Source organism: Muntiacus reevesi, chromosome 2 (genome assembly GCF_963930625.1).
Source record: "Muntiacus reevesi chromosome 2, mMunRee1.1, whole genome shotgun sequence".
NCBI lineage: Eukaryota > Metazoa > Chordata > Mammalia > Artiodactyla > Cervidae > Muntiacus > Muntiacus reevesi.
Window position 1 is genome coordinate 277,458,400 of NC_089250.1, and position 71,525 is coordinate 277,529,924.

Consider the following 71,525-nt stretch of genomic DNA (forward strand, 5'->3'; position numbering starts at 1 on the left):
GCTTCATGCATGCATGCTCTGTCACTTCAGTAGTGTCTAACTCTGTGGGACCACATGGACTGTAGCCCGCCAGGCTCCTCTGTCCATGAGATTCTCCAGGTGAGAATATTGGAGTGGGTTGCCATGATATCAGCCTCTGCCCACCCCTAATTTGCATTTGAAGGGCTGGGGTGGTACTGAGGATGCATACCCTGTCTCCCTTCACATACATCTCTTATAACGTGGGTGATGACTCGCATCATTGGGAAGGCAGTGGAGGAAAAATGGAACTCATTTGTGACCCCACATCATGCCTCTGGATTCATTTTTGAGACTCCTCCCTCGGGCTCCAGCTCCTTCACAGGGGACTGTAGCTCCCTACTGGGTGGCAGGTGCTGGATCAGGGTCGCTCCCATCCTCCCTGCTGGCAGGCAGAGGCCACATCCTGTCTAACTAATGCCGAGGGATGCTTCTCCTTTTTGCACTGGAGCACCCCACCCATCTATTCAACACCCTGAGTTTAAACTCTCAGAGTGGGTTCTCTTTCACTGGTTCGCTCCTGGCTGGGAATCCGGAGTAGCCTTGGGTGCACTGGCATGTGGACCTAGGGTAGGATTGCCTGCAGGCTCGACCGTCCCGAGCTGGCTGGACCCCTCCTACCTGTGACCACAATCTGCAGGGGGTCACTGTGTGGGGACCGGTAGCCTCCAGAACACGTGTAGGACCCGGCATGTTCTCTGGTCACAGGGCCAAGGGTGAAGTTGTTGATATGATGTCCCAGGAGCTCGGGCAAACTGGTCCCATTCCTTTTAAACAGTCTGAATCTCTTAAGTGGAGAACGGGACTGACACTGAAGAGTCACAGTCTCTCCTAAGGGAACCACGGGGCTTGGCCAGGCTGACAGAGAGGGCTTCTCATATGCACCTAGGAGAGATGGAGGCACAGGCTTTGAGAGGAAAATAGGAACAGTCTCCCCTTCCCCCTGCCCTCATGGGTGCTTCCCCTTCAATTCTTCCAACTCTCCTCCCCTAAACTGCATCAACTTGATGCTCAATGATACCTAGGATTGGGGACAGACAGAGACACAGTCAACCCAGGATGGACATAATGGAGACTCTAAAAATATGATGCTGGGGAATGATTATTCTCAGGAGTAGAATCATTCCTTGGGTTGCCAAAAGTTTGAGAAACTTTCTCTCAAAACACAAAACACTGGGGATTCCCTGGCAGTTCAGTGGTTAGGACTCAGCACTTTCTCTACCAAGGGACCAGGTTGATCCCTGATCAGGGAACTGAGATCCTGCAAGCTGCATGATGGAGGCTAAAGAAAACATCACAGAGAAGTTGATGCATGGAAAAGAAGTGAAAGGACTTCCCTGTTGCATTGTTGTAGCTCAACCGGTACAGAATATTCCTGCAATGCAGGAGAGCAGGGTACAACCTCTCCGCTGGCAAGATCCCCTGGGCAAGGAAATGGCAACGCCCTCCAGTATTCTGGCCTGGAGAACCTCTTGGACAGAGGACCCTGCTGCGCTCCAGTTCATGGAGTCGGAAAGAGTTAGATATGACTGAGTGACTAACAGTAACACAACTAAGAAGAGAAAAAGCCGCTTGACTGAAAAGAAGGATGGAAACCATGAACCCCGCACCTTTGTTAGCTAGCCTCCATCAAATGTGGGGACATATCCAGGTGGCTCTGCCTGACGCCCAGCCCCTCCCCTGGGGTCAGCTCTAGCGGGTGGTCCTGCAGATCCTGTGGTGAATGACCAGTTGGAGATGCCGTCTTTTTGGAGAGGGGTCTGTGGGCTGCAGGTCTCGCTCCTTCTCATGATAGAAATGGCACTCAGGGGGCCCAGCTCCCAGCTCCCAGACTTCACACTGTCCCTTCAGGTTCAGAGTCCAGAGCTGGGCTAAATTCTGGGGAGAGTGAAGTGAGTATCCAGGCCAAATGGAGCACCTGGTATCCACAGGGCTCTCAGCTCTCACTGTACTGACAGGGGTCCCACCCTGCCCCCCAGTGTCATCTGCCTCAGCCCCGCCTGCTCTGCTCAACACAGAAGTGAGGGATGGGGAGGACTCACCCACAGCTGCCCAGATCCTCAGACTCACACAGAATCCTAGAAGGAAAAGCCCGTCAGAGATGCCTTGTCCTGGTGGACCCCACGCTCCTTGCACCCTCATCCAGGGAACCTGGTCAGTGGTGTGGAGACCCCCGATTTCCATAACCCTCTCCTACCGGGTCTTTCCAGACTCACCGAGACTCAGGAGGCTGAGGAGTGTGGGGCACATGGCTCTGCTTCTGTGAGGCAGGAGGCAGGACTGAGCAAAGCTGACCGAGTCACAGGATGCGGAAGGCGGGCGGTGTTGTTCATACAGTCAGCCTGGTGCAGGTCACAGGGGAAGATGGGCAGCCTCTTCTCACGCCAGGGATGGAAGGCTGAGGTGAGCCTCGTCACTGAGCAGGCCTCGTGACCTGAGCGTCAATTTTGTTTCGCTAAACTCTATGAACGTAGGAGGATTTGAACAGGTCTTGCTGCCTCAGGAAGTAGTAACGGTGATTGAGTGTATACCGTGTCGGTGGTGGTGGTTAAGTCGCAGAGTGGTGTCTGACCCCTGCGACCCCATGGACTGTATCCCACCGGGCTCCTCTGTCCATGGGACTGCCCATGCAAGAAACCTGGAGTGGGTTGCCATTTCCTTCTCTAGGGGATTTTCCTGACCCAGGCATCAAACCCGGGTCTCCTGCATTGCAGGCAGATTCTTACCAACTCAGAGGCTTAATTTCTATGAATATCTTGTTTGAAGAAAGATTGACTCAATTCCTTTCCTTCTTTTGATGATGAGTTCTACTTCAGTTGTGAAGGTCTGGGAATTCCCTGGTGGTCCAGTGGCTACTCCCTGACTTCACTGCTGAATGCCCAAGTTCAATCCCTGGTTGGGGAACTAAGATGAGATCCCCTGAGCCATGAAGCCCAGCCAAAAAAAAAAAAAAAAAAAAGCAGTGTTACTAACTGCTTACTGTGTAATGGTAACCACAGGAGAAAAAAAAAAGAAAAAACACCACACTGATTTATTTTCAGCAAAGATTTCTAAGGCCTCTCTGCTCTTGAATTTAAAAGAATTTTTTTTTTCAATTATGTAACCTGGAATTCATTTTCCTGTTTGACATGTTGTTACTCATTCTCCATAAAACAAACCATGGGGTTCAGTGCAGAGAAAACAACTCTAATTAATATGTATCCTCAATCAGAATGTCCAAAAATTCCAATAATCCCCTCATGCTTTTACTTAAGAGATGGTATGTTGCCCTGATAAAATAAAAATTCTTTAAAAGATGATCTTCATAAGAAATATAGCCCTTCTGAATAAATCCAGCATTTGTCATGCAGGATAATTTCCCCAAACTCATGATAAATATCATTACCCTTAACTCTTTGCAGAAGAGAAATCACAGGTGCCCACTTTGTATTTCAGGCTCAGTGCAGGTTGCCAATTAAGGACTCATTAATAGAGACTTTGATTCTGCATTCTCATAAGAGAAGGAGACATGTCTATTATGGCTCTTTGAACATTTTGTAAAAATTCTGAGGTGGAGTATACGTGATTAAGAAACTAACTGTTAGTTTCAGGCGTACAACAAGGTGATTCAGTTATACACAGACATGCATCTAATTCTTTTCAAATTCTTTTCCCACTGAGCTAGTTACGGAATATTAAGCAGAGTTCCCTGTGCTATCCAGTAAGTCCTTTTTGGTCATCCATTTTAAATATAGCCATGTGTATATGTCAAAGCCAAACTGCCAATCTATCCCTCCCCGCACCCACCATCCCACCTGGTAACCAGAAGTTCATTCTCTGTGAATCTGTTTTGTAAATAAGTTCATTTTCTTAGATGTCACCAATAAGCGATATCATGTGATATTTGTCTTCCCCTGACTATTCTTTTTATCTGAAATTATTTCCTGACTATGAGTGGAAATTTTGCACACACACACTCTCTCTGTCTCTCTTCCTTTCCAATCCAAGGACCACACGTGTACACAAAAAAATGTGTGCAAAATGATTGTGGGTTTCTTTGGGGGGTGGAATTGTTTTGCCAGAAAATGTGGACAACCTTGCTTTGTACATAAAAATGTGTAAAGTAGAGACTTCCAAGCTCCAGAATGCTTGAGTGAGGGACGTGTCCTCAACAATCAGTTCCAAACCAGGACAAAATTGTCCATCTGTTTCAGGATTCCAAGGGCAGACACAAACCCAGGTCAACATTTGTTCATGGACATGATAGAACCTCAGTAAGGGCTGTGATTCTGTACCAATTTGCTAGGAGTGGGGATGCTTAGATTAGTTATGCTCCCTAGGTAATAAATCTGGTCTACTCTTGATTATTATGTGTGTAATGGAGTGTGAATACAGTCAGGGTTCTTAAATTTCCTTTTATTTACTTAATATCATGCTTCAAAATTGATCTGTATTCTTTGTCGTTTCAGTTTCTGCATTTTTACTGCCATGTACTCTTTCATTGCAGATATATAAACTGCAAATGTGTTAAAATTAAAAAACATTATTGGAGTTTAGTTCAAATCTTCTGTACAGTAAATTGGTTCAGCTTGACCAGTGTATTCTTTTCCATTATGATTTACAGCAAGATACTGAATAGAATCCACTGTGCCATACTGTAGGACCTCATTGTTTATGCCTTTTATGTATAAATAGATTTCATCTGCTAATCCCAAGCTCCCAATCCTTCCCTCCTTGGCAACCACAAGCCTGCTCTCTTTGTCTGTGAGTCTGTTCCTGTTGCACTGATACGTTCCTTGTAGATTCGACATATGGGTGATATCACATGATAATTGTCTTTGTCTTTCTGTCTTACTTCACTTACTATGTTAATCTCCAGGTCCATCCATGCTGCTGCAAATCTCATGATTTCATTTTTTCAATGTCTGAGTAGTATTCCATTGTGTGTGTGTGTATAGGCATATTCAACATCCTCTTTATCCATTCATCTGTCGATGGGCATTTAGGCTGCTCCCATGTCTTAGCTATTGTACGTTGTGCTGCTGTGAACACAGGGGTGCACAAATCTTTTCAAAGTATAGTTTTTTTTACAGGTATATACTCGGGATTGGAATTGTTGGATCATATGGAAACTCTGTTTTTACTTTTTGAGGAACTTCCATATTGTTTTCCACAGTGGCTGAACCAGCTTATACTCCCCCAACAGTGTAGGAGGGTTTCCCTCTTCTACACATGCTCTCCAGCATCTATTATTCATCAACTGTCTAATGATGGCCATTCTGATCGGTATGAGGTGGTACCTCATCACAGTGTCAGTTGGCCTTTCTCTACTAATGAGCAATGCTGAGCATCTTTTCATACGCCTGTTGGCCATCTATGTATCTTCCTTTAAACCACAGATATGAATTGTGAGAGTGACGTCTACGGATTTTGTCTAAAATGAATGACACCTCCTCCAATGTCTCATGAATGTGTTCTGAGTCCAACCTCATGTTTTTGTTATAGGACAAGGTGATGAGGTCTTTGGGCAAGGAATAGTGACTTTATTTGGAAAGCCAGCCAACCAACAAGATGGTGAACTCATGCCCCAAAGAATATTCTTACCTGAGTTAGATGAGCTTTTTTCGGGGGAGAGGGAGTGTCAAACAGTATTTAATGAATATAAAACAACCCTAGCCCATGGGGAAGAAAATTCCAAGAAGAGAAAACAATACATTAAATACCCACCTGTGAACTCACACTTTCACACACACACACACACACACACACACTAAACTGGGAGAAGATGTGACTGGTTATTGCAAACTTTTGTTTAATTAATTAATGGCTGAGCTGGGTCTCCGTCACTGGGCACAGGCTTTCTCTAGTTGCAGGAAGTGGGGGCTGCTCTTTGCTGTGTGCAGGGTCTTTCATCACCATGGCTTCTCTTGTTGTTGAGCACCCGATCTACATACATGGGCTTGTGGCCCATGAGCTTAGCTGCCCCGAGGCACGTGGAACCTTCCTGGTCCGGAGATCGAGTCAGTGTCCCCCACATAGGCAGGAACATTCCCAGCCACTGGACCACCAAGGAAGTCCTCTTGCAAGCTTTTTCTCCCATAATTTATTTATTTTTAATTGAAGGACAATTACAATACTGTGATGGCTTCTGCCATACATCAACACAGATCAGCCATAGGTATACTTACGCCCACTCCACTGTGGAAAACTTTTAATGCTGAAATCCTTTGTTCTCGCAGCTGTGCATGCAGGTCTGATCATAATGTCCCTTTAAGAACAAAAGGTTCTGTCTTTCTGCAACTTTTTGTCTCTATAAGTATGGGAAAGTGTTGTACCTATCAAGTTCAGAGCCTTGAGAATAGTGTCAGTCCCTCAGACGTGTCTGACGCATTGGATTGCAACCCTGTGAACTGTAGCCTGCCAGGCTTCTCTGTCCATGGAGTTCTGCAGGCAGGAATACTGGAATGCATTGCCATTTCCGTCTCCAAATACTGCAGGCCAACTGCAGCATACTCCCTGATGGACTATGTACTCACTTGCACATTCCAACTCTGCATACGGTGTTTTCACACAGGCACCTTGAAACGGCCCAAAAGAGGGTCAGTCCAGACGGTGGGTTTGTGGAAGGTCCCTGGAAGGAGGTCAAAGGCTAAGACCCAGGACCTCCCCACCCCTCACTCCCGAGCTCAGCTCAGGAGCCCTTCCAGGATTCACCAGTGTCACTCTAGAATCCCAATGCCCCCACCTTGCCCCCGATCAAGTTCCCTGGGCTCAAGTGAGACATGGGTCCCGGGAGCCCCGGGAGGACTCACCTGCAGGGTTCGGGTCCTCTGGCCCAGACTCTGCCCTGGAAGTGAGAGATTTGCCACCAAAAGCTTGGGCTGATTCTCTCCCCATCAGGATCCCTGGCCCCTTCAGCCGCCCGAGCCCTGACATTCCTGTGAACTGGGGGTGAGGGGTGGGTGTCCCACGCCCTCCTGTGGTCCCCTCCTGCCCTCCACAATTGGCCGAGGCAGAGAGGCGCAGAGAGGATGGAAGGCACGTCTGCAGCTCTGAGCACCCAGCCTCCCTGCCCCCGCCCTGTACAGATGAGGAGACCACAGGGCCCTAGAGGACAAACAGGATGTTGCCCCTGGGATGTTGCCACCCCTTGGGGTTCCCATGGCTGGGGATCCGAAGCAAGAGGGCGGCCCCTCCATGGATCTGGCAAGGATATCTCCAGGCAGGGCTCAGGACGCATCTCGGCCCAGACCTGAGGTTTCACCTCTTTCTCTCTGCCCGCTCTGACCACCTGCTCTAGACAGTGGGACCCAGGTTCTCGTCCTGAGTCAGCCCTGGACAGTCTGGCTCCAACTAGGACTCAGAACTTTATTTTCCCAGTCCCCTCCAGAAATGGAATTTACTTCTCGTCTTCGGTCAGTTCATAAATTATTTCAGAGCACCTACTGTATACCAGGCAGTGGTGCCACAGAGCAGAAATACACCCACGACCCAGGTAGACCCATCTTCTGTAGGTGCCTGAAGAATTCAGATTCTGCAGAATGTGGGCATAAATGCCAATATTCAATTATTTTCTCAAAAGATATATGAGAATAACTGGAGCCCACATCTACATTGTCAACATTCAATACAATGAAGATCATGGCATCTGGTCCCAGCACTTCATCGCAAAAAAAAAAAAAAAAAAAAAAAAAATTAAATTAGTGAAACAGTGGAAACTGGCATAATTTCTTTTCTTGGGTTCTAAAATCACTGCTGACAGTGACTGCAGCCATGAAATTAAAAGACACCTGATCCTTGGAAGAAAAGTTATGACAAACCTAGACAGCATATTAGAGGGAAGAGACATCACTTTGCCAACAAAGGTCTGTATAGGCAAGGCTATGGCTTTCCCAGTAAGCATGTACAGATGGGAGGAAAGAGAAAGTCAAAGTGAAAGTTGCTCAGTCGTTTCCAACTCTTTGTGACCACATGGTCTATACAGTCCATGGAATTCTCTAGGCCAGCACACTCGAGTGGGTAGCCTATCCTTTCTCAGGGGTCTTCCCTACCCAGGAATCGAATTGGGGTCTCCTGCATTGCAGGAGGATTCTTTACCAACTGAGTGATCAGGGAAGAACTACAGATGTGAGAACTGGACGTAAAGAAGGCTGAGTGCTGAAGAAATGATGCCTTCTGACTGTGGTGCTGGAGAAGATTCTTGAGAGTCCCTTGGACTGTAAGGAGATCACACCAATCAATCCTAAAGGAAATCGATCCTGAATATTCATTGGAAGGAGCGATGCTGAAGCTGAAGCTCCAATCTCTGGACCACTTGATGCAAAGAGCCAACGCATTGGAAAAGCCCCTGTTGCTGGGAAAGATTGAGGGCAGAAGGAGAAGAGCGCGACAGAGGGTGAGATGGTTGGATGGCATCAGTGACTCAGTGGACATGCGTCTGAGCAAATTCCGGGAGATGGTGAAGAAGAGGGAAGCCAGATGTGCTACGGTCCAGGGGGTCGAGAAAGTCAGACGTGATTTAGTGACTAAAAAGCAACAACGTATACACTGTAATTGAGGGAATAGCTGTTTGAGGAGGTGGGGAGCCACGGGGTAGGAGCGAGTACATTCCAGAGAGAAAAGAGCATTCCTTAGAACCTTGGGTACTCGGGGACTTTCTGAGGGGGGCAGGGGGAGTTGGTGGTTGTCATGTCAGGTGCTATCCGCTGTGCAAGGATGTTCAATTTTCTTTTGGAGAGAAATGGAATATATAAGCAAAACACTATGATAAAATTTATAGAGGTCATATTATATTAGCTGCTATGGAGAAATGGGAAGTGAGAGAAAATTGCTCGGTTGTGTCCAACACTTTGTGACCTCGTGGACAACACAGTCCATGGAATTCTCCAGGCCAGAATATTGCAGTGGGTAGCCTTTCCCATCTCCAGGGGATCTTCCTAACCCAGGGACTGAACCCAGGTCTCCCACACTGCCAGTGGATAATTACCAGCTGAGGAGTGTGTCAATTGTATACAAGTAGAGTTTAAATTAAAACTTTTTTATTTAAAAAGAAATAATGATTGATCTTCAATGATCTCAATATGGGTGTGTCAACCAGCATTCTTAATGATTTATGTGGATTTTTCATATTAAAATTACCCCAGGATAAGGCAAAAATCCATTAACAAGTGATAGAAATTATAGAGTCTACCTTTTTGCCTACTTTTGGTTGGGAGTAGAAAAGGAAATTGAGTCTGAGTGTTCTGAGAAGAGCTGATATAAGAGAGCACACAAATGTTAAATGGCCCATTTTCTTAGTGAGTGTGTGTGTGTGTGTCTGTGTGTGTGTTTAACTGCACCAGTATCATTGGGAGGGAAGAAAAGGTGAGACCTGAGATTGGGGGGTGGGGTCACCTCTGGAGGACCATGAGCAAGCTTGAATTCAGATAGAAGAGTTTGGAGTTTGCCCTGAAGATGTGGGTACCATGGAAGGATTTGGGGCAGAAAGCAGATTCTGAAATATGAGTTAGAAAGATGAAATGTGGAGGGTGAACTGGAGCTGGGAGTGTTGGTCTGGAGGTGAGAACCCAGGGAGGTTATGGCTGGGACCCAGCTGTGGCTGTGGGCTGGACTATGTGGACAGAGAGGACAGCAGGGGTCAGGGGCACCCTGGAGGCTGAATTCCTTTACTGCGTGATTGAATACCAGATGTAAGAGTGGAGGAGTAAGTGTGACCTTCACTCCCTGCCTTGGTTGGGTGGAGGCACCAGCGATGCCCTCAGAGACCTGGTGAACCGCAGGGTGGGGGAACAAGGAGGGCGGAGTAGTTTTGCAAAGTACACTCTGCTCTCACAGGAGAACACAGCGCTTCCTCCTTGGCCCAGAGGGCAGGCTTTTCTTCTCTCAGTGACAGGCCAGGGTATGTAAGAAGCAGGATGTGTCTCTGTCCCCTTGAGGTGAAGCATGTGAGTCATTTCTGTCCCTTCAAAGCATCCTTTGATGCTGCATGTTGCTCTCCTCTTCATCCAACAGAGACTCCAGGATTCAGAGTAGAATGGTCCTCATTAGAGTTCCTGATCATGGACAGTGGCATATATTAATACATGTAAAATATTTCCATGAAGTGATATAAAGATAAGAGAGCATTATTTTTAAGCTGCTAAAGTCTGCCTGCTAAAGTCATCAACCTCTTCAGGAAGTGGTATTGCCACCATTGAAAACTATAGATGTATCTATCTATCTATATATCTTCATGGAGAATGAAAGGCAAACCAATCTAGTATCCTTGCTTGGAGAATCCCATGGACAGATGATCCTGGAGATTATGGTCAAAAGGGTCACAAAACATTGGACAGGACTGTGGGACTAAGCACATGTATCGTCTATCTATCCAGTGTCCTTGGGTTATAACTGGTACACAACCCTGCGGTGTACAAGCTAAAGACTCGACTTACATCTGTAATGAAAAGCCTACATTTTCACATATGTCACACAGCAGTGTGGTATATGCTCTCTCACAGTAGCAACAAGAAACAGAACTCCAGGCTGTCTTCACTTCTAGCGACCCTGACATTTCTCTTAGTAAAAGAGTTCTTGGGCAGTTGAGTTCTAAGCCAGGAGAAAGATCACACACACAGAGCTCAATAAGCAACTAAGGCTCCGTGGAGCTTGACCTTTGTCCCATTTGCCAGCTCAGTTCCCACCGGGGTCCTCATGGTGTTATCCTTCAGCCCTCTGCTTGGGTGAGCCAAGCCACATCGTGCCACCAGTTGATAATTTAAAAGGCACAAGATGCTCAAATCCTTTGCTTCAGTGAAAAGAAGCAGAAAATACAAAACGTGCAGTTATTGATGGATTCACACAACACATGCAAAGCCTCCCTGGGGCAAGCATTCTCTCTGCAGGCCTCAGAGATCTGGAGTGGAATGTCCAGTAGACCTTTCTGTGATGACAGAACCTTTTAAACATCTGCTCTGTCCAGCACCCTGGCACCTGGCCACAGGACGCTACTGAGCACTTGCAATGTGGTGGGTGTGACTGAAGAACTGAACGCTTTTTTCATATACCTGTAGAGTCAATGTCTGTACCGCGTGGCTGGGTAACTACTTTATCGGCCAGTGCAGATCCAGACTGAGGGGGATTTTGTTGTCCTGTTTCTACCCCTGGAACCCCAGCAGCCTCAGTGCACAAGCGTGGGAAAGAGCATCAAGAAGCACGCACTGGCTCTTTAAGACTCCAGCCAGGAAGTGACGCATATCACCTCTACTAGTAGCCTATTGGCCAGAAGAGACACGCGGCCCCGCCCACCTGTAGAACCTGCCTGGTGACTGTGGTCAGGAAGAGGGAGAGAGCTGGAAAAAATGGTAAGCGCCAGAAATATATACCATAATCATTTTATTTTAATTTTACCTCTGCATGGGGGAGAAAAGGAAAGTGCCATGATCCTATTTTGGCTTAGCTAAGAGAAGGGAATGGCAACCCACCCCAGTATCCTTGCCTGGAGAATCCCATGGACAGAGGAGCCTAGCAAGCTACACACAATCCATGGGGTCCCAAAGAGTTGGAAATGAGTGAATTGACTTAGCACGCACGCACCTGGCCTCATATGGCTAGTGGCACCACACTGGATATCTCAAACAGAATATACTTCATCTTTGTATTTTGCCAACTAGCATTGCTTTTACTATTTTTCATGTAAACATTTTATTTTCAATATAGAAATGTGCACATGTCAAACTTCCAATCTATCTCTTCCCCCCCCAGCCTTCCCTTCTTGTAACTCTAAGTTTATTCTTTAAGTCTACAAGTCTGTTTCAGTCTTATAAATAAGTTCATCCTTGTAAAACATTGAATAGAGATTTTATATTTTGTTTCTTTTTTTAACTGAATAATTTGAAGACTCAACTGGCAAGTTTTTTATGGTTTATTGGTATTTTAGAAAAAGTAGGATGATCATAGTAACATACCTAGTATTATAATAACTTCTCCCCGAAAGGTTAGATAGTTAAAACAGAGTCCTAGAATAGCCAGGAGATTACTAAGAGGTTGTGGAACTTTTGAAGGCGATCCTATAATTCTTGGACTCCACTGTTCACCTCAGAGCTGCTGGACTGCTTTGGAGGAGGCGGAGGAGTCTCCACGGAGGAACCCCTTTAAAAAGAGATCTAAGTCTTTGCTTTGTAACACTCTGTGTGCTCAGAGGGCGGGGCCAGATCAGGGCTCTGCACGATCTTGGTTTATATTTAAACCCTTGCAGGTACTGGGCTCGGCAGAGGGATGCACGGGGCTAAGGGGAGTGGAAGTGAACAGTCTCTCGGAGAGGGTCCCAAGGTTCAACTGGCGTATATCACGTCTTCTACTGCAGAGTCCTGAGAGGAAGGAGATGTGAATGATGGACTGAGACGGGGTCTTCGAAGGCTGGGACATTGGGCATTGGAGGGTCACAGGCTGTGGCGACGGTTTGGGCTGGGCGGACTCACCTCGCCTCTCACTGTTTGGTCTTCCTTGGGCTCTCCTTCCATGATGGCAACATCTGCTAATGAAAGAGAGTCAAGCCCTTGGGGATGGAGGCAGTTATTCCAGACCTCTGTATGTGTGATGGGGACGTCAAAACCAGAACAAGGCAGTGGTGTGCCCCAGGTTGCTGAGCCTGTCTACTCCACTAAAAAAAAAAAAAAAAAAATCACTTATACAAGCCCAGCCATTCACAGACTGTCTCACGAATCTGTGCAAAGTCACAGACCCATCCTACGTCTTCTGTTATGCACCATTCTCTTCTGCATATCAGTAGATTCCCAAGATCATGTAGGGGAAAAAACAGATGGCTGTACTTAAAGGGACGAACAGTGTTTGGGATGTCCCCAGTTGCTCAGGGATTAAGAGTCCACCTTCCAGTGCAGAGTGTGGGTTCTATGCCTGGTGGGAGAACTATGATCCCACCTGCCTTGAAGCAACTAAGCCTCATGTGCTGCAACTGCTGAGCCTGTGTGCCTTGGAGGCTTGAACCAAACCCCAGCACTGCAATGAGGATCCCCCATGCTGCAGCCAAGAGCTGATGCAGCCAAGAATAAATCAACACATATTTTCATAAAAAGAACAGAGTTCCTTGGGTCTCTGGATGAGTTTCCACTGGAGATCTCAACAATGGAAATCAGTTTTTAACGTACAAGAAATGAAAACGCCATTCTCTACTAAAAGTCCTCTTCCCCCTGGGTCAGATGACGCTGAGATCGCCTCTTCAGACTTACTTTTTGGGTAACCAGTGACAGACAAGAACAGTGAGGAAGCTGCTGGTAGAGATGAAGCCTATGGAGTATCTAAGGAGAAGATACAGCTTGCTGGAGTGGCCTTGAGGAAACCGTGATTCTGCCAACAAGCAAACGGTAGAAGGTCTGGTTATTGGTTTCATAGGCTGTTCCCTTACACACTGGATTTAGGTTACCCTTGCATCAAACTGTGTTGGCATCTCTCAAGCTGATCAGTTATGGTCTCCATATCCCAGGAGGTCCAAAAGCATCCAGAAGAGATGCTAGCCGTTGATAAAGTAAAGAGGAGATGCAAGACCAGCAGAGCTCTGAACCAAGGTCCCCCAGGGACCAATGCAGTTTTTCTCTGCTGCCCGTATGACAAGGCATGGTGTTTTTGCAAGAATGGAGACCTCTTTAATCCACAATACATTCCCCCCTCAATCCACATATACCTTGAATGGAATTCTCAAGAAGATATGACACTTTAACTTCTGAATTGTGGGATGTTTCGTTCCTAAAACACTAACAGAGGAATAGCACATATTAAAAGTGTTCCCTAAAATTCACCCTTGGGCACCCACCTCCATCCCGAAAGATCCTGGTGGAGTGAGGGTGAGCATCTCCCTTAAGCATGGGGCCTCTGACCCACTTGGTCCAATTTAGAAACTCTCAGTCCCAGGGTCTCAGTTCCCCCTCTGGTTGTAATGCAGACCATGGTCCCAAATGCTGACAGGACAGGGGCGTTGAGGAGCCCAAAGTCACAGAGCTGGGAGGTCGCAGAACCAACACTCATCCAGGAACCCTCTGTCTTCTCAGAAAATTGCTGAGATGGCAGACGTCTTGCATACCTTCTGTGGTGAGTGGATCCATGGGTGATGGGCAAGAACTTGTAGTGGATCTTAGGGGAAAAAAGACAGAAGGGGTGAGCAAGTAACCTTCTTCGCCACACTGAGGGAGGACTATTCTTTCTGGAAGGCTGATATCCTGCCTGTCCTTGACTCTGTGATCCCTCAGAGCACTGATGGAGCAGGGGAGAGCTTCTGGTCCCTCCATGAGAATGTGTTGAGTAGAACCTCCATCCTGGAGATGTGATGGTGGAAGGAGGCGGGAAGGATATGCCTGGTGGTGAAGGACAGCTGCAAGCAAGAGACATTCTCTCTGCTCCAGGAATGAGTATCGATGCTCCTTAACTGGGAAATCACCTGCATGTCAGCGGTGCTTCTGGGAAAACATTAACAGCGAGGGGCCAATGCAATCTCTGATCTTCCCAAAGCAGCCTAGCCTCTCCTCCTCCTGGGTCTACCAGGACCCTTTTCTTTATTTGCCTGCATGGACAGGACTCTGATGTGGAGCATCCATACAGGAGGTGGGAGAGGGCTGAGATGGCATCGACCATCTCTCTTCCTCTCTGGTTCTCATTGCCTCCATTTCTCCAGAAGCCCTAAGGTTCCCTGACACCAGCACAGGGCCCTTGAGATAGAGCTCAGTGATAGAGTAAGATGTTATGGAAAAACCCAAATGGACTTGTGGGCCAACAGAAAGTGATTTAGTGTACTGTAAAGCATGGGACTCTTCATGGTTCTCCAGGCAAGAACACTGGAGTGGGTTGCCATTTCCTCCTCCTCTGGTGAACTAAGTTTTGTCAATACTCTTCACTAGGATCTCTCAATGTTGGTGGCCCTGCACGTCATGTCTTATAAGTTCATTGAGTTACACAACCACCTTCACCAGGACGAGGCTGTGATATATGAAGGAGAGATAGTGAAGCACAGAGGATCTGTCGTGCTACAGCCCATGGGTTGCTTAGAATTGGACACAGCTTCGCGACTGGACAGCAACAAGAAAGAATGGGCCAGGAAGAGGTTCCTCACCTGTGACAGGAGGAGGGGGTCGCTGGGGTCTGACCACAAGTAGGGAGAGCGAGTGAAGGAGCCATAGCAGGGGTAGAGCCTGCTGTGGGCTGGGGTCCCAGGACCCAGAGGGAAAGCTGCCTGGAGTGCTCCGCGGGGGCCCCGCCCTCCAGCGAGCTGCCGCCCAAGATTCTGCCCCTCCCTCAGGAGAAGGAACTGGTCAAAGGCACGCTCGGAGCTGCAGAGCAAGGTCACATTCTCCCCTGATCTCACCACGGGCCCCCCCCTGGGCTGAGAGAGAGGGTTTCTTGGACAGACCTGGAAGGAGGAGACCTTGATATTACAGCATACAATAACTCTAGTCCTAAATAGAGGACTAAAGCCCGAAGTGTGCAACAAGAGAAGCACTGCATGAGAAGACTGCCCACCGCCAGAAGAGAAAGCCCCACAGTAAAGAATATCCAGCACAGGGAAAAATTCAAGCATAGCTTTAAATATGGAGTGTCACTTAATATCCTTTTTTTAAAAAACAAATATATCTATATGAACAACTGAATCACTCTTATGGACAACAGGAATTAGCAACATGGTAAATCAACTAGACTTCAACAAAAATGAATAAGAAAAATATACTTTAAACATCAATGAGATGTGGGGTTCTCTTGAAAAAAGGAACCTACTAGGTTCTGCTGGGACCATCAGAAAACATGGTACTCACCCAGAACCAGACAATATGGCCAGGAACTTGCCAGAATATCATTGGGTCTTTGACTACCTCAAACTTGAGGGAGAGTTCAGTGCTGCCCTGCCCACCCACAGGGGTTGGAAGGGACTCCTTAGTAGGGAGGGTTGGCAGGGACAACTCCTCCCTCTTTCTGCAGAAGTGAAAGGTTGTTGCTGAATCACACAAAGATGCCAGCTTTCCTGGCCTCCGGAGAAGAATTCAATCTGTGGCCAGAGACAAAGCTGGATCGCTCAGAGCTTTTGTGTAATAAAGTTTTATTAAAGTATAAAGGAGATAGAGAAAGCTTCTGACATAGACATCAGAGGGAGTAGAAAGAATACCCCCTTGCTGGTCTTAGCACTGGAATTATATACTCTCAAATTAGCTATTACAGTGAATCAAAAGAATGTCTGGAGGTTGTAAAGACCTCATCAGACCTACTTCCAATAATGTACATTTTGAGATAACAGAATTAACCAGAAAGATTTTCCAGAGACTGTTGTCAAGCAGGATACATTATTGTTATATAATTCTAAAGAATGTAGAGGGGGAAATAAAGTTTGTCCTTTCTTCCTCCTTGAGAATTCCAGACCCCTCTCTCCATGGGAACCCCTAGACTTCTTATCAACCTGCATAGGAATTGACTCTCTCATTCCCCCCTTTTCTTTTAGGAGAATTATGTTGCCAAGGGAAATGGGCATTGTTTTCATTCCATAACTTCTTCATGCTGTTTAGGGGCATGGTCCCTAAATTGTTAAGGCAACATATTCTCCTAACCCTCATTTGAGGGTCTCTGATCCAGGGGCCGCAAGTAATAGTTGGAGGAGGCTGTGGCACTCATAGGAGCTTGGGCAACCATTTGTAACTTAAAAACCTTCATGCGACTAGAAACAAATCCAATTACACAGTTACAGATGCGGGGAGCAAACAGCAAAAATTGAACAATCAACATTATTGTAATTAAGATCGTTTTCCACCATGGGGAACTAGTTAACGTCTCCCAAAGTGAGGCAATTGAGGCTTCAGGAGTATCCATAGCCCCAGTAATCTTGTTCATGTGTTTAGCAAAATAAGTAACATTAGTGCTCATATCAGGTATATAAGTACAGCATTGGGTATGAATGATGGCACGAGTTCTCCTTGCACAGCTGTCAGAATATCTAAAGCTAATCTGTTTTTTAAGACCACCTTTCTAATTTATGCTTGCTCAGCATTAAGAGCTGAAATTGCTTTTTGAGAATCCTGTAATGCCTGTTGAGTAAAATTAGTCAAAGCATCCACTCATAGCATAACATCTGTAGTTCCCAAAGAAGGAACAAACACTGCAGCCAAATAATCATACCAGTGAAATACAGGCTTTGCCCACCGAGTTTTAAGGTGGGGTAAATTAGCAGGCTTTTCTGGAAACTCTGAAAATATAAAGTCGTGAGTAAAGGCTAGACTCAGGATACATCTCCCTATTCAACCAGGGGGAAGCCAAGCCCACAGGTAAGAGCCACATATTCAATAAGTCCCGTTTGGAGTGAGCTAGCCTCATCCCTGGCTCCAGATTGAATTCTTCTCCGGAGGCCAAGAACCCCAGCGTGTTTGTGTGATTCAGCAACAATCTATCAGAAGAACACGTTAAACAATGAGGCTGAGCAAATTCACGCTGCCAGCCTCTGTCTTGATCACCCAGGGGTCAGACTGCAAGGGCGTCTGGTACCACGGTGCTCTGGACAGAGGAAGGGAGTTCTGACATGAAAGCAGGAAACCAACCCCTTAACAAGCCATCGTTGGATGCCTGAGCCGGGAAATGCCCGGGTCCCTGCTCTGGTACATCTTGCTCCACTGATCGTTCTTTCACGTTCTTGCTGCTTCACTCTGTCACCGGCTGTGTCCTCTCTTTACCACATGGCAGGTGCTCTGTTCTCTTTTCCCTTCCGTGTTCACACCTCCTCTCTGTCTGCATTGTTCCTTCTCCTGAGTGTGTGAGTGTGTCTGCACGCCTGTCATTGTCTCCCGGTACTGACGCTGGACTGGACACCAGACCTTCTGTGACACAGACAGCAGAGGGGACTGGTCTGGACACACTCACCTGTCATGACGATGTCCATGGGGTCGCTGGGGGCTGACCACTCATAGGGGGAGCGGCTGGGAAAGCCATAGCATCGGTAGGTGCCCGCACTCCCTGAGGTCATGGGGCCAGTGGAGAAGTCAGCTGCAGCATGCCCGCCCGTGAACGTCTCTCCACGTCTCTGGAGATGCCCGTTGCTGCCTTTTTTGTGCAGGATAAATTTGTTCAGCAGCAGCGGTGAGTGACAGCGTAGGGTCACATTCCCTTCCACCTGCACGAGGGAGCCTGGGTGGGCTGAGATGGAGGGTTTCGTGAACAAATCGAGGAGCAAAGAGGTTGTGAGCTTCAGTGGTCACCCCGCCTCAGCGCTTCCCCTGAGAACTGAAGGTGTGAAAAATGTCCCCATGAACCACCAAAGCCAATTACCTTTCCTGTGTGTTCTGTTGCATTTTCTTTAGCCTTGTTCTCGGGTCTGGCTCATTCTTTTCTGTCCCTCTTTGCCCAAGACATCCAGCCTCCTCTGTGTTTATTCTAAACTCTTTAGTTGTTGGATCCGCTTTCAGTTTCATGCATGCACACTCAGTTACTTCAGTTGTGTCCGACTCTGTGGGACCCCATGGAGTGTAGAGGACCCACCTGACTCCTCTGTCCATGGGATTCTTCAGGTGAGAATACTGGAGTAGGTGGCCATGCTCTCAGTTTCATCCCATCCCTAATATGCATGGTGTGGGACTGGGATGATGCATACCCTGGCTCCCTTCACACACATCTCCTATAATCTGGGTGATGACCAGCATTATTGTGAAGGAAGTGGAGAAAAAATGGAACATTTCCCATCTGTGACCCCACCTCATGCCTCTGGAGACATTCCTGGGACTCCTCCCTGGACCTCAGCTCCTTCATAAGGGATTACAGCTCCCTACTGGGTGGCAGGTGCTGGATCAGGGTCGTTCCCCGCCCTCCCTGCTGACAGGCAGTGGCCGCATCCTGTCTAACTAATGACTAGGGAGGATCCTCCTTCCTGTGCTGGGGCACCCCATCCCTTTATTCAACACCCTGAGTTTAAACTCTCAGAGTGGGTGCTCTTTCTTTGGCCCTGTCCTGACTGGGGACCCTGAGTAAGCCTTGGGTGCACTGGCATGTGGACATAAGATAGGATTAATGCAGGCACGGCTGTCCCAGGCTGGACTGGACCCCTCCTACCTGTGACCACAGTCTGCAAGGGTCACTGACATCGGACCACACAGAGAGAGACCAACAGAATCCAGAACACCTCTAGGACCCAGCATGTTCTCAGGTCACCGGGCCAAGGGTGAAGGTGTTGAGATGTCCCTGGAGCTCCGGCCAACTGGTCCCGTCTCTTTTGAACAGTCTGAATAATGCAAATGGAGAATGGGAGTGACACTGAAGAGTCATAATCTGTCCTAAGGGAACCATGGGACTTGGCCAGGCTGACAAAGAGGGCTTGTCATATTCACCTAGGACAGAAGGAGGCACAGGCTTTGAGAGGCAAATAGGAACAGTCTCCTCTCCCCACTGCCCCCATGGGCCCTTCCCCTTCAATTCTTCCAACTCTCCTCCCCTAAAGTGCATCACCTTGATGCTCAAGGACACCTGGGCCTGGGGACAGACAGAGACACAGTCAACCCACGACGGACATCACGGAGTTTCTAAGAATATGATTCTCAGAAGCGATTCTTCTCAGGAGAGGAAGCACTCCTTGGGTTGACAAAATGTTGAAAAACTTTCTCTCAAATCACAAAACACCGGGGATTCCCTGGCGGTTCAGTGGTTAGGACTCAACACTTTCTCTGCCACGTGCCCTGGTTGATCCCTGATCAGGGAACTAAGATTCTGTAAACCCCATGATGCAGGCAAAGGAAAACACCACAGAAAAATTGATACATGGAAAAGAAGTGAAAGGACTTCCCTGTTGGATTTGTTATAGTCAAATGGTACAGAATATTCCTGCCATGCAGGAGAGCAGGTTTCAATCCCTGAGTTGGCAAAATCCCCTGGACAAGGTAATGGCATCCCCCTTCAGTATCCTTACCTGGAGAACCCCATGGACAGAGGATCTGGGTGAGCTACAGTTCATGGGGTTGCAAAGAGTCGGACTCGACCAAGCGACTAACACAACTAAAAAGTGAAAAAGCCACCTGACTGAAAAGCAGGAAGGAAACCATGAGCCCCACTCCTTTGTTAGCTAGCCTCCATCAAATGTGGGACCAGGTCCAGGTGGCCCTGTCTGATGCCCAGCCCCGCCCCTGGGGTTGGATCAAGCGGGCGGTCCTGCAGATCCGTTGTGAAGGGCTGGTTGGAGATGCCACCTTGTTGGAGAGGGGTCTGCGGGCTGCAGCCCCTCGCTCCCTCTCAAGATAGAAATGACACTCAGGGGGCCCAGCTTTCAGCTCCCAGACTTCACACTGTGCCTTCAGGTCCAGAGTCCAGAGCTGGGCTAACCTCTGGGGAGAGTGAAGGTGAGTATCAAGGCCAATAGGAGGACCTGGGATCCACAGGGCATGCAGCTCTCAGTGTACTGACAGGGGTCTCACCCTGCCCCCCAGTGTCATCTGCCTCAGCCCCGCCTGCCCTGCTGAACACAGAAATAAGGGGTGGAGAGGACTCACCCATAGCTGCCCAGATCCTCAGACTCACACAGAATCCTAGAAGGAAAAGCCCGTCAGAGTTGGCTTATCCTGATGGACCCCACGCTCCTTGCACCCTCATCCAGGGAACCTGGTCAGTGGTGTGGAGACCCCCGATTTCCACCATAACCCTCTCCTACCGGGTCTTTCCAGACTCACCGAGACTCAGGAAGCTGAGGAGTGTGGCCACATGGCTCTGCTTCTGTGAGGCAGGAGGCAGAACTGAGCAAAGCTGACCGAGTCACAGGATGCGGAAGGCGGGCGGTGTTGTTCATGCAGTCAGCCTGGTGTCGGTCGCAGGGGAAGATGGGCAGCCTCTTCTCACACCAGGGGTGGAAGTCTGACCTGAGCCTCGTCACTGAGCAGGCCTCATGACCCGAGCCTCACCTTTTGTTTCTGAACAGTATAAACTAAGATGATTCAAACAGATCTTGCTGCCTTCAGGAAGTAGTAACTGTGATTCTGTATGTACCATGCAGCATGCTTTTCCCTAGCTCATGATAAATCCCATTAACCTTAAGTCTTTGCAGAGGAGAAATCACATATACCCACGTCATATCTCAGGCTCAGTGCGGTTTTCAATTAAAGACTCATTAATACAGTCTTTGATTCTGCATTCTTATGAGAGGAACAGACATAGATATTATGGCTCCTTGAAAATTGCAAAAAATTCTATATTGGGTTATATGTGATTAAGAGACTGTGTTAGTTTCAGCTGTACAACAAAGTGATTCAGTTATTCATATACATGCATCTATTCCTTTTAAATTCTTTTCTCACTTAGGGAGTCAATGAATATCAAGTAGAATTCTCTGTGTTATAAGAGTAGGTCCTTGTGGGTCATCCATTTTAAATATAGCCCTGTGTATATGTCAATCCCAAACCTCTAATCCCCCCGACACTATACCCCCTGGTAACCATAAGTTCATTCTCTGTGTGTCCGTTTTATAAATAAGTTCATTATTTTAGATGTCACAAATAAGCGATATCATGTGACATTTGTCTTTCTCTGACTCTTCTTCATCTGAAATTATTTCGCGACTGTGAATGGAAAATTTTACAGACACCTTTTCTGTCTCTCTTGCTCCCTTTCCAATCCAAGGACCACACATGTACACAAAGGTAACGTGTGTACAGATGATGGTGGTGTTTTTTTGGGAGGGGGATTTGTTCTGCCTGAAAAGGTGGACAACCTTGCTTACTACATACTCAAATGAACACAAAATACGTCAAGTAGAGACTTTCAAGCTCCAGAATGCTTGAGTGAGGGGCATATCTCCAATCAGCTCCCAACAGGGACAAAACGGCCCAGCTGTTTCAGGACTCCAAGGGCAGACATACACCCAGCTGTTATTCATAGACAGGAGAGAACCTCAGTCAGGGCAGCGTTTCCACACCATGTTATTGGGGGTGGGATCGTTAACATTAGTGATGCGCCCTAAGTAAAAAATCTGGTCTCCTCTTGATTGTTGTGTATGTAATGGAGTAACAGTCCAGTCACCCTTCTTAAAATTTCCTTTTATTTACTTAATATCATGTTTCAGAATTGACCTGTATTTTTTGGTATATCAGTTTGTGCGTTTTTAATGCCATGTAATGTTTCATTCAGTTGAGTTTAGTTGCTCAGTCGCATACGACTCTTTGCGACCCCATGAACCACAGCATGCCAGGCCTCCCTGTCCATCACCAACTCCCGGAGCTTACTGAAACACATGTCCATTGAGTCTGTCATGCCATCCAGCCATCTCTTCCTCTGTCGTCCCCTTCTCCTCCTGCCCCCAATCTCTCCCAGCATCAGGGTCTGTTCCAATGATTCAACTCTTCGCATGAGGTAGCCAAAGTACTGGAGTTTCAGCTTCAGCATCAGTCCTTCCAATGAACACCCAGGACTGATCTCCTTTAGGATGGACTGGTTGGATCTCCTTGCAGTCCAAGGGACTCTCAAGAGTCTTCTCCAACACCACAGTTCAAAAGCATCAATTTTTCGGTGCTCAGCTTTCTTCACAGTCCAACTCTCACATCCATCCATGACCACTGGAAAAACCATAGCCTTGACTAGACGGATCTTTGTTGGCAAAGCAATGTTTCATTGCAGATATATAAATAACACATTTTTAAACATTTAAAAAAATTTATTGAAATATAGTTCATTTCTGCTGTACATTTCTGCTGATTCAGCTCGACATATATATTTTTCCATTATGATTTATGTCAAGATTCTGAATAGAATTCCCTGTACCTTACTGTAGGACCTCATTCTTATCCATTCTATATAAAAATAGACTTCATCTGCTAGTCCCAAACTCCCAATCCTTCTCTCCTTGGCAACCACAAGCCTTTTCTCTATGTTTGTGAGTTTCTTCCTGTTTCACTGATATGTTCCTTTTAGAGTCCACATATGGGTGATATCACATGAAAATTGTCTTTCTCTTTCTGTCTGCTTCACTTACTATGTTAATCTCCAGTTCCATCCATGCTGCTGCAAATGGTATTATTTCATGTTTTTAAATGTCTGAGAAGTATTCCATTCTCTGTGTGCATAAACACATACATCTTCTTTATCCATTCATCTGTTGAAGGACATTTAGGCTGTTCCCATGTCTTGGCTACTGTACGTTGTGCTGCTATGAACACAGGGCTGCATGAATGTTTTCAAGGTGTGTTTTATTCCAGATATATGCTCGGGACTGGAATTGTACTATCATATGGAAAGTCTGCTTTTAGTTTTTTTGAGGAACTTCCATACTGTTTTCCCCAATGACTGAACGAGCTTACACTCTCCCAACAGTGTGAGAGGGTTTCCCTCTTCTCCACACCCTCTCCAGCATCTATGATTCGTCAGCTGTTTAATGATGGCTATTCTGATCGGTATGAGGTGGTACCTCATTGCAGTGTCAGTTGGCCTTTCTCTACTTATGAGCAATGCTGAGCATCTTTCCATATGCCTGTTGGCCATCTGCGTATCGTCCTTTAAACCACAGATATCAATTGTGAGAGTGACGTCTATGGACTTTGTCTTAAAAAAACACCTCTGCTGATGTCCCATGAATGTGCTCTGAGTCCAACCTCACCTTGCTTGTCATGGACAGAGTGATGAGATCTTCAGGAAAGGAATAGTGACTTTATTTGGAAAGCCAGCAGACCAACAAGCTGGTGAATTCGTTCCCCAAAGAATCATCTTACCTGAGTTAGTTGGTCTTTTTTGGAGGGAAGGGATGGTTGTGTTTACTGAATGTGAAATAACCCTAGCACATGGGGAGGAAAATTCCAAGGAAAAGAGAGAACAATACAGATTAAATACCCACCTGTGAACTGACACTTTCACACACACAAAAACACACACACTCTAAAAGAGGAGGAGTTGTAGCTGTTTATTGCAAACTTTTGATTAATTAATTAGGATGACTTGGGTCTTCATTGTTGGGCACAGGTTTTCTCTAGTTGCAGGAAGGGGGGGCTGCTCTTTGCAGTGGCACAGGGTCTTCTCATCGCCGTGGCTTCTCGTGCTGTGGAGCACCCACCCTAGGCACATGGGCTTGTGGCCCACGTCCTTAACTGCCCCGAGGCATGTGGAATCTTCCTGGTCCCAGGATCAGGCCCATGTCCCCCACATCGGCAGGCAGATTCCCAATCACTGGACCACCAGGGAAATCCTGTTGCAATCTTTTTTTTACCCTTATTTTATTTATTTTAAATTTAAGATCAACTACAATATTGTGATAGTTTCTGCCATACATCAACATGGATCAGCCATAGCTATACTTATGTCCCCTCCACTGTGGAAACTTAATCCTGGAATCCTTTGTTCTTGAAGTTGTCCATGCAGGTCTGGACATAATGTCCCTCTAAGCCCCCAACAAGACAAGAGGTTCTGTCTGTTCTGCAACATTTTCTCTCTATACGAATGGGAAAGTGAACCTCTCAAGTTCAGAGCCTTGAGAATAGCGTTAGTCCCTCAGTCTGTCTGACTCTTTGTGATCCCATGGGCTGCAGCCAGCCAGACTCCTCTGTCCATGGGGATTCTCCAGGCAAGAATACTGGGGTGGGTTGCCATTTCCTTCTCCAGGAGATCGTCCCAATTAAGGGATCAAACTCAGCTCTTCCAAATTACAGGGGGATTCTTTATCATCTGAGTCACAAGGGAAACCCACCAGTAATATCATGTGATTCAATATTTCCTCCCACAATTAACGTTACCATTGTTTTCCATTTACTTTTAATCTGGACAAGGTGGGATTTTGGCATCATGCTTCCACTGCCACTGTAACATAACACTGAGGTGAAATATACCATAAATCTTAAAATAGAAGTATGAATCAAATGCTAGATTTCTAATTAAAAAACAAGAAGACATGCAACAAGCAACAAAGGTTTACTGTATAGCACTGGGAACTATAGTCAATATATTACAATAACCTAAAAAGGAAAATATTCTGAAACATAATGCATGTGTATTTGTATAACTGAAAATCACCTTGCTGTGTGCCTGAAACACTGTAAGTCATCTAGACTTCAATAAAATATATACATTGTGAGATTAGAAAGATGGAGCTAGTAAATAAAAATAAATAAATTTTAAAATGAAATGAGAGAAAATGAAGTCGCTCAGTCGGTTTTGACTCTTTGCAACTCTATGGACTGTAGGCTGGCAGGCTGCTCTGTTCATGGGATTTTTCAGGCAAGAACACTGGAATGCACCACCATTTCCTTCTCCAAATAGAGCCAGCAACTTCAGCATACTCCCTGATGGTCTGTGTACTCACTCTCACATTCCAGTTCTGTGAATGGTGTATTCACATTGGCAACCTGAGCTGCCCAAAGACGCTCAACCCAGATGGTGGGTTTGTGGAAGGTCCCTGGAAAGAAGTCAGAGGCTGAGTCCAGGGACCTCCCCACCCCTCACTCCCCAACTCAGCTCAGGAGCCCTTTCAGGTTTCACCAGCATCACTCTAGAATTCCAGTGCCCCCACCTTGCCCCCACTAAGTTCCAGGGACTCAAGTGAGACATGGGTCCCGGGAGCCCCGGGGTACTCACCTGCAGGGTTTGGGGTCCTCTGGCCCAGACTCAGTCCTGGAAGTGAGAGATTTGCCACCGAAAGCTTGGGCTGATTCTCTTCCCATTCAGGATCCGTGGTCCCTCCAGCTGCCTGAGCCCTGACATTCCCGTGAACTGGGGCCGGGTGGGCGTCCCGTGCCCTGCTGAGTTCCCCTCCCTGCCCTGCACATCTGGCCGAGGCAGAGAAGCGCAGACAGGATGGAAGGCATGTCTGCACCTCTGAGCACCCAGCCGCCCCGCCCCGGCCCTGTACAGATGAGACTACAGGGCCCTAGAGGACAAAAAGGATGTGGTCCCTGGACGGTGCCACAATCCCTCGGGGTTCCCACAGCCGTGGACCTGCAGCAAGGGGCGGCCCGTCCACGGACCTGGCTCTGATGTCTCCAGGGAGGGTTCAGGAGGCATCTCAGCCCCGACCTGAGGTCTCAGTTCTTTTTCTGCCTGGTCTGACTGCTGGCTCTAGAGGGTGGGACCCAGGTTCTCGTCCTGAGCCAGCCCCAGACAGTGTGGCTTCAAATAGGACTCAGAACTTGATTTTCCCAGTCCCCTGCAAAAATGGAATTTATTCTTGTCTTTGGAGAGTTCACAAATAATTGCAGAGCACCTACTCTGTACCAGGCATTGGTGTCACACAGCAGAAATACACCCACGACCCAGGTAAACCCATCTTCTGTAGGTGGTTGAAGAACTCAGATTCTGCAGAATGTGGGCATCAAAGGGTAATAATCAATTACTTTTTTAAAAGAAGAAATATGAGAATAACTGGGGTGCATGTCTACACTGTAAACATTTTAAAAAATGAAGCTCCTGAACTCTGGTCCAAGCATTTCATAGCAAAAAAAAAAAAAAAAAAAAAAAGGGAAAAAGTGGAAACAGTGACAGATTTTCTTTTCTTGGGCTCCAAAATTACTGTGGATAGTAACTGCTACCATGAAATTAAAAGACCCTTCTCCTTGGAAGAAAAGCTGTGACAAACCTAGACAGTGTATCAGAAACCATTGTGCCAACAAAGGTCTGAATAGTCAAAGCTGTGGTTTCGTAGTAGGCACATACGGATGTGAGAGTTGGACGTAAAGAAGGCCGAGCACTGAAGAATATGCTTTTAGACTGTGGTACTGGAGAAGACTTTCGAGAGTCCCTTGGACATCAAGGAGATCAAACCCATCAATCCTAAAGGAAATCAGCCCTGAGAGTATTCACTGGTAGGACTGATGGTGAAGCTGAAGCTGCAATAATTTGACCACGAGATGCAAAGAACTGACTACTCAGAAAGACCCTTATGCTGGGAAAGATTGAGGACAAGAGGAGAAGAGGGTGAAAGAGGATGAGATGGTTGGATGGCATCGTTGACTCAATGGATTTGAGTTTGAGAAAACTCTGGGAGATAGTGAAGGACAGAGAAGCCTGGAGAGCTGCAGTCCATGGTCACAAAAGACACATGACTTAGTGACTGAACAACAGCGTCTACACTGTACTTGAGGGAAGAGGCTGCTTGAAGAGGTGTGGACACCATGGGGGAGAAGCGAATACATTCTAGAGAGAAAAGAATATTCCCTAGACCCTGGGAAACAGGCACTGTCTGGGTGCAGGGGGAGTTGGTGATGGGCATGTACAGTGCTGTCCACTGTTGAAGGATGATGGTTTTATGTTTAAGAAAAATGGAATATACAAGCAAAGACTGTATGATTAAAAAAAACTTTATGAAGGTCATATTATATTAACTGCTTTAGAGAAAAGGGAAATGAAAGTATAAATGTAATTTTTTAAATTAAAAATAAATAGTACTTGACCTTCAATTACTCCAATAAGGGCATGTCAACCAGCATTCTAAATGATTTATGTGGATTTTTCATATGAAAATTGCCCCTTAATAAGGCAAAAACCCATTAACAAGGGATGGAAATGATAGCGTCTACCTTTGTATCTACTTTTGACTGGGAGTAGAAAAGGAACTTGTTGAGTCTGAGTGTTCTCAGAAGAGCTCATATGAGAGAGCACACAAATGTTAAATGACCTATTTCCCACATGTGTGTGTGTGTGTGTGTGTGTGTGTGTGTGTGTGTGTGTGTGTGTAACTGCACCAGTATCATTGGGAGGGAAGAAAAGGTGAGACCTGAGGTTGGGGGGGGGGTCACATCTGGAGGACCATGAGCTGGCTGGAATTCTGATAGAAGAGTTTGGGGTTTGCCCTGAAGATGTGGTCACCATGGAAGGATTTGGGGCAGAAAGCAGATTCTGAAATGTGAGTTAGAAAGATGAAATGTGGAGGGTGAACTGGAGATGGGAGTGTGGGTCTGGAGCTCAGAAACTAGGGAGGTTATGGCTGGGACCCAGGTGTGGCTGTGGGCTGGACTGTGTGGACGGAGAGGACAGCAGGGGTCAGGGGCACCCTGGAGGCCGAATTATTTTACTGCATGATTGAATACCAGATGTAAGGGTCGAGGAGTTGACTGTGACCTTCACTCCCCACCGTGGTTGGGTGGAGGCACCAGCGATGCCCTCAGAGACCTGGTGAACTGCAGGGTGGGGGAACGAGGCGGACTGGGGAGTTTTGCAAAGTATATTCTGCTCTCACAAGAGAGCACAGCTCTTCCTCCTGGGCCCAGAGAGCAGGCTTTACTTCTCCCAGGGACAGGCCAGGGTGTGTAAGAAGCAGGATGTGTCTCTGTCCCCTTGAGGTGAAGCATGAGAGTCATTTCTGTCCCTTCAAAGCATCCTTTGAAGCTGCAGGTTGCTCTCCTTTTCAACCAATGGAGATTCCAGGATTCAGACAAGAATGCTCCTCATCGGAGTTCCTGATCAAGGACAGACACATATACTAATATATATGATATACTTCCCTGAAGTGAAATAAAAATAAGACAGGAAATAGCCTTCTAAAGTCATCAACCACCTCAGGAAGAGGTATAGCCACCTTTAAAATATATTGATCTCTCTATCTCTCTATCTACATATCATCATGGAGAATGAAATGCAAACCACTCCAATATTCTTGCTTGGACAATCCCATGGACAGAGGATCCTATAAGGTTTCAGTCCATCGTGTTGTAAAGAGTTGGACATGACCAAGAGACTAAGCACATATACTATCTATCTATCCAGTTTCATTGAGTTGTAATTGACATACAGCCCTGTGGTGTAAAAGCTAATGATCTGACTTACATGTATTAGGAAATGATTGCATGTTCAGATATATCGCACAGCAGTATGGTATATGCTCACTCACAGTAGCAACAAGAAAGGAAACCCCAGCATGTCTTCATTTGTAGCGGTCCTGACATTTCTCTTGGTAAAACAGTTCTTGGGCGGTTTAGTTCTAAGCCAGGGGAAAGATCACACACAGAGAGCTCAATGAGCAACTAAGGCTCCGTGGAGCTTCATCTTTGCCCTATTTGCCAGCTCAGTTCACACCGGGGTCCTCATGTTGTTCTGCTCTTCAGTCCTCCTATTGGTCGAGTCAAGCCACATTGTGCCACCAGCTGATAAGTTAAAAGGCACAAGATTCTCAAACCTTTGACTTTGGTGAAAAGAAGCAAAAACGACAAAACGTGCAAATATAGATGGATTCACACAACACGTGCAAAGCCTCCCCGGGGCAAGCATTCCCTCTGTAGGCCTCAGTGATGTGGAGTGGAATGTCCAGTAGAACTCTAGGTGATGATGGGACTCTTTAAACATCTGCTCTGTCCAGCACCCTGGACCTGGCCACAGGATGCTACTGGGGACATGCAATGTGGTGGGTGTGACTGAAGAACTGAACGCTTTTTTCATTTGCGTGTAGAGCCATTGTCTGTACTGCATGGCTGGGTAACTACTTTATCGGCCAGCACAGGTCCAGACTGAGGGGGATTTTGTTGTCCTGTTTCTACCCGTGGATCCCCAGCAGCCTCAGTTCACATGGCTGGGAAAAGGTTGAGGGAGCTTCCTCGATGGCTCAGTAGTAAAGAATCCGCCTGCCAATGCAAGAGACATGAGAGATGTGGTTTCAATCTCTGGGACAAAAAGATCCCCTCAAGAACGTAATGGCAACCAACTTCAGGATTCTTGCCTGGCGAATCCCAGGCACAGAGGAGCCAAGCGAACTACACACTACTCATGGGGTTGCAAAGAGTCAGTTATGACTAAATTGCCGTAGCACGCACACACACAGCCTCATATGGCTAGTGGCACCACACTGGCTATCTCAAACGGAATATACTTCATGTTTTTATTTGGCCTTCTAGCATTGATTTCATTATTTTTCATGGAAAGCATTTTATTTTAAATATAGCAGTGTGCACATGTCAATCTTAAACTTCCAATCAATCTCTCCCCTCACCCTTCCCCTCCATAGCTCTAAGATTGTTCTCTAAATCTACAAGTCTGTTTCTGTCTTGTAAAATTGTTCATCCTTGAAAAACATTATTGAATAGACATTTTATTTATTGTTTTTGTGTTTGTTTTAAAACAGAATAATTTGATGAAACAACTGGGAAATTTTTTATGCTTTATTGGAATTTTAGAAAAAGTAAGATGATCCTATTAACCTGCCCAGTATGTGTGATTGATTATACCATATCGACCTAAACAGTGAGATAGATAAAATGGAGTCCTAGAAGAGACAGGAGTTTACTTAGAGGTTGTGTGATTTTTGAAGATAATCCTGCAATCTTGGACTCCACTGTTCACCTCAGAGCTGCTGGGCTGCTTTGGAGGAGAAGGAGGAGTGTCCACGGAGGAACCTCTTTAAAAAGAGATCTAAGTTTTTAATTTGTAGCAATCTATGTGCTCACAGCCTGGGGCCAGGTCAGGGCTCAGCATGGTCTTTCTTTACATTGAATTCCTCATAGATACTGGGCTCGGGGAAGGGGTGCAATGGGCTCAGGGGGGTGGGAGTATTCAGTCTCTCAGAGAGGGTCCCGAGGTTCAAGTGAGCATATATCACATCATCTTCTGGAGAGTCCTGAGAAAAAGGAGGTGTGAATGATGGATTGAGATGCGATCTTCGAAGACTGGGACATTGGGCATTGGACGGGCCAATGCTATGGCAAGGGTTTGGGCTGGGAGGACTCACTTCATGGCTCACTTCTGGGTCTTCCTGGGGCTCTCCTTCCATGATGTCAAGATCTGCAAATGAAAGAGAGTCAAGGATCTTGGGAGTGGAGGCAGTTATTCCAGACCTCCATAACTTTGATGGGTCATCAAACCCAGAAAAAAACAGGGGTGTGCCCCAGGTTGCTGAGTCTGTCTACTCCACTAAATTAAATGAAAACAAAACATTCCATCTACAAGCCCAGCCATTCACCGACTGTCTCAGGAGCCTGTGCAAACCCACAGACTCATCCTACCTCTTCTGTTATGGACCATTCTCTTCTGCTTATCAGCAGATTCCCAAGGTCATGTAGGGGAGAAGAACAGATGGTTGTAGTTGAAGGGAAGAACAGGGTTTGGAATGTCCCTGGTGTCCAGAGATTAAGTGTCCATCTTCCAGTGCAGGCAACCTGGGTTCTATCCTTGGTGGGAGATCTATGATCCTATGTGTCTTGAAGCAGCTAAGCCCCACGTGCTACAACAGCTGAGCGCATGAGCTCTGGAGCCTGAACCACACCCCAGACTGCAATGTGGTTCCCCCATGCTGCTGCAAAGACCTGATGCAGCCAAGAATAAATCAACAGATATTTTCATAAAAAGACAGGATTCCATGGGGCTCTGGATTATTTTCCCTCAGAGATAATACTGGAAACCAGTTTTAACCTACGGGAAGTGAAAACCTCATTGCCTGCTATGAGTCCACCTCCCCCTGGGTCAGATGATGCTGAGCTCACCACCCTCAGGCTTACGATTTGTGGTAGAACTCCAGTGACAGACAAGAGCAGCGAGGAGGATGCTGGTAGAGGTGAAGGTTATGGCAAGCCCAAGGACGATGTACAGTGCACTGGAGTGTTCTTGAGGAAGTCCTGTTTCTGCCAACAAAAAAACGGAAGGCCTGGTTTTTCTTTGCGTACACTGTGCCCTAGACACTGGTTTTTTGTATCCTTGCGTCAAACTGTCAGCATCTGTCAACCTGATCACTTGTGGTCTCCACTTCCCAGGAGGTAACAAAGCATCCAGGAGCGATGCTAGCAGTGGATGAAGTAAAGAGGCTTTGCAAGACCAGCAGAGGTCTGAATCAAGGTCCACTGGGCACCAATGCAGCTTTCTTCTGCTCCCTCACGTCAAGGCATGTTCTTTTTCCATGAATGGAGACCCTTCAATCCACAATACATTCCGACCCCGCCCCCATCTGCATATACCTGGAACGGAATCCTCAAGAAGATATGACATGTTTATCTCTGAATGTGCAATGCTTAATTCATAAAACACTAACAGAGGAATAACATATTTAAGGTGCTCCCTCAAATTCTCCACTTGCTGCCCCCATCCATCCCCAAAGATCCTGGTGGAGGGAGGGTAAGCATCTCCCTTAGGCATGGGATCAGGCCACTCTGACCCACTTTCTTCAATTTAGAAATTCCCAGTCCCTGGATCTCAATGCCCCCTCTGGTTCTCATGCACACCACAGTCTCAAATGCTGACTTGAGACGGATGTTGAGAAGCTCAACGTTGCAGTGCTGGGAGCTGGCAGAGCCAGCACTCACACAGGACCCCTATGTCCTCTCAAAAATTTTCAAAGATAGGAGACCTTCTTGCTTACCTTCTGTGCTGTGTGCCTCCATGGGTGAAGGGCAAGTACTTGTAGTGGAACCTAGGAGAAAGAAGACAGAAGGGGTGAGCAAGTAACCTTCCTCACCCCACCAAAGGAGGACTGTTCTTTCTGGAAGGTTGACCTCCTGCCTGTGCTTGACTCTGTGATCCCTCAGAGCACTGATGGGGGAAGAGAGAGCTTCTGGTTCCTCCCCGTGAGTGTGTTGAGTAGACCCACCATACTGGAGAAGAGATGGTGTAAGGAGGCGGGAAGGGTATGCCTCACGATTAAAGACAGCTGTAAGAAAGAGACACTATTTCTGCTCCAGGACTGAGTATCTATGCTCTTTAACTGGGAAATCACCTGTATATCAGAGGTGCCTCTGGGAAAACATTAAGTGCAAGTGCCCAATGCCATCTCTGATCCTCCCAAATCAGCTCAGCCTCTCCTCCTCCTGGGTCTACCCTGACCCTTTTCTTTATTTGCCTGGATGTACAGGATTCTGATGAGAAGCATCCATACAGGAGGTGGAAGAAGGTTCACATGCCACTGACCATCTCTCTTTCTCTCTGGATCTCATTGCCTCCATTTCTCCAGAAGCCCTAAGGTTCCCCTGACACCAGCACAGGGCCCTTGAGCTAAAGCTCAGTGATAGAGTAAGATGTTATGGAAAAAGCCAAAGAGACTTCTTAATCAAAACAAAGTGATTTAGTGTACTGTAAAGCAGGGGACACTTCTTGGCGCTCTGGAAACAAGAATACTGCAGCGGGTTGCTGTTGCCTCCTTCAGGGACCAGCTTTTGTCAGAACTCTTCTCTATGACCGTGCTGTCTTGGGTGGCCCTGCACGACATGGCTCATAGCTTCATTGAGTTACACAAGCACCTTCATCACAACAAGGGTGTGATCCACGAAGGGAGATAGTGAAGGACACAGGAGTCTATCATGCTGCAGTTCAGGTGATCACAAAGAGTTGGACACAACTTATCGACTGAGTAGAAACAAGAAAGCTGGGTCAGGAGGAGGGTCCTCACCTATGACAGACAGGAGCAGGGGGTCGCTGGGGTCTGACCACGCGTAGGGAGAGCGAGAGAAGGAGCCGTAGCACCTGTAGACCCCGCTGTGGGCTGGGGCCCCAGGACCCAGAGGGAACGCTGCCTGGAGTGCCCCGTGGGGGCCCCGCCCTCCAGCGAGCAGACGCCCAAGGGTCTCCCCCTTCCTGAGCAGATGGAACTGGTCAAAGGCAAGCTCGGAGCTGCAGAGCAAGGTCACATTCTCTCCTGACCTCACCACGGGGACCCCTGGACTGAGAGAAAGGGTTTCTTGGACAGACCTAGAAGGAGGAGACCTTGATATTAGAGCACAAAGTAACTCTAGTCTTAAATATAGGCCTAAGGCCAGAAGTGTGCAACAAGAGAAGCATTGCAATGAGAAGGCCGCCCACCGCCAGGAGAGAAAGTCCCACAGAAATGAATACCCAGCACAGGGCAAAATTCAAACATAACTTTCATAATGGACTGTCATATAATATCCTTTCTCTGAAGAGAAATATATGTATATGACTAACTGAATCAGTCTTATGTACAAAAGGAATTAGCAACATTGTAAATCAACTAGACATCAACAAGAATAAATAAGAAAAAATATACTTTAAAACTCAACAAGACGTGGGGTTCTCTTGAAAGACGAAACCTACTAGGTTCTTCTGGGACCATTATAAAACATGGTATTGACCCAGAAACAGACATTATGCCTGGAAATTTCCAGCATGTCATTGGGTTTCGACCACTTCAAACTTGAGGGAGTGTTCAGCACTGCCCTGCCCACCCCCAGGGGCTGGAACGGACTCCTTAGTAGGGAGGGTTGGCAGGGACAACTCCTTCCTCTTTGTGCAGAAGGACGCATTAAACCACAAGGGTGAGCAACTTCAAGGTGTCGACCTTCGTCCTGATCACCCAGGCCAGACTGCAAGGGCGTCTGGTACCACAGAGCTCCTGACAAAGGAAGTGAGCTCTGACATGAAGGCAGGAAACCAGCTCCTTAACCAACCATCATTGGTTGCCTGATCCAGGAACTGCCCGGGTCCCTGCTCTGGTACATTTTTCTCCATTGTTCGTTCTTTCACGTTCTTGCTGCTTCACTCTGTCACTGGTTGTGTCTTCTCCTTAGCACATGGCAGGTGCTCTGTTCTCTTTTCCCTTCCGTGTTCACACTTCCTCTCTCTCTGGTTTGTTCCCCTTCCTGAGTGTGTGAGCATCTCTGCACGCCTGTCATTATCTCCCGGTACTGATGCTGGACTGGACACCAGACCTTCTGTGACACAGACAGCAGAGGGGACTGGTCTGGACACACTCACCTGTGATGACGATGTCCACAGAGTCACTGGGGGCTGACCACTCATAGGGGGAGTGGCTGAGAGAGCCGTAACATCTGTAGGTGCCCTCACTCCCTGAGGTCATGGGGCCAATGAAGAAGTCAGCTGCAGCATGCCCACCCAGGAGCATCTCTCCATGTCTCTGGAAATGCCAGTTGCTGCCTTTTTTGTGCAGCATAAATTTGTCCAGCAGCAGTGGTGAGTGACAGCGGATGGTCACATTCTCTCCCGTCTGCACTATGGGGCCTGGGTGGGCTGAGATGGTGGGTTTTGGGAACACACCTAGGAGCAAAGAGGTTGTGAGCTTCAGTGATTCACCCTGTCTCAGCTCTCCCCCTGACATCTGAAGGTGTGAAAAATGTCCCATGAACCACCAAAGCCAATTACCCTTCCTGTGTCTTCTGTTGCATTCTCTCTAGCCTTGTTCTCAGCCTCTGGCTCATGCTTTTCTGTTTCTCTTTGCTCAAGATCTCCAGCCTCCTCTATGCTTATTCTAAGCTCTTTAGCTGCTGGATCTGCTCTCAGCCTCATGCAAGCATGCTCAGTCACGTCACTTGTGTCCGACTCTGTGGGGTCCCATGGAGCGTAGCCCGCCAGGCTCCTCTGACCTTGAGATTCTCCAGGCAAGAATACTGGAGTGGGTTGCCATGCTCTCAGCTTCATTCCATCCCTAATTTGCATTTGAGGGGCTGGGGTGGTTTTGAGGATGCTTACCCTGTCTCTCTTCACATACATCTCCTATAATGTGGGTGATTACTGGCAAAATTAGGAAGGCAGTGGAGAAAAAGTGGAGCATTTCCCACCTGTGACCCCACCTCTTGCCTTTGGAGACATTGCTTGGATTCCTCCGTGGGGCTCCAGCTCCTTCACAGGGGCTACATCTCCCTACTGGGTGGCAGGTTCTGGGTCACGGTCATTCCCTTCCTCCCTGCTGGCAGGCAGTGGTCGCATCCTGTCTAACTAAAGCCTAGGGAGGTTCTCCTTCCTGAGCTGGGGCACCCATCCTTCTAGTCAAACCCTGAGGTTAAACTCTCAGAGTGGGTTCTCTTTCCCTGGTTAGGTTCTGGCTGGGAATCCTGAGGACGTCTTTGGCTGCACTGGCACGTGGACCTAGGGTAGGATTGCCTGCAGGCTCGGCCATCCCGGGCTGGGCTGGACCCCTCCTACCTGTGACCAAAATCTGCAGGGGGTCACTGTGTGTGGACCACACAGAGAAAGACAAGTAGACTCCAGAACACGTGTAGGACCCGGCATGTTTTCTGGTCACCGGGCCAAGCGTGAGGGTGTTGACATGATGTCCCTGGAGCTCGCGCAAACTGGCTCCATCTCTTTTGAACAGTCTGAATATTGCAAAAGGAGAATGGGAGTGACACTGAAGAGTCACAGTCTGTCCTAAGGGAACCACGGGGCTTGGCCAGGCTGACAAAAAGGGCTTCTCATATGCACCTAGGACAGAAGGAGGCACAGGCTTTGAGAGGAAAATAGGAATGATCTCCTCTCCCCCCTGCCCCAATGGGTGCTTCCACTTCAATTCTTGCAAGTTTCCTCCCCTAAAGTGCATCATCGTGGTTCTAAAGGACACCTGGGGCTTGGGGACAGACAGAGACACAGTCCACCCAGGACGGACATCACGGAGATTCTAAGAATATGATTCTCAGAGGTGATTCTTCCCAGGAGAAGAATCATTCCTCAGGTTGATAAAATTTTGAAAAACTTTCTCTCAAAACACAAGACACTGGGGATTCCCTGGCAGCCCAGTGATTAGGACTTGGCACTTTCTGTGCCAAGGGCCCGGGTTGATCCCTGATCAGGGAACTAAGATCCTGCAAGCTGCACAATGCAGGCTAAAGAAAACACCACAGAGAAATTGATGCATGGAAAATAAGTGAAAGGACTTCCTTGTTGGATTTGTTTAAGCTCAAATGGTACAAAATCTTCCAGCAATGCAGGAGAGCAGGGTACAATCTCTCAGCTGGCAAGATCTCCTGGGCAAGGAAACGGCAGCTACCTCCAGTATTCTTGCCTGGAGAACCCCATGGACAGAGGAATCTGGTGAGCTACAGATCATGAGGTCGCAAAAAGTCAGATATGACTGAGTGACTAACAGTAACACAACTAAGAAGAGAAAAAGCAACTTGGCTGAAAAGCAGGAAGGAAATCATGAACCCCGCTCCTTTGTTAGCTAGCCTCCATCAAATGTGGGACCAGGTCCAGGTGGCCCTGCCTGATGCCCAGCCACTCCTCTGGGGTCGGGTCTAGAGGGTGGTCCTGCAGATCCGGTTGTGAATGGCTTGTTGGAGATGCCACCTTGTCGGAGAGGGGTCTGTGGGCTGCAGCCGCTTGCCTCCCTCTGATGATAAAAATGGCAGTCAGTGGACCCAGCTCCCAGCTCCCAGACTTCACACTGTCCATTCAGGTCCAGAGTCCAGAGCTGGGCTAACCTCTGGGGAGAGTGAAGGTGAGTATCAAGGGAATAGAGGACCTGGGATCCACAGGGCACATGGTTCTCACTGTACTGACAAGGGTCTCACCCTGCCCCCCAGTGTCATCTGCCTCAGCCAGGACTGCTCTGCTGAACACAGAAATAAGGGATGGGGAGGACTCACCCACAGGTGCCCAGATCGTAAGACTCGCACCGAATCCTAGAAGGAAAAGCCCATCAGAGATGGCTCGTCCCGATGGACCCACGCTCTTTGCACCCTCATCCAGGCAACCTGGTCAGTGGTGTGGAGACCCCTGATTTCCACCATAAACCAAACCTGCCGGGTCTTTCCAGACTCACCGAGACTCAGCAGGCTGAGGAGTGTGGGCCACATGGCTCTGCTTCTGTGAGGCAGGAGGCAGGACTGAGCAAAGCTGACCGAGTCACAGGATGCGGAAGGCGGGCAGTGTTGGTGGTACAGTCAGCCTGGTGCAGGTCACATGGGAAGATGGGCAGCCTCTTCTCACCCCAGGGATGGAAGGCTGACGTGAGCCTCGTCACTGAGATTACCTCATGATCTGAGCATCATCTTTTGTTTCCCTGAACACTAAAAACACAGGAGGATTTGAACAGGTCTTGCTGCCTTTAGGAAGTAGTCATGGTGATTCTGTATATACCATGCAGCATGCTTTTCCCAAGCTCATGATAAATGTCATTAACCTTAAGTCTTTGCAGAAAGAAATCACATGTACCCACATTGTATCTCAGGTTCAGTGCAGGTTGCCAATTAAAGTCTCATTAATAGAGACTTTGATTCTGCATTCTTATAAGAGGAGCAGTCATGCATATTATGGCTCTTTGAAATATTAAAAAATTCTATATTGTAATATATGTGATTAAGAAACTAACTGTGTTAGTTTCAGCTGTTCAACAAAGTGAATCAGTTATACACATACATGCATCTATTGCTTTTCAAACTCTTTTCCCACTTAGGTAGTTACAGAATATCAAGTAGAATTCTCTGTTTTTATAGTAGGCCCTTGCTGGTCATCCATCTTAAATATAGCCGTGTGTATATATCAATCCTAAACTTTCAAGCTAACCTCCCCCTGACACTATCCCTCCTGGTAGCCATAAGTTCATTCTTTGTGTGTCTGTTTTGTAAATAAGTTCATTTTGTTAGATGTCACAAGGAAGCGATATCCTGTGACATTTGTCTTTCTCTGACTCTTCTTCATCTGAAATTATTCCGTGACTGTGAGTGGAAACTTTGCACACACACACACTCTGTCTCTCTCTGTTGCTCCTTTTCCAATGCAAGGACCACACATGTACACAAAGATAATGTGTGTAAAGATGACTTTGGTGTTTTTTTGGGAGGGGGATTTGTTCTGCCTGAAAAGGTGGACAACCTTGCTTACTACATACTCAAATGAACACAAAATATGTCAAGTAGAGACTTTCAAGCTCCAGAATGCTTGAGTGAGGGGCATATCTCCAATCAACTCCAAACAGGGACAAAACGGCCCAGCTGTTTCAGCACTCCAAGGGCAGACATACACCCAGTTCAGCTGCTGTTCATCGACAGGAAAGAACCTCAGTAAGGGCAGTGGTTCCACACCACTTTGCTGGGGGTGGGGGTTGTTAACATTAGTGATGCTCCCTAAGTAATAAATATGGTCTCCTCTTGATCACTATGTATGTAATGGAGTAACAGTCCAGTCACCCTTCTCAAAATTTCCTTTTATTTACTTAATATCATGTTTCAGAATTAATCTATATTTTTTGTCATTTCAGTGTGTGCATTTTTGCTGCCATATATTATTTCGTTACAGAATATAAACCACAAATTTTAAAATTAAAAAAAATTTTTGAAATGCATTTCATTTCTGCTGTACAGCAAATTGATTCAACTTGACATATATATATTTTTGCATTATCATTTGTGGAAAGATCCCGAATAGAAGTCCCTGTGTCATGCTGTAGGACCTCAATGTTAATCCGTTTTATGCAAAAATAGATTCCATCTGCTAATCCCAAGTTCCCAATCCTTCCCTCCCCCTTGACAAACACAAGCCTATTCTCTATGTCTCCGAGTCTGTTCCTCTTTCATTGATATGTTCTTTTCAGATTCCACAGATGGGTGATATCACATGAACATTGTCTTTCTCTTTCTGTCTACTTCACTTAATATGATAATTCCAGGTCCATCCATGCTGCTGCAAATGGCATTATTTCATTTTCTAAATCTCTGAGTGGTATTCCATTCTCTGTGTGTATAAGCATATCCATTTTATTTATTCATTCATCTGTCGATGGACATTTAGGCTGTTCCCATGTCTTGGCTATTGTAAGTTTTGCTGCTCTGAACACAGGGGTGCATGAATCTTTTCAAGGTATAGTTTTATTCCAGATATATGCTCGGGACTGGAATTGTTGGATCATATGGAAACTCTGTTTTAAGTTTTTTGAGGAACTTTCATACTGTTTTCCACAGTGGCTGCACCAGTTTACACTCCCCCAAGAGTGTAAGAGGGTTTGCCTCTTCTCCACATGCTCTCCAACATCTATTATTCGTCAACTGTTTAATGATGGCCATTCTGATCGGTATGAGGTGGTACCTCATCGCAGTGTCAAATGGCATTTCTCTACTAATGAACAATGCTGAGCATCTTTCCATATGACTGTTGGCCATCTGCATATCTTCCTTTAAACCACAGATATCAATTGTGAGAGTGATGTCTACGGACTTTGTCTAAAATGAACGACAGCTCTGCTGATGTCTCATGAATGTGCTCTGAGTCCAACCTCATGTTGTTGTCAAGGGACGGGGTGATGAGGACTTCAGGAAAGGAATAGTGACTTTATCTGGAAAGCCAGCAGACCAACGAGATCGCGAACTTGTGCCCCAAAGAATCATATTACCTGAGTTAGGTGGGCTTTTTGGGGAGTGAGAGGGACGGTCAAACAGTGTTTAGTGAATGTAAAATAACACTAGCCCATTGGGAAGAAAATTCCAAGGAGAAGAGAGAACAATACAGATTAAACACCCACCTCTGAACTCACACTTTCATACTTACACACACACAGACACACACACACACACACACACACAGAGACACACACACACAGACACTAAAAGGGGAGGAGAGATAGCTGGTTGTTGCAACGCTTTAATTAATTCATTAATGGCTGTACTGGGCACAGGCTTTCCCTAGTTGCGGGAAGGGGGTCTGCTCTTTGCTGTGGCGCAGGGTCTTCTCATCTCCGAGGCTTCTCTTGCTGTGGAGCACCCACTCTAGGCACATGGGCTTGTGGCCCACGGGCTTAACTGCCTGAGGCATGAGGAACGTTCCCAGTCCCAGGATCAGGCCCCTGTCCCCCACATTTGCAGTCAGATTCCCAACCACTGGGCCATCAGGGAAGTCCTGTTGCAAGCTTTTTTTCACCTTAATTAATTTATTTTTAATTTAAGGAAAACTGCAATATTGTTAGTTTCTGCCATACATCAACATGGATCAGCCATAGCTATAGTTACGTCTTCTCCACTGTGGAAAGCTTTTAATCTTCGAATCCTCTGCTCTTGAAGCTGTCCATGCAGGTCTAGTCATACTCTCCCTCTAAGCCCCTGACAAGACAACAGGCTTTGCCTGTTCTGCCGCTTTTTACGTCTTTATGAAAGGGAAAGTGTAATACCTTTCAAGTTCAGAGCCTTGAGAATAGTTTTAGTCCCTCAGTCATGTCTGACTCTTTGTGATCCCACAGGCTGCAACCCCCCAGGCTCCTCTGTCCATGGGGATTCTCCAGGCAAGCATACTGGGGTGGGCTGCCATTTCCTTCTCCAGGGGATCTTCCCAACCGAGGGCTCGAGCTCAGGTCTCCCGCATTGCAGGCGGATTCTCTGTCATCTGAGTCACCAGGGAAGCCCAGCAGTAGATAATGTGATTCAATATTTCCTCCCACAATTCACGTTGCCACTGTTTTCCATTTCCTTTTCACGTGGACCTGGTGGGATGTTGGCATCGTGCTTTCACTGACAGGGTAGCAGCACTGAGGTGGAATATACCATAAACTTAAAAATAGGAGTTTGGATACAATGCTAGGTTTCTAATTAAAAAAGATGTGCAACAAGCAGCAAAGATTTACTGTAAAGCACGGGGAACCACAGTCAATGTGTTGCAATAACCTAAGATGGAAAATAATCTGAAAATTAATGTATGCGTATTTGTATAACTGAAGATCACCTTGCAGTGCACCTGAAACACTGTAAGTCAAGTAGACTTCAATAAAATATAAATATTATCAGATTAGAAAATGGAGCCAGTAAAATAAATAAATTTTAAATAAAATGAAAGAAAACTAATTCGCTCAGCCATGTCGGACTCTCTGCAACCTAATGGACTGTAGCCTGGAAGGCTCCAATGTCCATGGGATTTTCCAGGCAGGAATACTGGAATGAGTCGCCATTTCCTTCCCCAAATACTGCAGGCCAACTGCAACATACTCCCTGATGGTCTGTGTACTCACGCTCACACTCCAACTCTGCATACGGTGTATTCACATGGGCACCCTGAGTGGCCCAAACGAGTCTCAGCCCAGATGGTGAGTTTCTGGAAAGCCCCTGGAAGGAAGTCAGAGGCTGACACCCAGGACCTCCCCACCCCTCACTCCCCAGCTCAGCTCAGGAGCCCTTCCAGGCTTCTCCACCATCACTCTAGGATCCCAGTGCCCCCACCTCCTCCCCCACCGATATCCTGGGACTGAAGTGAGACATGGGGACCCAGGAGCCCTGGAAAGACTCACCTGCAGGGTTCGGGGTCCTCTGGCCCAGACTCAGCCCTGGAAGTGAGAGATTTGCCAGCGAAAGCCTGGGCTCATTCTCTCCCCATCAGGATCCCTGGTCCCTCCAGCCGCCTGAGCCCTGACATTCCTGTGAACTGGGGGTGGGGGGTGGGCGTTCCACATCCTCCTGCGGTCCCCTCCTGCCCCCACAACTGGCCGAGGCAGAGAGGCGCAGAGAGGATGGAAGGCATGTCTGCAGCTCTGAGCGCCTAGACAGGCCCACCCCCGCCCTGTACAGGTGAGGAGACCACGGGGCCCTTGAGGACAAACAGCATGTGGTCCCTGGGGAGCTGCTGCCACCCCTTGGGGTTCCCATGGCCGTGGACCCGCAGCAAGGGGGCAGCCCCTCCCTCCATGGACCTGGCTCTGATGTCTCCAGGCAGGGCTCAGGAGGCCTCTCAGCCCAGACCTGAGGTCTCAGCTCTTTCTCTTTATGCTTGATCTAACCGCCTGCTCTGTAGGGTGAGACCCAGGTTCTCATCCTGATTCAGCCCCAGGCAGTCTGGTTCCAACTAGGATTCAGAAATTTATTTTACCAGTCCCCTGCAAAAATTTACTTTGCATCTTAGGTCAGTTCATAAATTATTGCAGAGCACCTACTCTGTCCCAGGCATTGGTGTCACACAGCAGAAATACACCCGTGACCCAGGTAAACCCATCTTCTGTAGGTGCTTGAAGAACTCAGATTCTGCAGAATGTGGGCATCAAATGCTAATATTCAATTATTTTTTTAAGAGAAGAATTATGAGAATAACTGGTGTCTATATCTACACCGTGAACACCTAAAAAAATGAAGCTCATGAATTCTAGTCCCAGCACTGTATGGCAGAAAACAAAAAAAAAGTGGGAAAAACTGAAACAGTGACAGATTTTCTTTTCTTGGGCTCCAAAATTACTGCAGATAGTAATTGCAGCTATGAAATTAAAAAACCTTTCTCCTTGGAAGAAAAGCTGTGTCAAACCTAGACAGTGCATTAGAAATCACTGTTCCAACAGAGGTTCTTCTAGTCAAAGCTATGGTTTCCTAGTAGGCACATATGGATGTGAGAGTTGGACGTAAAGAAGGCCAAGCACTGAAGAACATGCTTTTAGACTGTGGTGCTGGGGAAAACTCTTGAGAGTCTCTTGGACAGCAAGGAGATCAAACCCATCAATCCTAAAGGAAATCAACCCTGAGAGTGTTCATTGGTAGGATTGATGGTAAAGCTGAAGCTGCAATAATTTGACCACATGATGCAACGAACTGACTAATGGAAAAGACCCTGATGCTGGGAAAGATTCGGGGCAAGAGCAGAAGAAGGCGACAGGATGAGATGGTTGGATGGCATGATTGACTCAATGGACTTGAGTTTGAGCAAACTCTTGGAGATAGTGAAGATAAGCCCGGCGAGCTGCAGTTCATGATCACAAAAGTAACACATGTCTTAGTGAGTGAACAACAGCGTCTACACTGTACTTGAGGGAAGAGGCTGCTTGCGGTGGTCTGGACACCATGGGGGAGGAGCGAGCACATTCTAGAGAGAAAAGAACATTCCCTGACCCTGGGACACATGGACTCTCTGGGAGGATGGGGAGTTGGTGGTGGGCATGTACAGTGCTGTCCTCTCTTCAAGGATGATGGTTTAATTTTTAAGAAAAATGGAATATACAAGCAAAAGACTATGATAAGAAAACTTTATGAAGGTCACATTGTATTAGCTGCTGTAGAGAAAAGGGGAATGAGAGTATATATGTAATTTTTTTTAATTAAAAAAAATTCTTGGCCTTCAAGTATTCCAATATGGGCATGTCAACCAGCATTCTAAAAGATTTATGTGGATTTTTCTTATGAAAATAGCCCCTTAATAATGCAAAAACCCACTAACAAGTGATGGAAATGACAGACTACCTTTGCATCTACTTTCGATTGGGAGGAGAAAAGGAACTTGTTTAGCTCAGTGTTCTCAGAGGAGCTGAGCTGAGACAGCACAAAAATGTTAAATGGCCTATTTTCTGCATGTTTGCATGTGTGTGTGTGTGTGTCTGTGTGTCTGTGTGTGTCTGTGTGCACCAGTATCATTGGGAGGGAAGAAAAGGTGATACCTGAGATTGGGGTGTGGGGGTCAGCTGTGGAGGACCATGATCAAGCTTGAATTCAGATAGAAGAGTTTGGAGTTTGCCCTGAAGATGTGGGCTCCATGGAAGGATTTGGGGCAGAAAGCAGATTCTGAAATGTGAGTTAGAAAGGTGAAATGTGCCGGATGAACTGGAGATGGGCATGTGGGTCTGGAGCTGAGAACCCAGGGAGGTTATGGCTGGGATCCAGGTGTGGCTGTGGGCTGGACTATGTGGACGGAGAGGACAGCAGGGGTCAGGGGCACCCTGGAGGCTGAATTCATTTACTGCGTGATTGAATATGAGAGTAAGAGTCGAAGAGATGAGTGTGACCTTCACTCCCTGCCTTGGTTGGGTGGAGGCACCAGCGAGGCCCTCAGAGACCTGGTGAACCGCAGGGTGAGGGAGCAAGGATGGCTGGGGAGATTTGCAAAGTACAGTCTGCTCTCACAAGAGAGCACAGCTCATCCTCATTGGCCCAGTGGGCAGGCTTTACTTCTCCCAGTGACAGGCCAGGGTGTGCAAGAAGCAGGATGTGTCTCTGTCCCCTTGAGGTGAAGCATAGAGTCATTTCTGTCCCTTCAAAGCATCCTTTGATGGTGCATGTTGCTCTCCTCTTCATCCAACAGAGACTCCAGGACTCAGACTAGAATGGTCCTCATCAGAGTTCCTGATCAAGGACAGACACATATATTAATACATATGATATACTTCCACGAAGCAAAAAACAAACAATACAAGAAATAGCCTGCTAAAGTCATCAACCACCTCAGGAAGTGGTATAGCCACCACTAAAATCTATTGATCTATCTATCTACATATCATCATGGAGAATGAAATGCAATGTGAAGTGAAAGTGAAGTCTCTCAGTCGTGTCCAACTCCTTGCGACCCCATGGACTGTAGCCAACCAGGCTCCTCCATCCCTGGGATTTTCTGGGCAAGAATACTGGAGTGGGTTCCCCTTTCCTTCTCCAGGAGATCTTCCCCACCCAGGGATCGAACCCTGGTCTTCCGCATTGTAGATAGATGCTTTACCGTCTGAGCCACCAGGGAAGTCACCACTCCAATACTCTTGCTTGGAGAACCCCATGGAAAGAGGATCCTATAACATTTCAGTCCAAAGGGTCGCAAGGAGCTGGACATGACCAAGCGACTGAGCACATATATTATCTATCTATCCAGTTTCATTGAGTTATAATTGACATACAGCCCTGTGGTGTCCAAGCTAATGACCTGACTTGCATGTATTATGAAATGATTGCACGTTCAGATATATCGCAGAGCCGTGTGGTATGTGCTCACTCACAGTAGCAACAGGAAAGGATGCTCCTGCATGTCTTCATTTGTATCGATCTTGACATTTCTCTTGGTAAAACAGTTCTTGGGTGGTTTACTTCTAACCCAGGAGAAAGATTGCACACAGAGAGCTCAATGAGCAACTAAAGCTCCGTGGAGCCTGATCTTTGCCCCATTTGCCAGCTCAGTTCACACCGGGGTCCTCATGGTGTTATCCTTCAGCCTTCCACTTGGGTGAGCCAAGCCACATTGTGTTACCTGTTGATAACTTAAGAGGCACAAGCTTCTCAAATCCTTGGCTTTGGTGACAAGAAGCCAAAAAGACAAAATGTGCAAATATCAATGGATTCACACAACATATGCAAACCCTTCCTGGGGCAAGCGTTCTCTCTGCAAACCTTCAGTGATCTGGAGTGGAATGTCCAGTAGAATTCTCGGTGATGATGGGACTCTTTAAACATCTGCTCTGTCCAGCACCCTGGCATGTGGCCACAGGACGCTACTGAGCCCTTGAAACGTGGTGGGTGTGACTGATGAACTGAATGTTTTTTTCATATACGTGTAGAGTCATTGTCTGTACCGAGAGGCTTGGTACCTACTATATTGGCCAGTGCAGGTCCAGACTGAGGGGGTAGTGTTGTCCTGTTTCTACCCCTGGAACCCCAGCAGCCTCAGTGCACATGGCTGGGAAAAGAATGAGGCAGCTTCCTCGATGGCTCAGTAGTAAAGAATCCACCTGCCAATGCAAGAGACAGGAGAGACGTGGGTTCGATCCCTGGGTCAAGAGGATCCCCTCAAGAAGGGAATGGCTGCCCACTTCAGGATTCGTGCCTGGAGAGTCCATGCATGGAGGAGCCTAGTGAACCTCACAATGTCTATGCCATTGCAAGAGTCGGACATGCCTGAGTAGAATTAGCATGCACACACCCATCCTCATATAGGTAGTGGCACCACACTGGATATCTCAAACAGAATATGCTTCATCTGTTTATGTGGCCATCTAGCTTTGCTTTTATTAGTTTTTATGGAAATCATTTTATTTTCAATATAGCACATGTCAATCTTAAACTTCCAGTCTATCTCTCCCCCAACCCTTCCCCTCTGTAACTCTAAGATTGTTCTCTAAGTCTACAAGGCTGTTTCAGTTTTGTAAGTAAAGTCATCCTTGTAAAACTTTGCTGAATAGATATCTTATTTATTGGTTTTGTGTTTTTTTTTAAGCTGAATAATTTGAAGAATCAGCTGGCAGATTTTTTTATGATTTATTGGAATTATAGATAAAGTAAGATGATCATATTAACCTACCCAGTATGTGTGATTGATTATACCATTCCCCAAACAATGAGATAGATAAAATGGAGTCCTAAAAGAGACAGGAGATTACTAAGAGGTTGTGGGATTTTTGAAGATGACCCAGCAATCTTAGACTCCACTGTTCACCTCAGAGCTGCTGGGCTGCTTTGGAGGAGGAGGAGTGTCCACGGAGGAACCTCTTCAAAAAGATATCTAAGTCTTTGATATGCAGCACTCTGTGTGCTCAGAGCCTGAGGCCAGGCCAGGGCTCAGCACGGTCTTTCTTTACATTGAATTCCTCATAGATACTGGGCTCGGGGAAGGGGTGCATGGGGCTCAGGGGGGTGGGAGTATTCAGTCTCTCAGAGAGGGTCACGAGGTTCAAGTGAGCATATATCACGTCTTCTGTTGGAGAGTCCTGAGAGGAAGGAGGTGAGAATGATGGACTGAGACGCGATATTTGAAGGCTGGGACATTGGGCATTAGAAGGGTTGATGCTATGGCAAGGGTTTGGGCTGGGAGGACTCACCACGCCGCTCACTGCTCGATCTTCCTGGGGTTCTCCTTCCATAATGGCAAGATCTGCGAATGAAAGAGAGTCAAGGATCTTGGGGGTGAAGGCAGTTATCGAAAACCTCCATAACTTGTATGGGGTCATCAAATCCAGAAAAAGGCAAGGGTATGCCCCTGTTGCTGGGTCTGTCTACTCCAATAAACAAATCAAAAACAAAACATTCCATCTACAAGCCTATCCATTCATGGACTGTCTCAGGAGCCTGTGCAAACCCACAGACCCATCCTGTATCTTCTGTTATGGACCATACTATTCTGCATATCAGCAGATTCCCAAGATCATGTAGGGGAGAAGAACAGATGGTTGTAGTTGAAGGGAAGAACAGGGCTTGGAATGTCCCTGGTGTCCAGAGATTAAGTGTCCATCTTCCAGTGCAGGCAGCCTGGGTTCTATCCTTGGTGGGAGATCTATGATCCCATGTGTCTTGAAGCAACTAAGCCCCACATGGTTCAACAGCTGAGCGCACGAGCTGTGGAGACTGAACCACATCCCAGACTGCAATGTGGATCCCCCATGCTGCTGCAAAGACCTGATGCAGCCAAGAAGAAATCAACACATATGTTCATAAAAAGAACAGGGTTCTATGGGGTCTGGAAGATGTTCCCTCAGAGATAACACTGGAAACCAGTTTTAACCTGCCGAAAGCGAAAACCTCATTCTCTGCTATGAGCCCACCTCCCCCTGGGTCAGATGGTGCTGAGCACACCACCTTCAGGCTTACGATTTTAGGTAGAACACAAATGACAGGGAAGAGCAGTGAGGAGGATGATGGTAGACGTGAAGGCTATGACAAGCCCAAGGACGATGTACAGTGCACAGGAGTGCTCTTGAGGTAGCCTTGCCTCTGCCAACAAACAAACGGAAGGCCTGGTTTTCATTGCATACACTCTGCCCCTATACACTGCAGTTATCGTATCCTTTCATCAAACTGTCAGCATCTGTCAACCTGATCACTTATGGTCTCCACTTCCCAGGAGGTACCAAAGCATCCAGGAGAGATGCTAGCAGTGGATGAAGTAAAGAGGCCCTGCAAGACCAGCAGAGGTCTGAACCAAGGTCCACTGGGCACCAATGCAGTTTTTCTCTGCTCCCTCACGTCAAGGCATGGTGTTTTTCCATGAATGGAGACGATTTTAATCCTCAGTACATTTCCCCCTCATCCACATATACCTGGAACGGAATCCTCAAGAAGATACTACACTTTTATTTCTGAATGTGGAATGCTTAGTTTTTAAAACACTAACAGTGGAATAACATATTTAAGGTGCTCCCTCAAATTATCCACTTGTCACCCCCATCCATCCCCAAAGATCCTGGTGGAGGGAGGGTCAGCATCTCCCTTACGCATGGGATCAGGTCACTCTGACCAATTATCTTCAATTTAGAAATTCCCAGTCCCAGGATCTCAATGCCCCCTCTGGTTCTCTTGCACACTACAGTCTCAAATGCTGACTTGAGACAGATGTTGAGAAGCTCAACGTCCCAATGCTGGGAGCTGGCAGAGCGAGCACTCACACAGGACCCCTATGTCTTCTTAGAAATTTGCTGAAATAGGAGACCTTCTTGTTTACTTTCTCTGGTGTGTGCATCCATGGGTGAAGGGCAAGTACTTGTAGTGGAACCTAGGAGAAAAAAGACAGAAGTGGTGAGCAAGTAACCTTCCTCACCCCACCAAAGGAGGACTGTTCTTTCTGGAACTTTGACCTCCTGCCTGTGCTTGACTCTGTGATCCCTCAGAGCACTGATGAGGGAGGAGAGAGCTACTGTTTCCTCCCCGTGAATGTGTTGAGTAGACCCACCATACTGGAGAAGAGATGGTGAAAGGAGGTCGGAAGAATATCCTTTGTGAAGAATGACAACTCTAAGCAAGAGACAGTATTTCTGCTCCAGGACTGAGTATCTATGTTCCTTAATTGGGAAATCACCTGTATGTCAGAGGTGCCTCTGGGAAAACATTAAGTGCAAGGGCCCAATACAATCTATGATCCTCCCAAATCAGCTCAGCCTCTCCTTCTCCTGGGTCTACCCTGACCCTTTTCTTTATTTGCCTGGATAGACAGGACTCTGATGAGAAGCATCCATACAGGAAGTAGAAGAGGGTTGAGATGCCACCGACCATCTCTCTTTCTCTCTGGTTCTCATGCCTCTATTTCTCCAGAAGCCCTAAGGTTCCCCTGACACCAGCACAGGGCCCTTGAGCTAGAGCTCACTGATAGAGTAAGATGTTATGGAAAAACCAAATGGACTTCTTGACCAAAACAAAGTGATTTAGTGTACTGTAAAGCAGGGGACACTTCTTGGCATTCTGGAAACAAGAATACTGCAGTGGGCTGCTGTTTCCTCATTCAGGGGACCAACTTTAGTCAGAACTCTTCTCTATGACCTGTCAGTCTTGGGCGGCTCTGCACAATATGGCTCATAGCTTCATTGAGTTACACAAGCACGTTCATCACGAAAAGGCTGTGATTCACGAAGGGGAGATAGTGAAGTACAGAGGAGTCTGTCATGCTGCAGCCCACGAGGTCCCAAAGAGTTGGCCACAAGTTACCGACTGAAGAACAACAAGAAAGCTGGGCCAGGAGGAGGGTCCTCACCTGTGACAGACAGGACCAGGGTGTCGCTGGGGTCTGACCACGCATAGGGAGAGCGAGTGAAGGAACTGTAGCACCTGTAGGCCCCTTTGTGGGCTGGGGTCCCAGGACCCAGAGGGAACTCAGCTTAGAGTGCTCCGTGAGAGCCCCGGCCACCAGCGAGCAGGTGCCCAATGTTCTCCCCCTCCCTGAGCAGATGGAACTGGTCAAAGGTGCGTTCAGAGCTGCAGAGCAAGGTCACCTTCTCTCCTGACCTCACCACGGGGCCCCCCTAAGCTTAGAGAGAGGGTTTCATGGACAGACCTGGAAGGAAGAGACCTTTGTCTTAAAGCATAAAGTAACTCTAGTCCTAAATCCAGCATTAGAGCCCGAACTGCAGCAAGAGAAGCACTGCAATGAGAGGCCGCCCACCACCAGGAGAGAAAGACCCACAGCAAGGAATACCCAGCACAGGGACAAATTCAAACATAACTTTAATAATGAACTGTCATTTACTATGCTTTCTCTGAAAAGAAATATATGTATATGAACAACTGAGTCAGTCTTATGTACAACAGGAATTAGCAACATCGTAAATCAACTAGACTTCAACAAAAATGAATAAGAAAAAATATACGTTAAAAATCAAAAAGATGTGGGGTTCTCTTGAAAGACAGAAACTATTAGGTTCTGTAGGGACCGTCAGAAAACATGGTGTTGACCGAGAAGCAGACATTATGGCCGGGAGATTGCCAGAATCTCATTGGATCTTTGACCACTTCAAACTTGAGAGAGTGTTCAGCACTGCCCTGCCCACCCCCAGGGCCTGGAAGGGACTCCTTAGTGGGGAGGGTTGGCAGGGACAACTCCTTCCTCTTTGTGCAGAAGAACACATTAAACTACAAGTGTGAGCAACTTCAAGGTGTCGACCTCCATCCTGACCACCCAGGGGCCAGACTGCAAGGTCATCTGCCTTGACACACTGGGCACCACAGCGCTCCTGACAGAGGAAGGGAGCTTTGACTTGAAGGTGGGAAACCAGCCCCTTAACCAAGCATCGTTGCCTGCCTGAGCCGGGAACTGCCCTGGTCCCTGCTCTGGTACATTTTTCTCCACTGATCGTTCTTTCACGTTGTTGCTCCTTCACTCTGTCACCGGCTGTGTCTTCTCTTTACCGCATTGCATGTGGTCTGTTCTCTTCTCCCTTCCGTGTTCACACGTCCTCTCTGTCTGGTTTGTTCCCTCTCCCGAGTGCGTGAGTGTCTCTGCACGCCTGTCATTTTTCTCCCGGTACGGATGCCGCACTGGACACCAGACCTTCTGTGACACAGACAGCAGAGGGGACTGGTCTGGACACACTCACCTGTCATGACGATGTCCACGGGGTCGCTGGGGGCTGACCACTCATAGGGGGAGCGGCTGAGAGCTGTAGCATCAGTAGGTGCCCGCACTCCCTGAGGTCATGGTGCCAATGAAGAAGTCAGCTGCGGCATGCCCACCTGGGAAAGTCTCTCTATGTCTCTGGAAATGCCCTGTGCTGTTTTCCTGGTGCAGGATAAACTTGTCAAGCGACAGCGGTGAGTGACATCGAAGGGTCACATGCCCTCCCTCCTGCACGAGGGGGCCTGGGTGGGCTGAGATGGAGGGTTTTGTGAACACACCTAGGAGCAAAGAGGTTCTGAGCTTCAGTGGTCAACCCACCTCAGCACTTCCGCTGACATCTGAAGGTGTGAGAAATGTTCCCATGAACCAGCAGAGCCAATATCCCTTCCTTTCTGTTCCATTGCATTCTCTCTAGACTTGTTCTCAGGCTCTGGCTCATGCTTTTCTCTTTCTCTTTGCTCAAGACCTCCAGCCTCCTCTGTGTTTATTCTAAACTCTTTAGCTGTTGAATCTGCTCTCAACTTCATGCATGCATACTCAGTTGCTTCACTGGTGTCTGACTAAGTGAGACCCCATGGACTGTAACCCGCCAGGCTACTCTGTCCATGAGATTCTCCAGGCGAGAATACTGGAGTGGGTTGCCATGCTCTCAGCCTCTTCCCATCCCTAATTTGCATTTGAGGGGCTGGGGTGGTTCTGAGAATGCATACCCTCTCTCCCTTCACATATATCTCATAACGTGGGTGATGACTGGCATCATTGTGGCTTCTATGCGGTTCTTCCCACTCCATTGTGAAGGCAGTGGAGAAAAAAATGTATCCCATCTGTGATCCCACCTCATGCCTCTAAAGACATTTTTGAGAATCCTCCCTGGGGTTCCAGCTCCTTCACAGCTCCCTACTGGGTGGCAGGTGCTGGATCAGGATCGTTCCCATCCTCCCTGCTGGCAGGCAGTGGCCCCATCCTATCTACTAATGGCGAGGGATGCTCCTCCTTCCTGCCTTGGGGTACCCCATCCATCTATTCAATACCCCGAGTTTAAACTCTCAGAGTGGGTTCTCTTTCAGTAGTTTGCTCCTGACTGGGAATCCTGAGTAGCCTTGAGTGCACTGGCATGTGGACTTAAGGTAGGATTGCCTGCGGGCTCGGCCATCTCGGGCTGTCTGGACCCCTCCTACCTGTGACCACAATCTGCAGGGGGTCACTGTGTGGGGACCGGTAGCCTCCAGAACACGTGTAGGACCCGGCATGTTCTCTGGTCACCGGGTCAAGGGTGAAGTTGTTGAAATGATTTCCCTGGAGCTCGGACAAACTGGTCCCATCTGCTTTGAACAGTCTGAATCTCTTAAGTGGAGAACGGAAGTGACACTGGAGAGTCACAGTCTGTCCTAAGGGAACCACGGGGCTTGGCCTGGCTGACAAAGAGGGCTTCTCAAATTCACCTAGGAGAGATGGAGGCACAGGCTTTGAGAAGAAAATAGGAACAGTCCCGTCTCCCCACTGCTCTTGTTGGAGGCCTTCCCCTTCAATTCTTCCAAGGTAGCAACTCTAAAGTGCATCACCCTGATATTCAAGGACACCTAGGGCATGGGGACAGACAGAGACACATCAACCCAGGAGAGACATCATGGAGAGCCTAAGGATGTGATTCTGAGCAGTGATTCTTCTCAGGAGAAGAATAAGTCCTTGGACTGAAAAAATGTTGAAAACTCTCTCAAAATATAAAACATTGGGGATTCCTAGAAGGTCAAGGGGTTAGTACTCAGCACTTTCTATGCCAAGGGCCTGGGTTGAATCCTTCATCAGGATACTGAAATCCTGCACACTGTGCAATGCATGCAAAGGAAAACACCACAGAAAAATGATGCATGGAAAAGAAGTTAAAGGACTTCCGTGTTGTATTTGTTGTAGCTCAAACAGTAAAGAATCTCCCTGCAAAGAGCAGGGTTCAGTCCTCAGGTAGGGAAGATGCCCCGGAGAAGGAAGTGGCAACCCCCTCCAGGATTCTTGCCTGGGGAACCCCATGGACAGAGGAGCCTGCTGAGCCACAGTCCATGGGGTCAGAAAGAGTCAGAAACGACTGAGCAACTTACAGTAACACAACTAAGGAGAGAAAATGCCACTTGACTGAAAAGCAGGAAGGAAACCATGAACCCCGCTCCTTTGTTAGCTAGCCTCCATCAAATGTGGGACCAGGTCCAGGTGCCCTGCCTGATGCCCAGGCCCTCCCCTGGGGTCAGCTCTAGCAGGCGGTCCTGCAGATCCTGTTGTGAAGAGCCGGTTGGACATGACACCTTGTTGGAGAGGGGTCTGTGGGCTGCAGCCGCTTGCTCCCTCTCATGATAGAAATGGCAGTCAGGGGACCCAGCTCCCAGCTCCCAGACTTCACACTGTCCCTTCAGGTCCAGAGTCCAGAGCTGGGCTATCCTCTGGGGAGAGTGAAGATGAGTATCAAGGGAATAGAGGACCTGGGATCCACAGGGCACACGGCTCTCACTGTACTGGCAGGGGTCTCACATTGCCCCTCGTGTCATCTGTTCAGCCCCGCCTGCTCTGCTGAACACAGAAATAAGGGATGGGGAGGACTCACCCACAGCTGTCCAGATCCTCAGACTCACACAGAATCCTAGAAGGAAAAGCCCGTCAGAGATGGCTTGTCCCAGTGGACCCCACGCTCCTTGCACCCTCATCCAGGGAACCTGGTCAGTGGTGTGAAGATCCCCGATTTCCACCATAACCCTCTCCTGCCATGTCTTTCCAGACTCACCGAGACTCAGGAAGCTGAGGAGTGTGGGCCACATGGCTCTGCTTCTGTGAGGCAGGAGGCAGGACTGAGCAAAGCTGACCGAGTCACAGGATGCGGAAGGCGGGCAGTGGTGATGGTACAGTCAGCCTGGTGCAGGTCACAGGGGACGATGGGCAGCCTCTTCTCACACCAGGGATGGAGGTCTGTCTGAGCCTCGTCACTGAGGTCGCCTTATGACCTGAGCGCCACTTTTTGTTCCCCTGAACACTATAAACATAGGAGGACTTGAACAGGTTCTTGTTGCCTTTAGCAAGTAGTCATGGTGATTCTGTATATACCATGCAGCATGCTTTTCCCAAGCTCGTGATAAATGTCATTAACCTTAAGTCTTTGCAGAAGAGAAATCACATGTACCCACCTTGTATCTCTGGCTCAGTACAGGTTACCAATTAAAGACTCATTAATAGAGACTTTGATTCTGCATTCTTACGAGAGGAACAAACATGCATATTATGGCTCTTTGAAAATTGTTAAAAATTCTATATTGTAATATATGTGATTAAGAAACTAATTGTGTTAGTTTCAGCTGTACAGCAAAGTGATTCAGTTATTCATATACATGCATCTATTGCTCTCAAATTCTTTTCCCAATTATGTAGTTACAGAATATTAAGTAGAATTCTCTGATTTTACAGTAGGTACTTGTTGGTCATCCATCTTTGTGTATAAGGCAATCCCAAACTTCCAATCTAACCTCCCCTGACACTATCCTCCCTGGTGTCTGTAAGTTCATTCTCTGTGAATCTGTTTTATAAATTAGTTCATTTTGTTAGAAGTCACAAATAAGTGAAATCATGTGAATTGTCTTTCTCTGACTCTTCTTCATCTGAAATTCTTTCGTGACTGTGAGTGGAAACTTTGCACACACAACACCCTTTCTGTCTCTCTCTCTTGATCCCCTTCCAATGCAAGGACCACACATGTACACAAAGATAATGTGTGTAAAGATGACTTTGGTGTTTTTTGGGGAGGGGAATTTGTTCTGCCTGAAAAGGTGGTCAACCTTGCTTACTACATACTCAAATGAACAGAAAATATGTCAAGTAGAGACTTCTAAACTCCAGAATGCTTGAGTGAGAGGCATGTCCACAACAATCAATTCCAAACAGGGACAAAATGGCCCAGCTGTTTCCGGACTCCAAGAGCAGCCATACACCCAAATCAGCTGTTGTTCATAGATAGGAAAGAACCTCAGTAAGGGCAGTGATTCCACACCATTTTGCTGGGGTCGGGGGTTGTTAACATTATTGATGCTCCCTAAATAATAAATCTAATTGGGAGGGGGGACCGGAATGGGGAATACGTGTAAATCTATGGCTGATTCATATCAATGTATGACAAAACCCACTGAAATGTTGTGAAGTAATTAGCCTCCACCTAATAAAAAAAAATAATAAATCTAATCTCCTCTTGATCATTATGTGTGTAAAAGACTAAGAATACAGTCACTCTTCTTAAAATTTCCTTTTATTTACTTAATATCATGTTTCAGAATTGATCTATATTTTTTGTCATTTCAGTGTGTGGGTATTTACTGCCATATATTATTTCATTGCAGAATATAAACCACAAATTCTAAAATTAAAAAATTTTTGAAGTGTATTTCATTTCTGCAGTATAGCAAATTGATTCAGCTTGACATATATATTTTTTCCATTATCATTTATGGAAAGATCCTGAATAGAAGTCCCTGTGCCATGCTGTAGGACCTCAATGTTAATCCATTTTATGTAAAAATAGATTTCATCTGCTACACAAGTTCCCAATCCTTCCCTCCCCATTGACAACCACAAGCCTGTTCTCTATGTCTGCGGGTCTGTTCCTCTTTCATTGATATGTTCTTTTTAGATTCCACAGATGGGTGATATCACATCAACATTGTCTTTCTCTTTCTGTCTATTTCACTTAATATGATAATTCCAGGTCCGTCCATGCTACTGCAAACGGCATTATTTCATTTTCTAAATCTCTGAGTGGCATTCCATTCTCTGTGTGTATAAGCATATCCATTTTATTTATTCATTCATCTGTCGATGGACATTTAGGCTGTTCCCATGTCTTGGCTGTTGTAAGTATGCTGCTCTGAACACAGGGGTGCATGAATCTTTTCAAGGTATAGTTTTATTCCAGATATATGCTCGGGACTGGAATTGTTGGATCATATGGAAACTCTCCTTACTGTTTTCCATAGTGGCTGTAGCAGTTTACACTCCCCCAACAGTGTAAGAGGGTTTCCCTCTTCTCCACATGCTCTCCAGCATCTATTATTCATCAACTGTTTAATGATGGCCATTCTGATCGGTACGAGGTGGTACCTCATCGCAGTGTCAAATGGCCTTTCTCTACTAATGAGCAATGCTGAGCATCTTTTCATATGCCTGTTGCCATCTGCATATCTTCCTTTAAACCACAAATATCAATTGTGAGAATGACGCCTACGGATTTTTTCTAAAATGAACGACACCTCTGCTGATGTCTCATAAATGTGCTCGGAGCCCAACCTCACGTTGTTGTCAAGGGATGGAATGATGAAGACTTCAGGAAAGGAATAGTGACTTTATCTGGAAAGCCAGGAGACCAACGAGATGGCGGACTTGTGCCCCCAAAGAATCATATTACCTGATTTAGATGGGCTTTTTGGGGAGTGAGAGGGATGGTCAAACAGTGTTTAGTGAATGTAAAATAACACTAGTCCATTGGGAAGAAAATTCCAAGGAGAAGAGAGAACAATACAGATTAAACACCCACCGGTGAACTCACACTTTCATACTTACATCACACACACACACAGACACACACACACACACACTAAAAGAGGAGTAGGTGTGGCTGGTTGGTGCAATGCTTTAATTAATTCATTAATGCGTGTACTGGGAACAGGCGTTCTCTAGTTGCGGGAAGCAGGGGCTGCTCTTTGTTGTGTGCAGGGTCTTCTCATTGCCGTGGCTTCTCTTGTTGTGGAGCACCCGCTCTAGGCACATGGGCTTGTGGCCCACGTCCTTAATTGCCCCGAGGCATGGGGAATCTTCCCAGTCCCAGGATCAGGCCCCTGTCCCCCACATCTGCAGGCAGATTCTCAACCACTGGACCATCAGGGAAGTCCTGTTGCGAGCTTTTTTTCCCCTTAGTTTATTTATTTTTAATTTAAGGAAAACTGCAATATTGTTAGTTTCTGCCATACATCAACATGGATCAGCCATAGCTATCGTTACGTCCTCACCTCTGTGGAAAACTATTAATCTTGATATCCTTGATTCTTGAAGCTCTCCATGCAGGTCTGGTCATACTCTCCCTCTAAGCCCCTGATAAAACAACAGGTTTTGTGTGTTCTGCCACTTTTTACCTCTTTACGAATGGGAAAGTGTAATACCTTTCAAGTTCAGAGCCTTGAGAATAGTTTTACTCCCTCAGTCACGTCTGACTCTTTGTGATCCCACAGGCTGCAACCCCCCACGCTCCTCTGTCCATAGGGAATCTGCAGGCAAGAATACTGGGGTGGGTTGCCATTTCTTTGTCCAGGGGATCTTCCCAACTGAGGGCTCGAGCTCAGGTCGCCTGCCTTGCAGGCGGATTCTCTATCATCTGAGTCACCAGGGAAGCCCAGCAGTAGATAATGTGATTCAATATTTCCTCCCACAATTCACGTTGCCACTGTTTTCCATTTCCTTTTCACGTGGACCTGGTGGGATTCTGGCATCGTGCTTTCACTGCCAGGGTAGCAGAGCCCTGAGGTGGAATATACCATAAATTTAAAAATAGAAGTGTGAATAGAAGTTCTAGGTTTCAAATTAAAAATGATGTGCAACAAGCAGCAAAGATTGACTGTATAGCACGGGGAACCACAGTCAATGTGTTGCAATAACCTAAGATGGAAAATAATCTGAAAAGTAATGTATGTGTATTTGTATAACTGAAGATCACATTGTGGTGCACCTGAAACACTGTAAGTCAACCAGACTTCAATAAAATATATACATTATGAGATTAGAAAATGGAACCAGCAAAATAAATAAATTAAATGAAGGAAAATTAATTTACTCAGTCATGTCTGACTCTCTGCAACCTAATGGACTGTAGCCTGGCAGGCTCCAATATCCATGGGATTTTCCAGGCAGGAATACTGGAATGAGTCGCCATTTCCTTCACTAAATAGTGCAAGTCAACTGCAGCATACTCCCTGATGGTCTGTGTACTCACTCTCACACTCCAGCTCTGCATACGCTGTATTCACATGGGCACCCTGAGTGGCGCAAAAGAGTCTCAGCCCAGATGGTGAGTTTCTGGAAAGTCCCTGGAAGGAAGTCAAAGGCTGAGACCCAGGGCCTCCCCACTCCACACTGCCCAGCTCAGCTCAGGAGCCCTTCCAGGCTTCACCACCATCACTGTAGGATCCCAGTGCCGCCACCTCCTCCCCCACCGATTTCCTGGGACTGAAGTGAGACATGGGGACCCAGGAGCCCTGGGAAGTCTCACCTGCAGGGTTCGGGGTCCTCTGGCCCAGACTCAGCCCTGGAAGTGAGAGATTTGCCAGCGAAAGCCTGGGCTCATTCTCTCTCCATCAGGATCCCTGGCCCTCCAGCCGCCTGAGCCCTGACATTCCTGTGAACTGGGGGTGGGGGTGGGCGTCCTGTACCCTCCTGCGGTCCCCTCCTGCCCTCCACAACTGGCCGAGGCAAAGAAGCGCAGAGAGGACAGAAGGCACGTCTGCAGCTCTGAGCGCCTAGACATGCCCACCCCCACCCTGTACAGGTGAGGAGACCACAGGGCCCTTGAGGACAAACAGCATGTGGTCCCTGGGGGTCTGCTGCCGTCCCTTGGGGTTCCCATGGCCGTGGACCCCAGCAAGGGGGCAGCCCCTCGTGGACCTGGCTCTGATGTCTCCAGGCAGGGCTCAGGAGGCCTCTCAGCCCAGACCTGAGGTCTCAACTCTTTCTCTTCATGCTAGGTCTAACCGCCTGCTCTATAGGGTGGGACCCAGGTTCTCGTCCTGATTCAGCCCCAGGCAGTCTGGTTCCAGCTAGGATTCAGAAATTTATTTTCCCAGTCCCCTCCAGAAATTTACTTCGCATCTTAGGTCATTTCATAAATTATTGCAGAGCGCCTACTCTGTCCCAGGCATTGGTGTCACACAGCAGAAATACACTCATGACCCAGGTAAACCCATCTTCTGTAGATCCTGGAAGAACTCAGACTCTGCAGAATGTGGGCATCAAATGCTAATAATCAATTATTTTTTTCAAAGGAGAACTATGAGAATAACTGGGGTCTATATCTATACTGTAAACATCTGAAAAAATGAAGCTCATGAACTCTGGTCCCAGCACGTTATGGGGGAAAAAAAAAGTGGGAAAAAGTGAAACAGTGACAGATTTTCTTTTCATGGACTCCAAAATTACTGGGGATAGTAACTGCAGCCATGGAATAAAGAGACCATTCTCCATGGACAAAAAGCTGTGACAAACCTAGATACAGTGTATTAGCAAGCACTGTTCCAACAGAGGTCCTTAGAGTCAAAGCTATGGTTTCCTAGTAGGCACATACGCATGTGAGAGTTGGACATAAAGAAGGCTGAGCACTGAAGAACATGCTTTTAGACTGTGGTGCTGGGGAAGATTCTTGAGAGTCCCTTGGACATCAAGGAGATCAAACCCATCAATCCTAAAGGAAATCAGCCCTGAGAGTATTCATTAGTAGGTCTGGTGGTGAAGCTGAAGCTGCAATAATTTGACCACATGATGCAAAGAACTGACTAATGGAAAAGACCCTGATGCTGGGAAAGATTGAGGGCAATAGGAGAAGAGGGCGACAGAGGATGAGATGGTTGGATGGCACTGTTGACTCAATGGACTTGAGTTTGAGCAAACTCTGGGAAATAGTGTAGGACAGATAAGCCCTGCGAGCTGCAGTCCATGGTCACAAAAGTCACACATGACTTAGTGACTGAACAACAACGGCTACACTGTAGTTGAGGGAAGAGGCTGCTTGAGGAGGTGTAGACACCATGGGGGAGGAGCGAGTACATTCTAGAGAGAAAGTAACATTCCCTAGACCCTGGGACACAGGCACTCTCTGGGAGGATGGGGAGTTGGTGGTGGGCATGTAGAGTGCTGTCCACTGTTCAAGGATGATGGTTTAATTTTTAAGAAAAATGAAATATACAAACAAAAGACTGTATGATAATAAAACTTTATGAAGGTCACATTATATTAGCTGCTGTAGAGAATAGGGAAATGAGAGTATAAATGTAATTTTTTTAATTAAAAAAATAATTCTTGACCTTCAATTATTCCAATATGGGCATGTCAACCAGCATTCTAAATGATTTATGTGGATTTTTCTTATGAAAATAGCCCCTTAATAATGCAAAAACCCACAAAAAGTGATGGAAATGACAGAGTCTACCTTTGCATCTACTTTTGATTGGGAGGAGAAAAGGAACTTGTTGAGCTGAGTGTTCTCAGAAGAGCTGATGTGAGACACCACGCAAATGTTAAATGGCCTATTTTCTGCATGTTTGCATGTGTGTGTGTGTGTGTTTGTGTGTGGTGTAACTGCACCACTATCATTGGGAGGGCCGAAAAGTTGACACCTGAGATTGGGGGGTGGGGGTCACCTCTGGAGGACCATGAGCAGGCTGGAATTCTGATAGAAGAGTTTGGAGTTTGCCCTGAAGATGTGGGCAACATGGAAGGATTCGGGGCAGAAAGCAGATTCTGACATGTGAGTTAGAAAGATGAAATGTGGAGGGTGACCTGGAGATGGGAGTGTGGGTCTGGGGCTCAGAACCCAGGGAGGTTATGGCTGGGATCCAGGTGTGGCTGTGGGCTGGACTATGTGGATGGAGAGGACAGCAGGGGTCAGGGGCAGCCTGGAGGCTGAATTCTTTTACTGCGTGATTGAATACGAGAGTAAGAGTCAAAGAGTTGCGTGTGACCTTCACTCGCTGCCTTGGTTGGGTGGAGGCACCAGCGATGCCCTCAGAGACATGGTGAACCGCAGGGTGGGGCAACGAGGAGGTCGGGGAGTTTTGCAAAGTACAGTCTGCTCTCACAAGGGAGCACAGCTCTTCCTCCTGCGCCCAGAGAGCAGGCTTTGCTTCTCCCAGGGACAGGCCAGGGTGTGTAAGAAGCAGGATGTGTCTCTGTCCCCTTGAGGTGAAGCATAGAGTCATTTTGTCCCTTCATGGCATCCTTTGATGCTGCATGTTGCTCTCCTCTTCATCCAACAGAGACTCCAGGATTCAGACTAGAATGGTCCTCATCAGAGTTCTTGATCAAGGACCGACGCATATATTAATACATATGATCTACTTCCATGAAGCAAAATACAAATAAGACAGGAAGTAGCCTGCTTAAGTCATCAACCACCTCAGGAAGTGGTATAGCCACCACTGAAATCTATTGATCTATCTATCTACATATCATCATAGAGAATGAAATGCAATGTGAAGTGAAAGTGAAGTCGCTCAGTCGTGTCCAGCTCCTGGCGACCCCATGGATTGTATCCAACCAGGCTCCTCCGTCCATGGGATTTTCTGGGGAAGAATACTGGAGTGGGTTGCCCTTTTCTTCCCCAGGAGATCTTCCCCACCCAGAGATCGAACCCCGGTCTCCCGCACTGTAGACAGATGCTTTACCATCTGAGCCACCAGGGAAGTCACCACTCCAATATTCTTGCTTAGAGAACCGCATGGAAAGAAGATCCTATAACATTTCAGTCCAAAGGGTCGCAAACAGCCGGATTTGACCAAGCGACTAAGCACATATATTGTCTATCTATCAAGTTTCACTGAGTTATAATTGACATACAACCCTGTGGTGTCCAAGCTAATGACCTGACTTACATATATTATGGAATAATTGCACGTTCAGATGTATCGCACAGCCGTGTGGTATGTGCTCACTCACAGTAGCAACAGGAAAGGACGCTCCTGCATGTCTTCATTTGTAGCGATCCTGACATTTCTCTTGGTAAAACAGTTCTTGGGTGGTTTAGTTCTAAGCCAGGAGAAAGATTGCACACAGAGAGCTCAATGAGCAACTAAAGCTCTGTGGAGCCTGATCTCTGCCCCACTTGCCAGGTCAATTCACACCGGGGTCCTCATGGTGCTATCCTTCAGCCCTCCGCTTGGGTGAGCCAAGCCACACTGTGCCACCAGCTGATAACTTAAGAGGCACAAGATTCTCAAATATTTGACTTCCGTGAAAAGAAGCAAAAAACACAAAACGTGCAAATATTGATGGTTTCACTCAACACATGCAGAGACTCCACGGGGCAAGTATTCTCTCTGCAGCCCTACAGTGATCTGGAGTGGAGTGTCCAGTAGAATTTTTGGTGATGACAGGACCTTTTAAACATCTGCCCTGTCCAGCACCCTGGCACCTGGCCACATGATGCTACTGAGCACTTGAAACGTGGTGGGTGTGACTGAAGAACTGAACGCTTTATTTCACATAAGTGTATAGTCACTGTATGTCCTGCGTTGCTGGGTAACTACTTCATCGGCCAGTGCAGGTCCAGACTGAGGGGATCTTGTTGTCCTATTTCTACCCCTGGAATCCCATCAGCCTAGTGCACATGACTGGTAAGAAATTGAGGGGGCTTCCCCGGCGGCTCAGTGGTAAAGAATCCACCTGCCAATGCAAGAGACGTGAGAGACGTGGGTTTGATCCCTGGGTCAAGAAGATCCCCTCGAGAAGGGAATGGCTGCCCACTCCAGATTCGTGCCTGGAGAATCCCATGCATGGAGGAGCCTAGTGAGCTTCACACTGTCTATGACATGGCAAAGAGTCGGACATGACTGAATCGAATTAGCGTGCACACACCCAGACTCATATAGGTAGTGGCACCACACTGGATGTCTCAAACAGAATATACTTCATCTTTTTATTTGGCCATCTAGCATTGCTTTTATTAGTTTTTATGGAAATCATTTTATTTTCAATATAGCACATGTCAATCTTAAACTTCCAGTCAATCTCTCCCCCAACCCTTCCCCTCTGTAACTCTAAGTTTGTTCTCGAAGACTACAAGGCTGCTTCAGTTTTGTAAATAAGTTTATCCTTCTAAAACGTTGCTGAATAGACTTCTTATTTATTGGCTTTGTGTTTTTTTAAAAAAACTGAAAAATTTGAAGAATCAACTGGCAGATTTTTTTATGCTTTATTGGAATTTTAGATAAAGTAAGCTGATCATATTAACCTACCCAGTTTGTGTGATTGATTATACCATTCCCCAAACAGTGAGACAGATAACATGGAGTCCTAGAAGAGACAGGAGATTACTTAGAGGTTCTGTGATTTTTGAAGATTATCCTGCAATCTTGGACTCCACTGTTCACCTTAGAGCTGCTGGGCTGCTTGGAAGGAGGAGGAGGAGTGTCCACGGAGGAACCTCTTTAAAAAGAGATCTAAGTCTTTGATTTGCAACACTCTGTGTGCTCACAGCCTGGGGCCAGGTCAAGGTTCAGCACGGTCTTTCTTTACATTGAATTCCTCATAGGCACTGGGCTCGGGGAAGGGGTGCATGGGGCTCAGGGGGGTGGGAGTATTCAGTCTCTCAGAAAGGGTCCCGAGGTTCAAGTGAGCATATATCACGTCTTCTGCTGGAGAGTCCTGAGAGGATGGAGGTGAGAATGATGGACTGAGATGCGATCTTCGAAGACTGGGACATTGGGCATTGGAAGGGTCGATGCTATGGCAAGGGTTTGGGCTGGGAGGACTCACCACACCGCTCACTGCTCGGTCTTCCTGGGGCTCTCCTTCCATAATGGCAAGATCTGTGAATGAAAGAGAGTCAAGGATCTTGGGGGTGAAGGCAGTTATCCCAGACCTCCGTAATTTTGATGGGGACATCAAAGCCAGAAAAAGGCAGGAGTATGCCCCGTGTTGCTGGGTCTGTCTAGTCCACTAAATAAATTGAAATCAAAACATTCCATCTACAAGCCCAACCATTCACGGACTGTCTCAGGAGCCTGTACAAACCCACAGAGTCATCCTACGTCTTCTATTATGGGTCATTCTCTTCTGCATATCAGCAGATTCCCAAGATCATGTAGGGGAGAAGAACAGATGGTTGTAGTTGAAGGGAAGAACAGGGATTGGAATGTCCCTGGTGTCCAGAGATTAAGTGTCCATCTTCCAGTGCAGGCAGCCTGGGTTCTATCCTTGTTGGGAGATCTATGGTCCCATGTGTCACGAAGTAAATAAGCCCCATGTGCTGCAACAGTGCAGTGTATGAGTGCTGGAGCCTGAACCACACCCCAGACTGCAATGTGGATCCCCCATGCTGCTGCAAAGACATGCTGCATCCAAAAAGAAATCAACACATATTTTCATAAAAAGAATAGGATTCCATGGGGCTCTGGAAGATGTTCCCTCAGAAATAAAACTGGAAACCTGTTTGAACCTGCGGGAAGTGAAAACCTCATTCTCTGCTATGAGCCCACCTCCCCCTGGGTCAGATGGTGCTGAGCTCACCACCTTTAGGCTTACGATTTGGGGTAGAACACCAGTGACAGAAAAGAGCAGCGAGGAAGATGCTGGTAGAGGTGAAGGCTATGGCAAGCCCAAGGACGATGGACAGCGCAATGGAGCGTTCTTGAAGAAGCCCAGCCTCTGCCAACAAACAAACGGAAGGCCTGGTTTTTCATTGCATACACTGTGCCCCTACACACTGGAGTTATTGTATCCTTGCATCAAACTGTCAGCATCTCTCAACCTGATCACTTATGGTCTCCACTTCCCAGGAGGTACCAAACCATCCAGGAGAGATGCTAGCAGTGGATGAAGTAAAGAGGCCGTGAAAGACCAGCAGAGGTCTGAACCAAGGTCCACTGGGCACCAGTGCAGTTTTTCTCTGCTCCCTCACGTCAAGGCATGGTGTTTTTCCATGAATGGAGACCCCTTTAATCCTCAATACATTTCACCCTCATTCACATATACCTGGAACAGAAGCCTCAAGAAGATATGACTCTTTTATTTCTGAATGTGGAATGCTTTGTTCATAAAACACTAACAGAAGAATAACATATTTAAGGTGCTCCCTCAAATTCACCACTTGTCACTCCCATCCATCCCCAAAGATTCTGGTGGAGGGAAGGTAAGCATCTCCCTTAGGCGTGGGATCAGGTCACTCAGACCAATTATCTTCAATTTAGAAATTCCCAGTCCCAGGATCTCAATGCCCCCTCTGCTTCTCATGTACACCACAGTCTCAAATGCTGACTTGAGACGGATGTTGAGAAGCTTAATGTCGCAGTGCTGGGAGCGGCAGAGCCAGCACTCACACAGGACCCCTATGTCTTCTCAGAAATTTGCTAAGATAGGAGACCTTCTTGCTTACCTTCTGTGGTGTGTGGATCCATGGGTGAAGGGCAAGTACTTATAGTGGAACCTAGGAGAAAGAAGACAGAAGGGGTGAGCAAGTAACCTTCCTTACCCCACCAAAGGAGGACTATTCTTTCTGGAAGGTTGACCTCCTGCCTGTGCTTGACTCTGTGATCCCTCAGAGCACTGATGCGGGAGGGGAGAGCTTCTGGTTCCTCCCCATGAGTGTGTTGAGTAGACCCACCATCCTGGAGAAGAGATGGTGAAAGGAGGTGCGAAGATTTTCCCTGCTGAAGAAAGACAACTCTAAGCAAGAGACATTATTTCTGCTCCAGGACTCAGTAACTATGCTCCTCAATTGGGAAATCACATGTATTTCAGAGGTGCCTCTGGGAAAACATTAAGTGCAAGGACTCAATGCAATCTCTGATCCTCCCAAATTAGCCCAGCCTCTCGTCTTCCTGGGTCTACCCTGAACCTTTTCTTTATTTGCTTGGATGTACAGGACTCTGATGAGAAGCATCCATACAGGAAGTGGTAGAGTGTTGAGATGCCACTGACCATCTCTCTTTCTCTCTGGTTCTCATTGCCTCCATTTCTGCAGAAGCCCTAAGGTTCCCCTGACACCAGCACAGGGCCCTTGAGAACGAGTGCAGTGATAGAGTAAGATGCTATGGAAAAAACGAAACAGACTTCTTGGCCAACACAAAGTGATTTAGTGTACTGTAAAGCATGGGACACTTCTTGGCGCTCTGGAAACAAGAATACTGCAGCGGGTTGCTGTTTCCTCCTTCACGGGACCAGCTTTTGTCAGAACTCTTCTCTATGACCGTGCTGTCTTGGGCGACCCTGCACGGCATGGCTCATAGCTTCATTGAGTTACAGAAGCACCTTCATCACGACAAGGCTGTGATCCACGAAGGGGAGATAGTGAAGCAAAGAGCAGTCTGTCGTGCTGCAGCCCCCGAGGTCGAAAAGAGTTGAACACAACATAGCGACTGAAGAGCAACAAGAAAGCTGGGCCAGGAGGAGGGTCCTCACCTGTGACAGACAGGAGCAGGGGATCGCTGGGTTCTGACCACATGTAGGGAGAGCGAGTGAAGGAGCCATAGCAGCTGTAGGCCCCGCTGTGGGCTGGGGTCCCAGGACCCAGAGGGAACTCAGCTTGGAGGGCTCCGCGGGGGCCCCTGCCTCCAGCGAGCGGGCGCCCAAGGTTCTCCCCCTCCCTGAGCAGATGGAACTGGTCAAAGGCACTCTTGGAGCTGCAGAGCAAGGTCACGTTCTCTCCTGACCTCACCACGGGGCCCACCTGGGCTGAGAGAAAGGGTTTCTTGGACAGACCTGGAAGGAAGAGATCTTGATATTAGAGCATAAAGTAACTCTAGTCCTAAATCTAGAATTAGAGCCCAAAGTGTGCAACAAGACAAGCGCTGCAATCAGATGCAGCCCACACCCAGCAGAGAAAGCCCCACAGCAAGGAGTACCCTGCACAGGGAAAAATTCAAACATAACTTTAACAATGGACTGACATTTACTTACCTTTCTCTGAAAAGAAATATATGTATATGAACAACTAAATCAGTCTTATGTATAACAGGATTTAGCAACATTGAAAATCAACTAGACTTAAAAAAAAATGAATAAGAAAAAATATACTTTAAAAATCAACAAGATGTGGGGTTCTCTTGAAAGACGGAACCTACTAGGTTCTGCTGGGACCATCATAAAACATGGTAGTGACCCAGAAAAAGACATTATGGCCGGGAGATTGCCAGAATCTCGTCAGATCTTTGATTACCTCAAAATTGAGGGAGAGTTCAGCGCTGCCCTGCCCACCCCCAGGGGCTGGAAGGGACTCCTTAATGGGAAGGGTTGACAGGGAGAACTCCTTCCTCTTGTGCAGAAGAATGCATTAAACCACAAGGCTGAGCAACTTCAAGGTGTCGACCTCCGTCCTGACCACCCAGGGGCCAGACTGCAAGGGCGTCTGGTACCACGGTCCTCCTGACAGAGGAAGGGAGCTCTGACATGAAGGCGGGAAACCAGCCCCTTAACCAACCATCGTTGGCTGCCTGAGCCGGGAACTGCCCGGGTCCCTGCTCTGGTACATTTTTCACCATTGCTCGTTCTTTCACGTTCTTGCTGCTTCACTCTGTCACTGACTGTGTCTGCTCTTTACCACATGTCAGGTGCTCTGTTCTCTTTTCCCTTCCATGTTGACACCTCCTCTCTCTCTGGTTTGTTCCTTCTCCAGAGTGTGTGAGCATCTCTGCACGCCTGTCATTGTCTCCCAATACTGATGCCGGACTGGACACCAGACCTTCTGTGACACAGACAGCAGAGGGGACTGGTCTGGACAAACTCACCTGTGATGATGATGTCCATGGGGTCGCTGGGGGCTGACCACTCATAGGGGGAGCGGCTGAGAGAGCCATAGCATCGGTAGGTGCCCACACTCCCCAAGGTCATGGGGCCAATGAAGAAGTCAGCTGCGGCATGCCCGCCCGTGAACGTCTCTCTATGTCTCTGGAAATGCCCTGTGCTGTTTCCCTGTTGCAGGATAAACTTGTCAAGCAACAGCGGTGAGTGACAGCGAAGGGTCACATGCCCTCCCGCCTTCATGAGGGGGCCTGGGTGGGCTGAGATGGCGGGTTTTGTGAACACACCTAGAAGCAAAGAGGTTGTGAGTTTCAGTGGTCACACCACCTCAGTGCATCCGCTGACATCTGAAGGTGTGACAAATGTTCCCGTGTACCAGCAGAGCCAATTACACTTCCTGTCTGTTCTGTGGCATTCTCTCTAGCCTTGTTCTCAGGCTCTGGCTCATGCTTTTCTCTTTCTCTTTGGTCAAGAACTCCAGCCTCCTCTGTGTTTATTCTAAACTCTTTAGCTGTTGAATCTGCTCTCAGCTTCATGCATGCATGCAGAGTCGCTTCACTCGTGTCTGACTCTGTGAGACCCTATGGAGTGTAGCCTGACAGGCTCCTCTGTCCTTGAGATTCTTCAGGCAAAAATACTGGAGTGCGTTGCCATTCTCTCAGCTTCATCCCATCCATAATTTGCATTTGAAGTCTGTTTAGTTCTGAGGATTCATACCCTGGCTCCCTTCACACACATCTCCTCTATCATGGGTGATGACTGGCATCAACGGGAAGGAAGTGGAGAAAAAAGGGAATATTCCCCATCTGTGACCCCACCTCATGCCACTGGAGACTTTCTGGGGACTTCTCCCCGGACCCCAACTCCTTCACACGGGATTACAGGTCCCTACTGGCTGGCAGGTGCTGGATCAGGGTCGTTCCCATCTTCCCTCTTGGCAGGGGGTGGCTGCATCCTGTCTAACTAATGCCTAGGGAGGCTCCTCCTTCCTCAGACGAGCACCCCATCCCTCTGTCAACACCCTGAGTTTAAACTCTCACAGTGGGTTCTCTTTCCCTGGTTAGGTCCTGGCGGCGAATCCTGAGGACGTCCTTGTCTGTACTGGCACATGGACCTATAGTAGGATTGCCTCCAGGTTCGGCAATCCCGGGTTGGGCTGGACCCCTCATACCTGTGACCACAATCTGCAGGGGGTCACTGTGTGGGGACCGGTAGCCTCTAGAACACGTGTAGGACCCGGCATGTGCTCTGGTCACGGGGCCAAGGGTGAAGGTGTTGATATGATGTCCCTGGAGCTCGGGCAAACTGGTCCCATTTCTTTTGAACAGTCTGAATATTGTAAATGGAGAACGGGAGTGACAGTGAAGAGTCACAGTCTGTCCTAAGGGAACAACGGGGCTTGGCCAGGCTGACAAAGAAGGTTTCTCATATGCACCTAGGAGAGACAGAGGCACAGGCTTTGAGAAGAAAATAGGATGAGTCTCCCCTCACCCCTGCCCTCATGGGTGCCCCCCTTCAATTCTTCCAGCTCTCCTCCCCTAAACTGCATCACCTTGATGCTCAAGGATACCTAGGGCTTGGGGACAGACAGAGACACAGTCAACCCAGGATGGACATCATGGAGACTCTAAAAATATGATGCTGAGGAGTGATTCTTCTCAGGAGAAGAATCATTCCTTGGATTGACAAAATTTTGAGAACCTTTCTCTCAAAACACAAAACACTGGGGATTCCCTGGCGGTTCAGTGGTTAGGACTCAGCACTTTCTCTACCAAGGGCCGGGGTTGATCCCTGATCAGAAAACTGAGATCCTGCAAGCTGCATGATGCAGGCTAAAGAAAACACCACAGAGAAATTGATGCATGGAGAAAAAGTGAAAGGACTTCCCTGTTGCATTGTTGTAGTTCAAACGGTACAGAATATTCCTGCAATGCAGGAGAGCAGGGTACAATCTCTCAGCTGGCAAGATCCCCTGGGCAAGGAAATGGCAACCCCCTCCAGTATTCTTGCCTGGAGAACCCCTTGGACAGAGGACCCTGCTGAGCTCCAGTTCATGGGGTCGGATAGAGTCGGATATGACTGAGTGACTAACAGTAACACAACTAAGAAGAGAAAAAGCCACCTGACTGTAAAGCAGGGAGGAAACCATGAACCCCGCTCCTTTGTTAGCTAGCCCCCATCATATGTGGGACCAGGTCCAGGTGGCCCTACCTGATGTCCAGCCCCTCTCCTGGGGTCAGGTCTAGAGGGCGGTCCTGCAGATCCTGTTGCTAAGGGCCGGTTGGAGATGCCACCTTGTCTGAGAGGGGTCTGTGGGCTGCAGCCCCTCGCTCGTTCTGATGATAGAAATGACACTCAGGGGGCCCAGCTCCCAGCTCCCAGACTTCACACTGTCCCTTCAGGTTCAGAGTCCAGAGCTGGGCTAGCTCTGGGGAGAGCGAAGATGAGTATCAAGGCCAAATGGAGGACCTGGGATCCACAGGGCACGGGGCTCTCACTGTACTGACAGGGGTCTCACCCTGCCCCCCAGTGTCATCTGTCTCAGGTCCGCCTGCTCTGCTGAACACAGAAATAAGGGATGGGGAGGACTCACCCACAGCTGCCCAGATCCTCAGACTCACACAGAATCCTAGAAGGAAAAGCCCGTCAGTGATGGCTTGTCCCGATGAACCCCACGCTCCTTGCACCCTCATCCAGGGAACCTGGTCAGTGGTGTGGAGACCCCCGATTTCCACCAGAATCCTCTCCTACCGTGTCTTTCCAGACTCACCGAGACTCAGGAGGCTGAGGAGTGTGGGCCACATGGCTCTGCTTCTGTGAGGCAGGAGGCAGGACTGAGCAAAGCTGACCGAGTCACAGGATGCGGAAGGAGGGCAGTGGTGATGGTACAGTCAGCCTGGTGCAGGTCACAGGGGAAGATGGGCGGCCTCCTCTCACGTCAATGATGGAGGTCTGACCTGAGCCTTGTCACTGAGCAGGCCTCATGATCCAAGCATCACTTTTTGTTTCCCTGAACACTCTAAAACCTAGGAGGATTTGAACAGGTCTTGCTGCCTCAGGAAGTAGTAAGGGTGATTCAGTGTTTACCATGTTGGTGGTGGTGGTTTAGTTGCAAAGTGGTGTCCGACTCCTGTGACCCCATGGATTGTATCCCACTGTGTTTTCTGCCCAAGTGATTTCCCATGCAAGAATACTGGCCAGTGTTCCCACTTCCTTCTCCAGGTGATTTTCCCAACCCACGAATCAAACCCGGGTCTCCTGCATTGCAGGCAGATTCTTTAACACCTGAGAGGCTTAGTTTCTATGAATATCTTGTTTGAAGAAAGATTGACTCAGTTCCTTTCCTTCTTTTGACAACGCATTCTACTTCAGTTGTTCAGGTCTGGTAATTCCCTGGTGGTCCAGTGGCTACTCCCTGACTTCACTGATGAATGCCCAAGTTCAATCCCTGGTTGGTGAAGTAAGATGAGATCCCCCGAGCCATGAAGCCCAGGCCAAAAAAAAAAAAATGTGCAGGGTTACTAACTGCTTACTGTCTCTTGGTAACCACGGGGCGGGGGAAGGGGGGGGAACCACACTATTTTATTTCCAGCAAAGATTTCTAAGGCCTCTCTGCTCCTGAATTTAAAAGAATTTTTTTTTTTTCAATCATGTAACCTGGAATTCATTTTCCTGGTTGACATGCTGGTACTCATTCTCTATAAAACAAACCATGGGGTTCAGTGCAGAGAAAACAACTATAATTAATATATATCCTCGACAAGGATGTCCAAGAATTCCAGCAATCCCCTCCTCCTTTTACATAAGAGATGGTGTGTTGCCCTGATAAAATAAAAATGCTTTAAAAGATGATCTTCATAAGAAAGATAGCCCTTCTGAAGAAATCTAGTTTTATCATGTAGGATACTTTCCCCAATCTCATGATAAATGTCATTAACCTTAAG

The 71,525-nt window shown here is 47.4% G+C and overlaps 2 protein-coding genes and 3 pseudogenes across 2 annotated transcripts in view; all 5 read right to left on the reverse strand.

Moving 5' to 3' along the window:
* LOC136158962 (putative killer cell immunoglobulin-like receptor like protein KIR3DP1) overlaps window positions 1-2,268 on the reverse strand; it is a 7,025-nt gene extending 4,757 nt beyond the window's left edge. Inside the window, exons 1-3 of the mRNA XM_065920810.1 lie at window positions 2,235-2,268; window positions 2,061-2,096; window positions 640-903 (exon numbers count right to left, since the gene is read on the reverse strand). Coding sequence (XP_065776882.1) covers window positions 640-903; window positions 2,061-2,096; window positions 2,235-2,268 — 334 coding nt within the window. The remainder of the gene's footprint in view (window positions 1-639; window positions 904-2,060; window positions 2,097-2,234) is intronic.
* A 9,921-nt stretch (window positions 2,269-12,189) lies between these two features.
* On the reverse strand, window positions 12,190-29,025 carry LOC136157673 (putative killer cell immunoglobulin-like receptor-like protein KIR3DX1; annotated as a pseudogene).
* Window positions 29,026-30,343: 1,318 nt separating this feature from the next.
* On the reverse strand, window positions 30,344-37,409 carry LOC136158957 (putative killer cell immunoglobulin-like receptor like protein KIR3DP1; annotated as a pseudogene).
* A 9,377-nt stretch (window positions 37,410-46,786) lies between these two features.
* On the reverse strand, window positions 46,787-53,870 carry LOC136157674 (putative killer cell immunoglobulin-like receptor like protein KIR3DP1; annotated as a pseudogene).
* A 9,463-nt stretch (window positions 53,871-63,333) lies between these two features.
* On the reverse strand, window positions 63,334-70,385 carry LOC136158958 (putative killer cell immunoglobulin-like receptor like protein KIR3DP1). Its single transcript, XM_065920809.1, has 9 exons — window positions 70,352-70,385; window positions 70,175-70,210; window positions 68,753-69,016; window positions 67,569-67,868; window positions 66,244-66,543; window positions 65,219-65,269; window positions 64,369-64,491; window positions 63,601-63,653; window positions 63,334-63,489 (listed from the first exon to the last, which is right to left on the reverse strand). Exons 1-9 carry the CDS (start codon window positions 70,383-70,385, stop codon window positions 63,334-63,336), a joined length of 1,317 nt encoding a protein of 438 aa, XP_065776881.1.
* Window positions 70,386-71,525: the final 1,140 nt, after the last annotated feature.

Coding starts and splice junctions, on each gene's coding strand:
- LOC136158958 (XM_065920809.1), bottom strand. CDS start 70,385: ATGTGGCCCACACTCCTCAGCCTCCTGAGTCTCG. Junction 67,869..68,752: donor CCTGCAGATTGTGGTCACAG/GTATGAGGGGTC, acceptor CTTTGCTTCTAG/GTGTGTTCACAAAACCCGCC. Junction 64,492..65,218: donor GGATCCACACACCACAGAAG/GTAAGCAAGAAG, acceptor GTTTGTTGGCAG/AGGCTGGGCTTCTTCAAGAA.